Here is a 55,310-nt window from a genome sequence, read left to right on the forward strand (position 1 = left end):
TCCTTCATACAAAAACAAGCTAACACAACCAACGTTTTATCTTATTTTCAACACACTTAATGGATAGACCATGGGTTAGCCAACTACGTATTTAGAAATAAAGTTTATTGGAACACAGCCATGTCCATTCACTTATGTATTATTGTTTTTGAACTAAAATGGCAAAGTTAAATACTTGTGACAGTGATCACATGACTAACAAAGCCTAAAATTTTAACCATTTGGCCCTTTTCAGATAAAGTTTATAATCTATTTGTATTTGAAAACCTTGTCATCTTCCAACTGAAAAGTGAGCAAGTCATGGATAGTTCAAGTGATGTAGTATGTTTCCTGCTTTAATTTTCTTGATAATTTACAACATTGGAAATTCCACCATTTATGTTGAAAACATATTTGTGATAAATTTGAAGAATAATCTCAATAGGCAGAATTTGAGCGGAATTTTGCAAACTAGTTAACTTAGACTGAGAGTGAGGAAGGGAGAGGTATTGAAAAACATGTTACATTTGACTTGCACGGTAAAATGTTATCCTATTGTCAAAAAGATAAACACACTGAGATCTACTGAGGACATGTAAGATAAAATGCAAAATACCATGCAACTGATCAATGGCAGAGCCAGAATTCAAATTCAGGTTCATCTGACTCCAAAGCTTGCACCCTTGCTCCTCGCATCATGGAACCACCTACGTCTAACCCATGCGTGGAGGCAGCACAGTACTTCTTGTTGGCACCACACAGCTAGGGGTTTATGTCCATGAATGTCCATGGATTATCCTAATTCCAATGAAAAATTTATTATTCACACCTTAGTACAGTGGAGGTGAGAGAGGAGTGCATGCTCTTGTGGGTTTTTGCAGCTTTCCTGTGAACTAACAAATGGGAACTCTGCCCTCTTGGAATAATTAGACTGTCATCTCTTCTCTTCTCCCAACCCTACCTCCTTTCTTTCCCAGGAGCAATGAGTGCCTGCTCAACCCTTTCTCATTTCTCTTTTTCAGATCATCTCCTTTTCAGGAAGCACAAGATCATTTCTCACTTCCTCCCCTAGAGGTGCTTTCTTGGGGAAAGAAGCATTTGTTCAACTGCTATGAGACTGATTGGGAGCATTGGTTTAAATGGGGCAGGGGAGTACAAACAGCGGGTCAAAGCACATTTACCGATTTGATTCTGTCAGCAATGAACACAATATTTTCATCTTCATCTTCTCTCCCTAATTTGGAGGAGATTGGGATGTAGTCTATCTGCCCACACAAACTCTAGAATCATATGGCACCACGTGCTCAACATCTTTTGGTCACAGGAGTGCTATTCTCAGTTCTCATCTCAGACAATGAGGATCTTAGAAGTCATTTAATTTAGTCTTCCTTGCAATGCACAATTCCACAAATAGCATCTGACCTATTTTAAATGGGGGAGTTGTTTATGCTACCCATAAACTGCCATATAATAGAAAAATTGGCACACATTTGCTCTGCTTATAAAGTCAGAGTCCTTGAAGTTTTGAAAAATTCTGACCATCCTAAATGTGCAATATTCCAGGTGTTATTAGAAAACAACCTTTAATCCCATTGGGGCAGGAAGGGTTAGCACAAGAAATAAGATTTAGTGTCTATAGTCATCTCACTGCCTTTGAAATCTCTATTTTCAGTTAAATTTTTGAAGCAAAAAACTAAAAACAAAAACATAAAAGAAACAAAGAAAATGAAGTGGCAAAATCTTAACAGGCCCTCCTCACTGTCTCTGTGTCTCATTCACGGGTCACTTTGCCATTGGAAGGAAATGCGAATGTAAATAATGCAACAAAAGCTCTTCAGGGATCAGCGCTGGTTTCCTGCCAGGCCCGGCTCCACGGGCATGCGACCTGTGCAGGCTCCTTTGGTTTAATACTCAGCTGTCTCTGTCTCACAATTCTTAACAATGTTTGAACAAGGAACTCCATGTTTTCATTTTGCACTGGGCACGACAAATTAATGTAGCCGGACCTGATACTGGCTAATGTGGACTTTTGCTCTATGTGACTTTGCCCAAATAACATGGAATGTGTGTGTATTGTGTTTGTTTTCTTTGGTTTTCAGAGCAAGTAAATGACTTTTTAAATCACTTACCAAAGAAAGCATAACAATTAAATTACACCAGCAGGGAATATCTTTCAGGTCTTGTGTTTATTTTGTTTTGGTTTATTACAATTCTAAATCTTTTTTAAAACAGCAGAAATAGGAAAAATCTTTTCCACTGAATCTGAACAGAGAAGGAAAGAGAGTAAATTCATTTTTAAAACTAAAAAGAAGAAAACAAGGACTTAGACTACTTGTGTCCAAGTACTGGATAAATCTTTTATAAGCTGTGTGACTTTGGGCAAATTGGTTAACCTCTCTGTGTCTCAATTTTCCCTCGATAAATACAAATAATGGTAATACTTGTGGAATTACCTGAGGAAAAAGGAGATATACGTAAAGCACTTAGCACAATGTTTGGCAAAGAGGAAGAGCTTAATACTGAGATGCTAATATTCCCAAATGATCTAGCACAGTACCTTGCACATATTAGGAGCTAAAATAAATATTAAGTGAATTGTCAAATTTTAGAAAAACTAAAAAGATATCAAGTTGTATCCAAGAAAAACTTATTACTGACAAAATTCTATAATACATTTTCCTTCATGCTTTATTTGACACAATGTTCTTTCCATAGGGATTCAGTAAATAGAGACCTTAGAATATTGATTTTTTTAAATTGACTATAAAGCTTTTGGATTTCCTTAAAAGAAAGTATACATAAGTTCTTAGATGTCATACCATATTATTTATCCTTTTAAAATAATTGTTATCGGTTTTTAAAATTAAAAAAAATCAGGAGTATATAAACATAACCAACGATCTTGACCAAAGTGTTATTTTTTAAATTTTTTTATTAAGATTATGATAGTTTACAACTTTGTGAGATTTCAGTTGTACATTATTGTTAGTCATGTTGTAGGTACACCACTTCACCCTTTGTGCCCTCCCCTCACCCCCCCTTTCCCCTGGTAACCACCGATCAGTTCTCTTTGTCTGCACAAAGTGTTATTTTTAAATAGCAAATTTATAAGATTGTCTCAGATATATAACTAAAAATTGAAATGCATTTGCCTATGGCCTGCGTCTACTCTGTATAGAATACAAATAATTTAAGACCACGCACTAGGAAACATTAAAAAGAAAAGTTTCTTCAGGATCCACTTGATAAAGGGGCTGGAGAACTGGCGAGCAGCGGGCCTTTCTGCGTGGGTATGAGATTTGCTGTACAGGCTTTGAAAGCACACAGCCTCCAAGGTAAATGAGAATAATAATCATAATCCCAGTCATAAGCCTTATAACACAGGAGTGATGAAATGTCACTCCCTGGGGAAGAAATAGATTGAATCTGTTTCATAAAGGGGGAAAATCCCACATCTTCCTCAAATATAGCATTAAATATATGGCTAAAGTTGGGTTTCAAGAGGAGGCTGGTAAATTGAGGACAGGTAATTAACTGCTTCTCTGAGGCACAGGCACTTACCACATGCAGAGGTGATTACGTTGACTAAGCATCTAATTTGGTATTAGCACATTTTAACTGCTGAATAGATATGATCTTCCTTTTGTTTCCGACTTGCTGGCAACCACCTAATTAGATTCCATCCTCACACCTCCCATCACCACTACTAACGATGCCCTCTGTCAACCTCAGGATAGACGCTCCATCTAGTAGTAAAAAGCAGACCTCCCTGAACCTGCGGCTTCTGGTGGCCGTCACAAACCTCATCTGTAGCTGGGGACCTCCCCCGTACCCTTCTCTGCCTTCAGGCAGCTCCGTTTCTTTATCTACAATAAATAGTTTAAAAAAAAATCTTTCCAATGGTTCAGCACTTCCTCTCCCACGTGTATGAAATGTACCCCGGAAGTCGCTAAATGGAGGACCCTAAGGGCTGAAATTCGGTATTTGTTCACACATTTATCACAAACCCATTCTCACCCACATTTCTCTCATCTGACGATTGTTCACGAGTGAAAGTAATAAACCGATCTCATTTATTCATGTCATCTCTTGCAAAGATTTTTATCACGTTGTAATTATAACATATATAGTTCACCGTTTAATCATCGGTGAAAACCATCCCACAAAGCCTACTGAATAAGCGCTTCAGTATAACAGGCTTAGTTTGCACCAAGGCAGATTCGAGACAGGACAGAAAAAATGTTTGTCCGTGCTACCCTCTTCCTTCAAAGATGAGAAATACCTCTAAATAGTATGAACAACAGGAAAGCTACCAGGTAACTGAAGAAAGTATTCTTTTTTCAGCTCTGTCTGGTGAAAGTATTAATTGACTTGATTTATCCACTTCAGGGTGTTGGTTCACACAACCTGAGTGGTCAAAAAGAAAACATGAACAAAAAATAATGAAAAAGATAAATTTTATGGTTAAAATGATAAATGCATTCATGTAATTGTTACAGAATCAATGCCTGTCTTCTAGTTCTCTTTCTTTATTTCAGGATGAATCAGATAATGGAAAACCCCAGTAAGATTATACCTTAAGGAACCACAAGTTTCTTTCTACTTCCTTATTATTAAAGGAGAAGTCAGTTACTGGACAAATGAAAATGGCTGGATAAGCCAGAGTAGGATAAATTTTAAACAATAATAATGAAATATGTCCAATTTAACCTAGGCCATAGAAATATGAAGCAGGTTTTGTTGTTGTTTTGTTCTTTTGTTTTAGGAGATGATTGAAGAAGGGTGCTTGGTTTGTCGAGTTCCGTAATTAGGATGCCAAATCCTGATCCTAAATCCTCTCCTTTAGACCTTGCTGCTCAGCGCATGCCATAGGATTATCCTATTAATTTTCAATGATCCTGGGCAGGTTTTTAAGTAAAATGAAATATACCTAAGGTATTAGCTGTAAGTTCAGCAAACCGTGATGCTATAATTCAGTTTAGCAAATGGAGAAAGGAGGAAGAAGGAGTGGAGGACATTGAGAGAAAAGGCAAGCTGCGGTACCAGAGAAGCATTGTTCTGAGCCTGAGGTTTGTCAGCTAAGTGGAAAACAGTGTGTGACATATGTGCTCAAAGTGTGTGCAGTCTGTTTCTTTGTGAGGTACTCAACCTTCCTGATTATTCTGCATTCTTACAATCTCTCTCTCTTTTCTAAACAGCGTTCCAGTTCCTGGATGTCAGACAGATTTAACGTTTTAAGATTGCGTAGAGTCTCTATTTTATCAAAGAGAGAGAGAGAGACAGACAAAGCATTATAATATTACGGGCTGCAGAGCACTAGGTCTTTTTACAAATCAGTAAATAATGGTTGCTTATAATTATATACATGGATGTTAACAAAAGCTATGTGTAAATATGTAAATTTAAAAACTGTCAAAAAGTTTAATTACTTAAGATTTTTGGACCTGACAAAATGTTTGGTATCATTAATAGTGATCCTATGGTCTTATGATTGAGGTTACAATTGGGATTGGGCTTTATTGGAAAACACTTTATTTGGAAAAAAAAAAACTCCTTATGGAAGGAGTTGTTGGGGTTTATTGGGGCTACCAATTGGAAGAGACTTTATTTGGAAAAAGCACTCCTTGTCAATGGAAATAGTCTCATATTCCCAGAGTGCTTTTCCTTCTTTTGTCTGGAATCTTGTCTTTCCTCCTACTGTAATCACCTTTAATTATCTTTTGCTAGAATATTTTAACAACCGCAGAATCTAAGCCTTGAACTGAACTCTTTACTTAGACTATTATTACTATTTTTTGTATTTGTTTCAAATAACTTATTTTTTTTTTAAGCCCAAAGTGTCCTGCTTCATACAGATCAATGATAAAATTCACAATGGCTCTTGTTCCACGAATGCTAAAATTTGCAATAAGCTGTAGAGATTATCGGTCATCTTGATCTAAGTCATTAGAGTTTTTAAAAGCTGATGTAGCGTTTGAACTTTCATTTGTGAGTTCTTTGGGTTGGTTTTGGTGCAAGTCAGGCCATACAGTGACTTATACACAATACTGAAAATTTATGTTGCTGGAGATAGATATCAACATATGAGCCTATGACTTCTGCTTTTCAACATTACTTTTCCTTTTTAAAAGCGTAACCTTTTGATGTTCACAGACACAACATATCTGCAATTATATAATTACATGATGCATATGCATAATGTGGAAATTACAGATGCTCCTCTGTGTTCATTTAGCTGACAGTGTAAAAAAATACTACCATTCTATTAGTTCATTGGAAGTGGCCAGAAGATTAAAATGTTCACGTCTGTTCATAAGCCATTAACCAAAATGGTCAACAGACTAATTTTTATTGCTCTACTCCAGTTTATTTTCTTGAAAAATGTTCTCTCAGAAACAGTTAAATGACAGTCCAATTAAATTCAATATTCTGCGTGTGTGTTTATATTAACTTTAGGCTGAAACACAGATTGCGAGTTGTTCAAATTTTTGCTAATTCTACACACAAATAAACATGTAAATAAATATTATTTGACCGCTTATTTACTAATTCTGCATCCAGAGTGAAATACCAAAAACAGAAACGCCAGTCTACAATGTAATTAGAGCAAAATGAGTGGTAAAATTTCCAGCCGAATTTTGCAGAGCAAAAATATTAAAGCGATGCTCTGGTTCAGTGACACAGTATCTGAGCATCTTTTGGTGTTCATTCAGGCATTAGACTTTTAAGAGAAAATCTTAAAATGGTGGTGATATTGTTTTCTTTTTCGATCAGACTCGGTTCAAACAATGTTGTATGTTATAGAACCTCAAATGTGGCTTTTCTTTTAATTTCCTTCTGGTGGATTAGAAAACACAAAGAAGGATATGTGTCTGTGCCCTCTGCTGGCAAAGTTAAGATCATAGTCTCTTTCTAGAGACAATAGAAACAAAATCCTGGAAGCAGAACAGCACATTATATTCAAAGACATTTTTACAGAAGGACCAAAACAGATTTGAATTAATTAAGTAACTGTCTTAAAAGGACTGCAGGCAAGTTTGGTATTGTGGTTTATAGCAAGGCTAAATAAAGTTATTGGAAAATAACAAGTTACATTTTGCTCTTCAAATTTTTATATTAATTTGCTGAAAAATAATGATAAACATCTAGTTTGGTTAATTCCATTAAGGTTCTAGGAGACAAAATAAAGCTAAATTACTTTATGAGATTAATTTGAGTTTTGTAAACCTCTGACAATAATTATAGTCCATTTTTCTCTCAATCTTAAATACTAAATAAATTTGGTATTCCTAGAATTAACAGAATATTGATATTCTTAACTGAATTGAACCAATCTAACATTTCCATCTTTTTGAAGATTTAGAAAGTAATATATAAAATGAATTTGTAGGGGCCAGCCCGGTGGTGTAGTGGTTACAGTTTGCACGCTCAGCTTTGGCAGCCCAGGGTTCGTGGGTTTGCATCCTGGGCGTGGACCTACACACCACTCATCAAGCCATGTTGTGGTGGCATCCCACATACAAAATAGAGGAAGATTGGTATAGATATAAGCTCAGCAACAATTTTACTCAAGCAAAAAGAGGAAGATTGCCAACAGATGTTAGCTCAGGGGCAGTCTTCCTTACACACACAAAAATAATAATGAATTTGTATACCCTCAACAATTTGAAAAAGCAAAATTTCAAAAAATAAAGATACACAAAATAAAATTAATCTACCCCAGAAATTTTGTAAAACATCAATAAATGATCCCCAAACTGAAAACACTTGCAGAGAAAATAAATGGGTAATAGGGATGATCAATACATTAGTGTCAACTCAGAAGAACTGAACAAATGGTGTCCTGGAAGAGTTGACTTGGGGCCTGGTGTCGGTGCATCTTCTCATCAAGTGTCTGCGTGATAAAATACAGAACATCTTCCTTAAATCTCAAAGTGGCATTGAGGAGATGAAGATTGATTTAGTCCCAACTTTGAAAATGGTGTTTGGGACTCAAAAAGTGCGTCAGGGGTTAATTTATCCAACGTCCCTTATATTGCAAATGAGGAAACTTAGGCCCAGAAAGATTAAATAAGGTCAAAGAGACTGGAAGAAAGCAAAGTTGACTGAAGAAATAATCAGACAATGCAGTTCAATAAAGACAAGTGTCGAGCTGTACATCAGGGAGGGAAAATACTTAAAAATAGCCCAAACATCTGGCAGAAAAATGGCTTAGGGTAACAGTTCATAGCAAGTTGACCATGAGTCATTAATCTGAGGGTAGAGTATAAAAATTTTCTTAAAAAACCCAAACCTGAGCCATCCCTGGTGGTCTAGTGCTTGCGATTGGTGCTCTTCCTGCTGCAGCCTGGGTTTGTTTCCTGGTTGTGGAACCAGGCGGCTCACGCAGAGAATTAAAGTAACAACTAGGGTACACAACCATGCATGGAAACTTTAAAACACAAAATAAAGCTCCAAACCGAACAGTATTGATGGATTGAAGGGAATTCAGAAAGGAGAGAAAATGGATAGCAAAAAATGTAAGAAATATATATAGTCAGGGAATCTATTCCTTATGCTTCTACCAATTAGTTAAGAACTTTGATCAGTTATTTAATCAATCTGACCTTCACTTTCTAAATATATAAAATAAATTCGTCAGGTGATCATTCCCTATTATTAATTTTTCGTGAACTTTGCAGTAACAGCTGGCATGTCCAGTGTTTTTGCCGTAAACATCTTTGCCACAGGAATTTTCATTACAAACATTATGCTGTACAACTAATTGGCCATAAAGCAATTTTGCTTTAAGAGATAAAAAAAAAAACTAGTTGACAATTTTTTTTCCATAAAAGACAAAAAAATAACTGGCTGACAGTGTGTTATTGTTGTTTTTGTCAGTCCAGTTTAATTTCTCCATTGAGGAAGTTCTCACAGTTAGTTCCTTTTTTTGCCAGGGTAGGGGGGGAGGGGTGGGGTGAGGAAAGTTGGCCCTGAGCCAACATCTGTTGCCAATCTTCTTCTTTGTTCTTGAGGAAGATTGTCACTGAGCTAACATCTGTGCCAGTCTTCCTCTATTTCATGTGTGAGATGTTACCACAGCGTGGCTTGATGATCAGTGCATAGATCTGCGCCCCCATCCTGGGCAAATCCTGGGCCACCGAAGCAGAGCACATTAACTTAACCACTATGCCACCAGGCCAGCCCGAGTTCCATTTTTATATGATATAAATCTTAGCTAGCCCTCATAATGGTCTGTACAGTAGAAGTAGAAGTGGTGGTAATGGTGATCTTAAAATAGTTAGCATTTCTTCCGGTTATTGATATTTTATTGATGGCTTTATGGAGCTGACAAATGACAATGATTTGCCCCAAGAGTTGGTTTCTAATTTTCAAATACACTACATTGGAGAAGAAAAAGAGGGCCAAAGGCCTCTCCTTTGAGGTCGTGAGTTGAACTCACACTTCCCATAGAAGGAAGACAAGAACTTAGTTAGGTACAATCCACAAAAATAAAATGAAATAAAATAAAGTAAGTTCTTTGTGCAATATTACCGTGAATCTATGCACATACATTTTAAAGGTATTTAAATATTTTGTATTTTGCAAGTCTTAATTTTGTTATTCATTTTTCCATATTTCATTATGTTCTTTTAAATTAATGTCCTTCTTTTATTTTTGTGGTTTTATCTTTTACAGAAAAATTGCCTTACGGCCAATTATTTGTGTGGCAAATATATTTGCAGTGAAAATGTTTGGGGCAAAGGTGTCTGCAGCAAAGGAGCTTGCAGCAAGGGTACCTAGAACTGTTAGATGGCACACCTGCTCAAGGTGGGTGTCCCCTAAATATGAGGGGCACACGCAGTGACACATTATTTTTAACTTAAAATTATATAACTTTATAAATTTGAAGAATAGTCACAAAACTAATTCATGAGTTGGAAAGAAACTGGGGATTTTTAGAGTATTAGGAGTAAGGGAGAAGAAATAGAAAAGGAAAAATGTAGCAAAGTCATGTCATCACAGAATTTTATAACTAGAATATCAAATACTCCAAGATTTTCATTTTATTTATTTTTTTAAAGAACTGCAGTTGTTTTTTGTCTTTTTTCTTCTCCCCAAAGCCCTCAGTACATAGTCGTATATCTAGTTGGAGGTCATTCAAGTTCTTCTATGTGGGACGCCGCCTCAGCATGGCCTGATGAGCGGTGCTAGGTCCACGCCCAGGATCCAAACCAGTGAACCCTGGGCTGCTGAAGCAGAGTCTGAGAATTTAACCACTCAGCCATGGGCTTGGCCCTCAATTTTTTCATTTTGAATATGAAGAAGTAGAGATGGGAAATTTAAATGATGTGATTAAAGTTAAAGGTGTTGACGAAAATAATCCATAACCAATCTATAAATGAAAATTTGGGTGAGTTTATTCTGAGCTTAAATCTGAGGATTATAACCCGGGAAAGTCTTTGCACAGAGGAAAAGAGCACTCCAAAGAAGTGGGGGTATACAGGGTGGTTATATACCCTCAAAGAGTATGTTTCACATATGATTGAAATGTCCCTTTTACAGTAGTCACGAGGCTGCTCTGTCAGCACAGCGATTGATGGAAACGGCAGATAGGTCTGCTGTCTCAGTGAACGCCGCGGGGTGGCAGGTGTGTTGCCTGGGGCTGGGCGGTCACAGATGAGCCCTGCAATTGGTTCCCAGCCTAAAGAAAGATGCTTAATCCTTAAGGAGATGCCAACGTTGGGACGGGGAGAGAAGTTTCACCTTTATCTCAAGGGCCTTTGCTCTTGCCATAGGGAATCTCTAAAGCAGATATACAATGTATGCTCAACGGCCTCAGTCAGGCCCTTTTGGAAAGACAAGGTCAGGCTGAATTAGGTTTACACAAAATGGCTTCCTCATATACTCCAATATATCCTATTACATGCCATTTTTATTTGTCAAAGGTATCAAATGGCAGAGAAGTGAAACCCAGGTCTAAATTATTCACATTGCCCTTCATAGAGTAATGGGCTCTCCTCCATTACTGTGGCTGGAATGATAGGGCTGAAGAGCAGGGAACTTCATTCATCTCAAACCATTCTCTCTACCCTCTTTTAAGAGAAAAAAATTGCCACAGCAACTTACTATCTGGCATTTAGCAGTCTGGATAATCAATGGAAATTATTTGACAATCCATTTCTCACGTTTTAATTAAATTTTCTTTTCATTTTCACTTCACATGCATATTTTCTTAATGGTGTTGGATATTCATCTTTGTTAGTTATAGCTGTAGGTAAATTTTGACCATTGGATGAAATTTTCTGAGAGTAATGGAGTCTATTTTACAGAAATATTGAGTTTACTATATAGCCACATAATAGTCAATGAATCAGATTGTAGCACATAGTAATGCTGAAATTCATCAGTGGGTTTATTTCTTACGGGCCCAGCATGTTTAACAGACAACCAATCCATCAGGTTTCATGTTTCCATTTCCTCAAAAAAACATCTGCCAAAATGTAATGTTGAAGAGATACAAAATGATTTTGATATCTGTGGAAAATACACATGTAATAAACAATAAACAAAGATTAATAAACAAAATCTCCAGAACCAAGAAGCATGCCATTCTTGATAAGTAAAAAGTCATAGGGCCTGGCCCCGTGCAAGAGTGGTTAAAGTTCCACATGCTCTGCTTTGGCAGTGTGGGTTCATGGGTTCAGATCCTGAGTGTGGACCTACTCCACTCATGCCACGCTGTGGAGGTGTCCCATATACAAAAATATAGAGGAAGATTGGCACAGGTGTTAGCTCAGGGCTAATCTTCCTCAAGCAAAAAAAAAAAAAAAAAAAAGAGGAGGATTGACAATGGATGTTAGCTCAGGGTGAATCTTCCTCAGCACAAAAAGAAAATCATAAAGGACCATTTGCCAGATAGAAGGGTAGTGCTGCAAGATGTAGAAGTGTCTTGAGATGAGGAAATAAGGCAAGGGATATGACAGAGTTGGGTGAGGAAAAGGACCATGCTAAGGGCATCTGTGTTGTGATTAATATAACAAATACGGTCGAGCTGTATAACATGTAAAGGGAACAGGAACTCAGGGACGACAGCTAAGTATTAGATGGCGAAAGCATAAAAAAGAAAATTCCAGATAGAGCTATTGGTATTCATATACTCTGTGAAGATGTTGGAAAGGCTGAAAGTCAAATTTGAAACAATGTGTAAAATCTGTTAACAGCAGAGGGTGCATGTAATAACGGAGGCATGATCAGATTGCACTTGCAGGTGATGTGTACCATTTGCAGTGAGCCTTACACTGTAGCAAACTCTAAATAACATTGAGGTAAAGGGAAGTAATGGCTACAATGTGGGAGAGAAAAACAAAAACGCAGTTGTAAGTCTTCCACTTAATATGTATATGGCTGAAGTTTCTAGAATAGAGTAGGGCTTCCTCTTGGGACAATTGTTACTTTAGGAGCGATTTGTATGGGAAGGCATGCTCTGTAGTATTATACTTGCAGAAAGCAGAAGCACATGAACTTTACTGCAGGTGAAAATTTTGCTAATGGTCAGCAGTACAAGGCCTTTACCGGTTTGCAATGTGAAGACAATGTGACCGCTTTTAATCTCATTTCAAATATCCAACAAGTGCTCTGGGGAACCACAGCTGAGCACTCACATCCAGAATATTATTGGTGGTTCCATGCTTTATTAAGATTAAGGATTCTGAGTTTTAGTCCCATTTTTTTTCATTGTCTAGGTTATTTTGGCTTATTATGATGTTCAGTGTTACAGAGTAGTCAGTTATCATAATACTCATTGTTAGTGACTTTCATATTTCTAAAAAAGCAAATTATAATGTTCAAGTAAGATATGCTTCTATAGTCAGAGGTAATTTTTATTTTATTTTATTTTATTTTTTAAAGATTTTCTTTTTTTTCCCCTTTTTCTCCCCAAAGCCCCCCGGTACATAGTTGTATATTCTTAGTTGTGGGTCCTTCTAGTTGTGGCATGTGGGACGCTGCCTCAGCATGGCTTGATGAGCAGTGCCATGTCCTCACCCAGGATTCGAACCGACGAAACACTGGGCCGCCTGCAGCGGAGCGCGCGAACTTCACCACTCGGCCACGGGGCCGGCCCCTTCAGAGGTAATTTTTAATTTTTAAAGGTTAAATTAATTTTACCAAGCAGCCATATGATATAGAAAAAACCATGGCCTTGTGTATTCAGGCAGATCTATTTTTATAATATCCTTCTTCTTAGTAGATAAAGACCCAAGGTATTGGGGAACGTCAGAGTTGAACTTCTGTAGATTTTGATCAGCAGCACCAATTGTTCCTGAAACACCCCATTTTCTCCTGCATTGTTCCGTGCCATATTTCCTTGACAGTTTTCAGACAGCAGCTTGATCCCATGCTCCCTCTAGTCTAGCTCTGTCTTTGTCCACACATCCACCACTCTGTCCCCTAACAGCTGAGCATTTCTCTACTCAAATGAAGAGAGCTGTGGATGAAAGGATGGGTTCAGGACCATAAGACTAACACTAGAGGCACAGTGACAGAGGTGCCCCCAAACTTTCAGCTCTTAATTCGAGGCTCTGTGTGCTGGCAATTCAAGAAAATCTACAGTCCTTTGAGAAGAAATAAAATGAAACTCATATGTAGTACACTCTCATCCATAATACTCTAACCACTTATGTAACAAATTATAAAATTATAATTAACCCATCCGTCTTAGTCTGTTCAGGCTACTAAAACAAAAATACCATAGACCAGGCAGCTTAAACAACAAACATTTCTCATAGTTCTGGAGGCTGGGAAATCCAAAATCAGGGTGCTGGTAGATTCAGTCTCGTGAGGGCCCACTTCCAGGTTCATATGTGGCCGTCGTCTCCCTGTATCTTCACATGGCAGAAGGGACAAGGGATTCTCTGAGGTCTCTTTTATAAGGATGCTAATCCCATTTATAAAGTCTCCATCTTCATGACCTAATCCCATCCCAAAGGTCCCACTTCCTCATATTGTCACACGGTGGATTAGATTCAATATATGAATTTTGGGAGCACACAAACGTTTAGTATATGGCACCACTGCTGCTGTTTACTTGTGCTCACAGCATCTAGATTACAGATGACTTTTTCCTGTGTGTTCTTGAGTCTTTCCTCTCAACGTTTCATGGCTGGAGATATTCAACAAAGAGAGTCTGACACACCTATTTGAGTTAAGGACCCATGTTTGGCTTGATTTAAAGTCTTACAAAGACCATAAAACTCGTAAAACAATACAGTTGTGCCAATTCCCTGAAATGAATTTGGCTGCTCTTACCAGAGACAAAAAAGATGTTACGAAAGCCTAAAACTCATAAATGTCTTCACTTTCTGCTTCTGGCTGCTTAACTTGAGCCAATCCACTCATTTTCTTCTTTCTCACATGGATAGCTCACAATGCTCCCTTCCCTAGCAAACACTTCATTCTTTTCTAGTTGGCAAACCATGAATTTATGATTTCCTCTCTGTATCAGAGGGATTTGGCCACACTCAAAGCTTTCTCTAAATGGAAAAGAGTAAATATATTCCAAAGATAAAAGCTGGATAAAATATTCTTCTCTCAAGATCAATGTGCAACCTAGGAACTCATAATAGTTAAGTTAAATGAATATAAATTGTTGCTCTAAAAAGATATTAATCTGTAACAAGTATAGCAGTAACACATCTCCACTGGCTAATGAAATTAATCTTCCGTATAAGTGAGTGTATTTTAAAGTAATGTCAGTATTAAACATAAAGATGAGACAGATTAGAAATCCTTTGACTTTCAATGATATCCTCAGAAAGACAGCAATGAAAATAAAGTATATTTTAAACAGTGAGGACTACATTTTCAGTAAGATAAGAGCTGAGTGTAAAAATTAATTTTTGTTTTAAGTGACCCTGAAGAGTGATCTGGATGTCAGTTTACACACTGATCAGGGACTATTCTAAAGGCTAGTAATGAGAACCAATACATTTATAAACAGATAATCAGATATAAGTTAATACTACGCAGTGTGGTTCAGCCCAAAGACATTCCAAATCCTCTCAGAGGGCTGAGAAAAAGTGATTATTTTCTTTCACATAGAAGCTATTATTAATGTGCTAACAATTAGCAATACAGGTAAAACCTATAATTCTAAGTGTAAATGGAGCAATGCAGGTTGTATTTAGATGCTTTGTTACTCAATAGCAGTATATTAAAATAGAAGGAATGATTTTTTTTTTAAACTTTTGGTTCCAAAACAAATAACGATTTCTGCTTACATATAATGTCAATAAAAACTTTGGTTTATTCATAATAAGTTGTGTGTGAAATGTAGCTCAAAAAGAGCCACATTTCATTTTAGGGCTGAAAATAATTCATAAACAATCTGTTATTTTCAGATAAAAATATAAAACAAGAAAAATACTGTAATTATGACAAATAATTTTCAATTCATTTTGAACAAATTTGAATGCTGGCTATAAAAATATATCCAATTGTAAGAGAAGTTTAAAATACCAGATTTAAATTATTTCAAACGAAAACCATTGCTAGAAAACGCAATGGGGGGGGGGGGATTATCGCTGGATTCACAAAGAGAATGGAATCCCACCTTTGAGTTACCTCATACTGAGAATATTAAAAATATAAAAGGATTATAAGTGCATTTAAACTCGTTTCGTTCCTCATAAATTGCTTGTAAAGAACGTATTTATAAAGCATTAGGAGCTGTGGATGCCCTCCGCCAAAGGGTGTCCTCTAGGCTTGCGAGCTCGGGCTATTCACAGGCCAGGGTAATGCACACAGAAATCTGGCCGGCTGGAGAATCTCAGGAAAACCATTCAACCTCACTGGTCTTGTATTCCTCACTGGTGGAACACTGGGTTCTCTAGAAGTCTCCTTTAGCGGAGATTATGAGAGGCAGAAGACTGGACCATGGTATGGCAAGTGAAGATTGGGTCGCTGTAAATCACAAGCGGAGGATGGATAAACTTTGACAAAATTTTTCGTTTCAAGTGTGTATTAGCTTGCTAGGGCTGCCATAAAATGCCACAGCTTGGGATAGCTTCAACAAGTAACTTAACCCTTGTGACCCTCAAGCTATATTCCATATGAAAGGAGAAATGATAGCCACCTGGCAGGTTTTCTGTAAATATCAAATTAGAAAATGTATGTCAAACACCTGGGAGTCAACAAATGGAAGCTTTTCCTAGTAGCATATTTCTCTGAAGAATAACTTTCTTAAAAAAAAAAAAAAGATGTTTTATAAGGTTTAATTTGCCTTTTGGCTTTTTTTTCAAAATGCCACTTGTCTATGTTGCAATATTAAAGGTCTTGTTGATACTACTCTAAGTGAGAGAGTCTGCTATAATTGTCACTTTCAACAGTGCACACCATTTATGGTAGACTATTGCAGTGATGTTCCCAGTTTGTCCCTGCTTTCCTATATGCACACTCTTATGTAGACCCCTCCCAACTGGCTCTGAGCTTGATCATATGACTTGCTTTGGTCAATCCAAAGCAGAGACGATGTAAGCAGAGGCTTGAAAAACACTTGTGCTGTGGGATCTGCCCTCTTTGCTGCTGTTGGGATCACTGACTGCCCTGTGTAAGGAAGGCCAGGCTGGCCTCCTGGAGGATGAGTGACCACATAGAGATGAGGTGAGCCATCTCAGCTGCAGCCCCCAAAGCCAAGCACACTGCCGGGCCCAGACATCTTCACGACGTTGTCCCAAACAGCACCAGCTGAGAATGACCTGACTACGGAGATCACCTAAGCTGATTCAGACCAAAACTTTCTAGTGGATCCACTGCATCATGAGAAAAAAATAAAGGCTGGGGCCGGCCCAGTGGCACAGTGGTTAAGGTTGCACGATCCGCTTCGGTGGCCCGGGGATCCCAGGTGCGGACCTCCGCACTGCTTGTCAGGCCATCCCACATATAAAGCAGGCATCCCACATATAAAGTAGAGGAACAAAGGCACTGATGTTAGCTCAGGGCCAGTCTTGCTCGGCAAAAAGTGGAGGATTGGCAGCAGATGTTAGCTCAGCGCTAATCTTCCTCAAAAAGTAAATAAATAAATAAAATAAAGACGTGTTCTTTTAGGTCACTAAGTTCTTGAGTAGTTTATCCTGCAGCAAAATCTGATTGACATTTCGTTGCATCTCTAGTTCTTAGGGAGATACCTGGAACATAGTAGATGATCAATAAATACCTGAAGAAGTCTGGAATCTTTATTTAATGACCTTCTAACTATTTGGTTGGATTAATTGCTAAAAATAAAGTTTTGAATAAGAAACATCTTTTTTTCAGTAGTTACTATAACATGAGTTATCTGATATGATTATTTTCTGCCTTTGTAACAGTGTGACAAATATTTTTTTCTTAAGCTTGTGTGTGATTTATAAGCCATAAAGACAAAGTATCACTTTGGTACTACGTCAATTTTGGAATTTTAGTTTGCATGAGCTAATTACTAATTATGAATGTCAGGAAAAATATTTTTGTACACATATCTATATATTCACTTTAAAAATATATGTATATATGCATATATATGTATATGTGTGTGTATGTATGTATATATATGCAAGTGGTTAAATTTTATGTTCTGAGGATTAAATAAAATTATGTTATATGGTTTGGAGAGTAGTCACAGTTAAGACAAAAAATTGGTTAGAACCAGACTGTTGAGAGATTTGAATATACCTTGAAGACTGGTATCTCACTCAGAATAAACACCACAGTACTTCCTATAACTTACAAGGCCCTACACATCTGGTTGCATGTTACTCTGACTTCATTTGTAGCTACTTGCCTCCTCACTCTCTCTGCTAACCTCTGATGGTCTTCTTTTTGTTCTTCAAAGTTGCCAAACGTGCTTACCTCAGGGCCTTTGCACTTGCTAATACCAATGCCTGAATACTATTCCTACTGTCATATACTATTATCATTTGGCTAGCTCACTCACCTTCAGGTGTTTGCTCAAAAACCATTTTCTGAATGAGGGTTTCCCTGGTTCACCTATTTAATTTCTCAACTACCCTTCAGCACTTCATATGCCACTTCTCTGATTTCTCTTTTCTTCTTAGCACCCATCACTGTCTCACAAACTATATATTTTACTTATTTTCTTTATTATCTACCTCTCCACATTAAAATAAGCCAAATAAAGATGGGAATTTTTATGTGTTTTGTTTACTACCTTATCCTCAGCACTTAGAACAGTAAAAACCCACTAATGTTTATTGAGGAAATGGAAGACAGGGGTCCGTATTCTAGGTATTTCAGAGTATCTGTGAATTAGCTGGACATTTTATAGAACTTTGTTATGAATGTAAATATAATTGCAGTTTTATTAGGAGAGGGTCCATAACAGATTTCTTGGTGCAGGAACTCAAAATACTACAAATAATTGATCTAAAGAATTAAATTTTTTTTTTGTTGAAATGGAGAGTTGAGAGTTATTGAAGCTTTTGAGAGACGTGGTGGCAAGAGCAGAATGGTACTAACGGGAGATTAATCAAGCAGAATGATGGGCTCAAGTCAGGAGAGATTAAAGGCGAAGAGACCAGTCGGGAGGTTATTGTAGCAAGTAAGACAAGAATTAATGAGGTCTTGAACTGGAAGCACAGTTTTAGGAATGAAAACAAGCGTTCCATCTCATTATGTGCAAATACTGTCAGTACTGCCACGATGTTACAGTGTGATAGCATTGCTGAAATGGAAATCAAGTATTATATTAAGAAAAGTAGATTCTTATTTTAAACTAACAAAACTTCAAAGAGCGGGATGTTGTGGGCTGAGATAACCTCACTGCATTAAAGAGAGAAAGCTTTCACCACAATGCCCCAACCATTTCCGCCTTAATCCCACGGTCATCTTTTCTCTCTGCCTACCAAGGCCATCATGAGTACATTTGGTGATGAGAAAGATGGTGAGGGATTATTTCTTGAGTCCCATTAGAGATACTGGAATGAGACAAAATAGCACATTATTTACCAGTTTCACACATTTGATTTGAGTAGCCATGAATATATTTAAATATTTTCATCTTCAGCGAGAAACCTAAAGTAACATTCTTTCGAAACTATCTTAACGGAAATTATTTGAAACGTTTCACTGAAGTGTTCCTTGCAGTAGAGACGAATAAACATGTTACCTTGAGAATTGACCTCTCACGGTAAATTCATTTCAAGTCCTATGTTTTTATGTACATTTTGTGATCTCATCAATAATTTATCTGTGTAATTTTGATAGAAAATAATACTTACATTATTCATCTGTTAAATTCTCCTGGAAAAATTTTTTGAGAATATTGATACAGTTTTAATAAACCCCCAGCACCATGCTACACACTCAATTCTGGGGGAAAAATGGCCTTGATAAAAATTATTATCGTTTTCTCAGATTGTTGTAAAATGGCCGCAACAAGGTGAATCATGAGCTAATAGAGTGAACAATTAGAAATTAAATAATAGAAATGTTAGCTGCCATTATCTGAGAAAGTCTTAGCACAGCAATGCAATGGAGCCACTGGGAAGCAGATGCTCTTCAGGCTTCGGTTCTCTGCACACCGCTGTGAATTTGATGCCCTCCTATGGCTCTCTTCCTGAAGGCGATAGTCAGGTGTCCCTCCTCTTTCTGGAGCTAGTCCTGGATTCCCATCTTAGCCCTTGAGCTTACCTGTCCAGGTGCTATATTTCTTCAATGTCTACTATTTGGTAAGTAACTGATCCAGTGCATATATCCCTCATACTACGTTTAGGGATGTTTTTCAAAAGGAGATCCCTATCTCTAAGTACCTCTAATTGTGGTTCTTCTCCCCTTCTCTTGGCATTTCTCTATCACAACCAGCTCTTTGTTTCAATGTCCTAACTGCCTTCCCAGCCCTCAGCATTCAAATTTATCTCCCATGTTGCTAGAAATCTGATCACACTATTCACTTACTTAAACTCTACCAGCAGTTTCTCAAAACTATACGGTATAATTTAAATTATTTATGCAGTCACACACCTCCCTCTATGTTCTGGCTTTGCCTTCCACTCTTGTCCCGTCTCCCATTACTTTCACAGGTTGTGCTTTTTCATTCTTTTTTTTCTGAAACATTGTGCTTTTCTCTCCACCTGCTACATGCACTCATTCCTCGAGTCTAGTTTCACTGACTGCCTTCTCTGGCTTAGGCAGATTCATCCTTTTCCATTTCTTAGTACTTTATGTATTTCTACTGAAGCATGATCTCATCATGTAGTAAGGGCTGGACAATTGCTTAGTCATCTTTTATCTCCAGTGCCCAGCATAGTGATTGGTGCATAACTTTTTTTTCAGAGATAATACCTTTAATCAAATAATGATTCTAATGATGGAAATTCTAGGTTACATAAGTGAGAAGGAAAAAGCTGTTTTTCAAACTGTGCCACTTAGTTTAAGGCCGGTTTAATCACTGCTGTTCAATGGCTACCTTTGGGAAACGTCAATCTGCCTTGGACTGACTCATTTTCTGGGTTCTGGCTCCCATCACGAGGCCACGTGGATATCTAGGAATGAAAGAGGATAGAAGAAAAAGTTTTCAGGAATGAATCAAGGAAACTGCTACTTGGCTTCTAGAACCTCATGCTTAATGGCTTCTGGAACTCAGACAGCTGGGCAGGAAAAGCACTGGCTCTCAAAGGAGATGAACAAATGACAACCATTTTAATCCTTGCTGTGACTATGCAGGCAAAAAAATAAAATAATGATAACAACCAAAACCCAGCCTCTTAACAAAGAAGAGCACTCGCTCCTTCTGTACCAAGGAAATTTCAGCGGCCATGACAGCTGCCTTTATCCAGCTATTGCTTTCCTGAACAAAAATATTGGACATCCCAGGAATTCTTGGCTGCCTGACAGGAGAGGCATCTAATCTCGCTGTCTGTTCAAGCTAACATCTGGAAATGGAACCTGCTTGTGAAGATGAGCCACTTTGTGTGTACGCCATCCAGACAGACTGGCATGGTGGCCCTGGCCCCAGACCAGGCTCCCTGTATGCCAAACCTGGAAGCATATAGTAGGTCTCACTGCTAAAGTTACAGAAACTGCTCTAAGTTTCTGGAATGGACCCCTAATACCCATGAACTAATATCAGACCGAGCTTTGTTTGTTACAGGGTCAAGTTTCATTAAAGAATGAAACAGTGACTGTCATTTTAAAATATAACATTCAAGTATTAATAAGTGTATAAATGTAAATGGTTTTTAATGTTTAAACATATTCCCTGTATTTTTACATAGAACCATACTTAAGATGTGTTATCCACAATAAATGTACTTTTAACAAACATATTCCACATTACCAGTTCTCTTTTTTTTTTCTCCCAAAATCTCCCCAGTACATAGTTGCATACTTTAGTTGTAGGTCCTTCTAGTTGTGGCATGCGGGACACTGCCCCAACATGGCCTAATGAGCAGTGCCAAGTCTGTGCCCAGGATCCGAACCAGTGAAACCCCAGGCTGCTGAAGCGGGGCAGTCAAACTTAACCACTCGGCCATGGGGCCAGCCCCACCAGTTCTCTTCTTTATTACTATTTTTATTTACAGTAAACAGGCACACCCATAATATGATCACTTTTTCCATATCTTATAGTAGAGAAGCAATTAAGCCATTTCAATAACAGTTCTACTGAAAAAACTTACATTTGTCCTTCCCTCTTCAAACATCTCTTGAGAGTTTGAGGGGAAATGTGAAAAAACAAAGCACATACTAGACTCAGTGATTCCGACTCTCCTTCCCCTTCCGACATTCCAACCGGCAACATCTAAATCGTGCTTCTTACAATTTGAGAAAAATAAAAGGGACACTAATATAATTCATATATATAAACATAACAGTATATTATTTGATCTTTAAATTTCACCTAGCATGTGTTTTATTATGCTATCATCTGCTTGTAGGTTTAAAAAATGGGTCTGTGTAGTTCTAAGAAATAAATTCTAGAATAGAATTACCGGTTAAAGAACCTGTTTATCTAAAAATGACCTAGCTCTACTCCATTAGGAAGGGAAAGATCCATTTCTGTCTTTTGTCCTCAACATTTTATAGAATCCCGCTTCCTTCTGAGAGTGCTCTGTATTTTTAAAGCTTAGGACCAAATTTCAAAATTACACAGTAACTATATTTCCATTCCATAAGCTATTCCATAGCTGAGCATCTATACATATTAGTTGAGCAACACTTTTCTTGATAAAAAAGAAAGAGAGAGAGGGAGGGAGGGAGGAAAGAAGGAAAGATGAAAGGAAATCTAAGTCTGAAATTGAAGATTTTTGCCATTGTGCTCCAATGCCAAAACCACACCATCTTCAGTAGGCAAGAGCAAAAGTGTTCCTGTTGGGAGGGGTGGTGCTGGCATTTGTGGTCTCTGTTGGCACCAGCCACGTCAGCAGAGTAGGAAGCGGTGGTGATAGAGGTGACAGTAGAGGTGGCAGTAGAGGTGGTGCTGGTGGAGCTGATGAGGAAGCTTCATGTGGGTTACTCGGCAGTGGTGGACTCAGAATAGAGGGCTTACACGAGAACATACATGAGAGACTTCTTTGGGACTCTCCCCAATATGTGGAAAAGTCTTTGAAGAAGATCAAGATACTATACTAAGTTCCCAAATAAATAGTTTTTCTTATTCTAAACATGGCACCATTTTTATACCTGGACCAGAGTAACTAGAGAAATGGAAGTCACACATATGAAATATTTTTTTCCTAAAGAAAATTAGGTTGATAAAAATGAGACATAATTCTAGAAGTGATTCGTTGGAGAAATATTTACATTTAGGGAGGCGAAAAAGTCCAAAGCTGAAAGAACTAATGTCTAATTTCGAGACCTCATTCAGTAGCAATCAATGTAAGATATTTGTGTGAGATAGAAAGACTCTTTGAGTACTCCTAAAATCACAGTATAAGTTTTTTCTCTGCTCTAACCCTTCATAAATGTAATAGTTACATGAAATCTACTAGAATGGCATTGTCTTTCTAATTTATGGTTTATTGTAGATATTTTTCTTACAGAACATGTATTCTCTTGTTTTTTAGTGAGGAAGATCACCCTGAGCTAATATCTGTTGCCAATCCTCCTCTTTTTGCTTGTGGAAGATTATTGCTGAACTAACATCTGTGCCAATCTTCCTCTATTTTGTCTGTGGGTCACCACCACAGCATGGCTTGATGAGGGGGGTAGGTCCGCTCCTGGAATCCAAACTCTCGAACCCCGGGATGCTGAAGCAGAACATGCCAAACTTGACCACTATGCAACCGACCCCCATTCTTCTCCTTCTTTAAAAGTTTATATAATAGTTATAAGTTTATTCAAAGAAAATAAAATCTTTTCTTGAGAGATGTTATGGTTACTGATTAGAACTAAACTTCACTCTTAAAACGGGAGAAAGGACTGGTAAGAGCAGATGGAAACATTTTACTTTCTCTTACTCATTTCAACTCAGGGAAGTTTTATAGTAACTAAAAGCAATTTCCTCTGAACTTCTCAGTGACCTTTATGAAATTAGGTATTGGCAGGTTAAGGCTACCTCCTAGAGGACCTGGCCATATTTCAAAAACCCCAACATAATTGGCACTTCTTCCAATAACCTTTATAGAGTCACAAGGTTAAGTGGAAACAGAGACCAAACCAAACATTCACAATGGACTTTCTTGGACACAGTTAGTCTTTTTTTTTTTTTATGTTTTATTTTGTAGTTGTTTTTCATAACAGGGAGGTTAGGCCATAATTCTTTCATTCTAGAATCTTTTATAAATAAAGTCAATCAAGCATCACATTTATTTCCTGTACAATTTACATTCACTGCGAAAGAACACACACAGCAAAACAGTAGTCTAAATCTGAACACAAAAACGCCTGTTTATTAAGCTTCTTCATGGTCAAAATACTACGAATGTTATAGCTAAGTGCTGAATGTGAGAAAAATCAGGAGAGATTTTTTCTTTTTTCTTTTTCTGTGCTGGTAAATTGTACAAATGGTATGAAAGTCATAGGGCTGACAGTGCATCATTCTGTTCCTCCATGATTTGGTAATTAGTGGAATATACCGCAGTAAATTAATTGAGTTATTTATTTATTTTTTTAATCCTAGGCATAGGGAGAGTTGAATTGCTCCTGCTTCTCGCCCAATGTGTTTGCCATCTGGACTGCCACTAACGGCTAGAAATGCCCCCTTCCTCCCAAAGAAAAAATAAAAGGTAAATGCTTTTGAACACCACCTTATGGCTGTTTAAACATCAGTTTCTGACTATACACTGTAGCTCCCTCCACCCCTCCCCCTCACTCCCTTCACTTCCCTCCCTCCAACTATCCTGACAAGGAGAGAGAAAGAAGGAAGTCGTACATGTACCACATTCCCATTATGATCGCCAGTGTGGTGCCATTAAATAGGACCCTGTCTGAGTGGGTCTAATTGGCCAATATATGGTGCTTTGTATTGATGCTTTTTAGTCACTACAGAGCTCGATATACTTACATGTATATAATTCATCACATGAAGGTCACTTTCTTCACCCTGATTGTTCTGCCATTTAAATTGTTATTCTATGTGAATTTCCATGTAATTAACTGGTTTGGTCGCAATTTCAAGCACTTCAGCAAGACAAAGGGAAAACTGAAAAAAGCCACATTTGTGAATTGGTTTACATTCAGAAGCATTACTTGTCGTTTCCCTAGACCACCAGATGTCAGCCTAAATTGAAGAATGGAGGAGAAACCGTGTATCATAATGTTAGTGTCTCACGTGCCAGATGGAGTTTTACACAACCCTGCAGGAAGAGGTAGCCAGCAGTAGTTAAAATTCAGTGTTAGAAATAGCACAAGTGACACGGCATGCACTGGAGCATTTTTTGATTATGGAACTTAATTGTATCATAGATCACTGATAGCTTAATTTATGAGGATTGATTTTGTTAATCCAAGCAGTTCAAAAGTCACTGTTAAAGCTTCAGTCCATTTAATTGTATCTGACTGAAGCTTTACTCATGCTATCAGAAGACAAATGGCTGTAGAGCGGTAATACATTTTTATTTTTTCTGCTGTTTGTCCATTTATTTCTACATGTGTTGTTTACTGTGATTTACACTTCAATGAGCAGGACTAGATATAGGATGCAGATTTTCCTTTTTGCTCTCAGTTGAGCGAAAGAAAGTGAATGTTAAACTACGTTAAAAATGTGTCACTTATGATTTCACTGTGGTAGGAGAACCAAGGACTATAAAAGTTTAAGATTTTCCTCTCAATATGACCATCCATTTCAAATGGGCGGATTACAGATGTTACTTCTTCAGACCAAATAGCTGTGTTTGGGGCTCATCTTACGGAAGTGGTCTGCTATATTTTTCATTAATATATGCAACATTAAACATGTAGGGAAATTCCATTAATATATGTATTAAGAAGTGCAGTCAAGAATACATTTAGAGCGATTTTACTTATCTTTTGAATTTAACATCGGAAGATGAGTAATATATTAAATTCAATAACAGAGAAGTGAATTTAAAAGAACGAGCCTGTGTGTGAGAGAGAGAGACAGACAGACAGAGACAGAGAGAAAGAGAAACAGAGGGAGAAAGAATATGAAATTTTTGCCCTGATGGTTTATTCAGGATTCCGTCTTGCTCAAGCTGGCTCTCATCACTGATGTATCAATGAAACAAGGTGTTTCTCCCTCTGTTTCTTCACCTTCTCCTTGAATTGTTAACCCTGATGTTTATTTGAACACCAGCAGCCAGGTTCTTATCCTTTTTTCACCCCACTGAGCTATGAAAGCCAAATTCCCTTTGAAGTCAATGATAATGATAATGAGAATAAAACCTCACATTTGCTTATCATTCTGAAAATAAAAGAGCTTAAAATACCCTACGGACATGATCTTATTAACCTCGTTATAAAGTCCTTTTTGACACAGTGAATGTGGAGTTCAGGAAGGTTCAAGGCCTCCTCCACGGCTGCACGGTGCACTGACGGCAGAATCAAGTCAAACTCCTTATTTTATCTCAACAGTGGCTTTGACATCTGAACTTCATTTTAAAACCAGATCAGCAGGGAAGAAGAACAAAATAAGACACTGGGCTTTATTCAGTCTTACTTAATCCTTACTAAGAAGGTCTTTTGCAGTGACGTTGTAGAAAATGAACTCTGAAGATTGAGGTTGAACTCTATCCTACATATTATGTTTATAAGTGTGAATTCCAAACATCTGATCCATATGTCTTCCATTTTTAGGAAATGTTGTAATAACCCAGAGGCTTATTAATCTCCAGCACATTACTAACAGCCTAGGGTACAGATTTTGTATTACTCCCCAAAGAAATAATCTTCAAATGGTAGAGATGCTGATATCCTAAAGAGGATAGAATATTCTACTTCTTTCCTGATGAAATCACAACATATGTTAAGTAAGAGTGAAGAATGGATTTAATGCGATATTTGTAGTTCCAGAAATAAATTACAAAGAAAATCAAAACAAGAATGCCTAACACAAGCTCATCCAAATTATTGACACCAATAGGGGTGGATGTGACATATGTGCCCTGTTGCCACAGGTGTGATTGGAGACTGAGTCAGAACATACGCTTCCAGGCACATAAATATAAGAGTATACCACACATAGTGGTTTTGGTTTTGTTTGTTTTTTGTTTTTCCTGTCCAAAGTGGTACAAGAAGATTTTTGGATTTTCCTTTGCCTGTCTGTGCTCCCAAAAGTCTCAAGTTGAAAAAAAAAAAAAAGAGAGAGAGAGAGGCGCCGTCCCGGTGGCCCAGTGGTTAAGTTTGCATGTTCCGCTTCTCAGCAGCCTGGGGTTCGGCGGTTCGGATCCTGGGTGCAGACATGGCACCGCTTGGCACGCCATGCTGTGGTAGGCGTCCCACATATAAAGTAGAGGAAGATGGGCACGATGTTAGTTCAGGGCCAGGCTTCCTCAGCAAAAAAGAGGAGGACTGGCAGTAGTTAGCTCAGGGCTAATCTTCCTCAAAAAAAAAAAAAAAAAAGAGAAAAAGAAAGCTTCTTTTGTATAAGGCACAAAATAGTAGATACTAGTAGTTGAATCACTTTGAGTTCCACTGTGTATTTGTTTAGATCACAAATGGCTTTGAGAATTTCCCTCAGGCCCTGTTCACTCAGTACTCCAGCCAGCATTGATGTAAATGGAAACTAAGATCGTGAGGCCATTTCTGTCCTTTCCTGCTCAACCCAGCAGCAGTGCAAGTCCACCGCAGGTAGAAATGTGCGATGGTCTCCCTCCCTGTCAATTCTGAGGAACAATCAGTGCTCTTTTTGTTTTTCTGTTTATTCTCAGTTAAGCGAAGTACTTCTCAGAATGACTTTCATGCCCTCTGCTCTCTGCTCACCTACCTTTGCCATTATGCAGCTTTGAATATATAACCTGCAATTTTTTTCCCCTCTTTCTATACCCAAAACTTTTCAATAAACATTGACTGTTGGGTGCTGCGGGGGGATTAGAGGGGAGTTGCTCTTCGTGGAGTACACACTCCAGCAAGGAGAGCAGACACTGTCAGAGGAGTAGAACAGTGCTGGAGGGGCCTAGCGAAGGGAGCAGTCCCCTTCTGGACATGCAGGTGGTCTTGGGAAGAACTCAGCAGAGCAGCCTTGAAGCGTGGTGGGAGGTTTCCATGTCCATAGTTTGGGAGACATTTTTCTAGATAGCAAAGGCACATATGCGTAAAAGGACAGAGGATGTTTGAAGAACAGTGTGCAGAGTGTCCTGGGGGAATGATAGCCCTCAGCCCTGACTTTATCTAATTGTTCTACTTTAGCTCATAAATCTTCTTTAGAATGCATTCATTTATTATAATCCCTATTTAACACCCACTAAGCATTAGGCTCGGGGTGGGGGGGTGATATGTGCATCTCAAATACGTGAACATTATAATTCAATTTTCAGCCATTCTTTGTAAACGTCACAATATTCTATTTTTATTCATTACTTTTTATGACTTAGGGAAACAGCACCTCCAACCTTACATGCCCATTACAGTCTCCTAAAGAACATTTTAAAAGTAGTCATACCCAGGGACCTCCTTGGGCCAATTAAAGCAGATATTCAGGTGATTCTCATGTGAGACCTCTGGTGTGGGTTGTCTAAGGAGGTCTGGTGGTCTGTGCTGTGGAAAGAATTAGCAGTACAAACGCTCACCCTGCCCCAGGACCATAAGTGTGGAACAGATTAACCTCCATCAATCTTCTAGAGCCCTAGTTGCTTCCATCTTTCTTGGTTTGGATTCTTGTGATATCTTTCACTGGGTCCACACGGACTTCAGGATAAAGTTAAAGTTCTTGAAGACACAAGACTCTTCATTAAATTTTTACATATTCAGCCTCATCTGTTGCCATGCACGCGCGCACTCACATGTGTGCACACACACACACACACATCTTTTTTTTTGAGGAAGATTAGCCCTGAGCTAACATCTGCTGCCAATCTTCCTCTTTTCTGCTGAGGAAGACTGGCCCTAAGCTAACGTCCGTGCTCATCTTCCTCTACTTTATACGTGGGACGCCTACCACAGCATGGCTTGCTGAGCCGTGCCATGTCCACACCCGGGATCTGACTGGGTGAACCCCAGGCGGCAGAAGCAGAAAGTGTGAACTCCACCGCTGCGCCACTGGGCCAGCCCCCCTCCACACACATCTCTTTGTCCAATGGTATAGACATACTTGCCATTCTCAGAATGTGTTAGGATCCCTTACAACTCCCAGCTTTGAACTTGTGCTTCCTTCTTCTTGTCTGGTCTTCATCCCTCGATTCACTTCACACCTGCGAGTCGCTACCTCCTTCTCCTGGGCTTCACAAGCGTGTGTTCCTTGATCGTGCCCCAATCCTCAGGATGAATTAGGTCTTTCCTACCCTCTACTCTCTGTGCGTAGGTCTCTTACAGTACTTTTCTCACTACACTGTAATCACTAACTTTTCATTGGTCCCCTCACAAGAAGGCGAAGTCCTGCTGAATAGGCAGGAGGTTCTGTTTGCTTCTGAAATCCACTGTACACAAGGCTTGGCATGTAACAGAGGCTCAAATGTGTATTAAAAAAAGAATTACATGACTTTATTGAGTCCTGTTACTATTCCAAAAATTAATAATATTTCCAAATTCCTGCATTGTCATTGAATAATTTTCAAACTCTTGGCACATTTAAGATTTGTGTATAAAACTCCTCGAATTTGGAATATGTTGTTTGAAAATTATGTATTTAAAAAAACAAAACAGATTCAGGAAACGCTAAATAGTGTAGTGATTTATTCTTTATATTAATAGCAATTAACCTAACAATGTTTCTTTGTTTGAAAGGAAACTGCCTGCTGAGAAGTAAAAATCTTTTCTTTGCACTTAATTCACTTTTCTATTTCAGGCTTAAGGTAAAGGGAAATGAGAAAAAGACATTTATTTAAATTGGATAAGCAACCTGCAGATCAGTGAGAAAGAACATAACTGTCCTTTGAAAAATCCCTCTCCTTCATATCCCCCCCCATTAAAAGGGTAAAAGAGCATTGAAATTGCATAAATAATGCTAATTAATATTTAATGAGTGATTGACCAAATGCCAGATGTGAACCTACCGTGACCAAAACCAAAGAAATATCTTTCAATGGTTTTCACAGCCAATGTCTTTGGGGAATTATTTTTCAAATAGGTTGTTTAAAATATTCCTAGTTTTCATAATCAGGCATTTATCCTTTGCTTCTATATTTAGGTGAGAAGTAAGAAGCTTTGGGCTTATAATCAATGAACCAAAAATCGTGTCTCATGAAAGTGCAACATTGTATACTTCAAAACTACTGGGCGTACAACGAGTTTAAATCCCACTGTGCCATTTTGACTGTAGTGTAATGAAACTTTTCTGTTTGGATCGTTTCCTTTCTTACTATTTTATTTCCATCAATTGCTACTTGCTTTCCTGTTACCAGACTGATACTACCAAGATGTTACAACCAAAATTTTCATTTTTAGAGTTGAAACTCTTGGTTAGTCCCCTTCTCACTTCTTCTCTTACCCCAAATTCTTTTTTTTAGGTCTCTCCACATTTGTATTTTCTCCATCCCTCTCAAATATCTTTATCTTATATATTATATATTCATAACTAATAAGGCACTATTGCAGGTTGGGTTGGCTGGGAAGCAGACTCTGAGATGAAAATCCCATTGGAAAGTTTACTAGAGAGTGGCCTCTGGAATAACAACTGTGGAAAAGAAAGGTGGAAAGCAGGAATGAGCAGAGGGAGAGGCTGAGCTACAACACCACCAAAACAAAGACTTCAGCTTAGTCTGCTGGCCCCATAGGGAGCACTGAGGCTGAGATGTCCTGTCAAAGTTTCCTGGGTTTAAGTGAGTGGTCAAGGCCTTTATATCTCCACATAGACCACTCATTAGCTCTGGGCTGCCCCTAGAATAGGAGCATGGCCCTAGTCAAAGAGACTCTATTCACCTGAGCCAATTCCAGGGCTCACAGACACAATATTACCATCAGCTAGGGAAGAAGTCCTTCTGTCCTGAAGGGGGATCTTGGTGGCATATCATAGAGCCCACTACAAGACCAAACCAGTTCACCTCTGCCTTTCAGCAAAAAAGGGTAAATCAATACTTCCTAAGGGAATTTAATGACTTTTGCTGACTAAGGGCTTTAGATAATACTATGATGTATGACGTGAAAAGTCTCCTTTTGAAAGCAAACAATTTGAGGGACTGAATTAGAGAAAAATTGCAGAGAAAATGGGGTAGAAATGGGAAGGACTGAGTGAGGTAGTTTAGGTATGGGCACCCCATTGAATAAAGTGCCAATGAGAAACACCAAGCGGCATGGTAGCCAAAAGGATTTTAAAGAACATGGTTGTCAATGTCGGATTGGAAGTTGTTGGTGTTGCTTCAAGATAAATTTCCTCAACTCTACTACTCCCACCAAAGTCTTTAAATAAGTTTACTTCATGCATATGTTCTGCATGAGTGATGCAGTTTTGGTGGAGATTAAGGTATAAGCTTGAGATTTATGGATGGGTGGACATACCATGTGTGAAAATAGAAACCCAGATCCAGAATTGATCATGTGAATATAAACCCTTGGGAATTTTGTTAAATCTTAGCAAATATGCTTATAGAAATATTTCATAAATCTGAGCAAATTATACATGGGCATAGAATGAGGTTCAAGTTTATCTTAATAGATTTCAAGAGGTGATAAAACTCCGGGTGATATATAGGTTATATTTGTGAAAACATACATAGTAGTTTTAAAACAGTTAAACAGTGAAATGTTGATAATTCAAAATTTAGCAAAGGCACAGCTTTTTGAACTCAGCTGCCTCTGAGATTGCGAAGGCACACTGCATGTGTTAGTAGAGGATATTTTTATTAGTAGTATGTTCAAGCCACACTCAGCCTGGAAAACTTTCTTTTCCCACATGGGTTAGGAGCACTGTTGAAACCCCCACAGCAGCTACAGTAGAAGGCATTTTGTAGGAGAAATGTAAACACGGGACTTGTCAATTGTGTGTACACACCCGACAGACCCATACTGCCAGAATTCTTTTTCTTACATGGATGTTTGTGAACAATTTGTTAAAGGAAGAGAGCAATGAAAATTGGATTAGTAAAATCTGCTTGAGAAAGAGAATCATTGCAGATTTGAGACTGAACCTACAACAACTGGAGGGAGAAAAAAACAAAAAAAATCTGCCGTTTATCAAGTACCTGCTCTGTACCAGGCCCTGAACACGGTGTCTCAAATCCTCACCTGCCTCTGAATGGGAGATAGTCCCATTTTGCTCTGAGGACCCCAAGGGTTAGAGGGGTTATGTCACTTGTCCAAGGCCACAGAATAAGATTAAAACCCAGGTTGGTTTGGCTAAGGGTCTATATTTTCTCAATTGCTGAGACGTTTTGAAACTTTCTCATCAATTTGGATAAAAAAGGAAATGATCAGTCTGACATGTTTCAGCAAAATCCTATGTAGAATATAAATTACCATGAAATGAAGAAACAGAAGAGAAAAGAACAAAAGGATCCTTGTAGAACTTCTGGTCAGTCGGTGTCTTCAGTGGCTAAGTAAGATGTTGGTGATTAGCAAGAACTTCATTGTAATTATACCTGCATAATATTTGTATTTGTTATAAAACACTTATTCTCTTTAGTAAACTATAACCTGTCCATTCCATACTGTTTCATCAATGATTATCAACAGTATTTTGCTGACCTTAAGAGAGGTATCTAAACTCATGAGCCAAACTCATATTTCTAATCACAAAACTGGTTTATTGTGGGCTGATCAGGCAAGCAGCATCCTTTACGGAATGATGTCCAAATCAGATCTGTCTGTGCTTAGATCTGCCCTCTCTTAAATTTATAGATGTCAGGAATTCCTTATTTTGAAAGTATCTATTAATCACACTTACTTTGCGTGAATAGCTACCCACACTACATCTCTATAACTGCTAGATAAATTTGTTGTGACATCATTCTGGACAGGTTTTATTTAAACTGGCTCATAAAGAATAAATCCATGTAGTATGTAAACATAAGGTTATATTTAAATTCTAAAGACTTAGTGGTGAAATTTCTAGAATTAGAGGAGACACTCTTTTAAATTTTTATAACATTCTTTTTCCAAAGAGGTATTTTAATAGCTATTTGGCACTCCTTATGCAAACTTCTTTTGATTCTTATGCATTAACCACCACCCCCACTTTAGTACAACTCTCCAATATGTTTCCATGCTCTCTTCAAAGAACTACTCATTCTTTTCTCTGTCCCTGGACTTCATGACTTTAAAATTTAGATGAACAAGTGTAACACTAGAATAGTTTTCTACCACAAAGTCAGCTCCAGTGTCTTCATCGAAAGAAGATATTACCACACAGTTTAGAGAGGGCAGATATTTACCAATCAAATCAAGGCTGTCCCCTGCAGGTTCTAGCTTCACAAAAGCTTGAGTCTCCAATTCCCAGAGTCTGGTCTCAAATATGCTTTCCTTCTGGGCAGGTTTTCGGTAACAGAGCCTGTGCTCACAAGACTCTCCCTTGGGCAGCAGCAAGCACAAAGGCGCCTTTGTCTTCCTCTTGAACAGGATTCAAGGCAGCAGCCCTGGTTTCTTTGCTTATGGGTCCGCCAGGCTGTTCAGCATGACAGGAGGAAGCAGAGTGTGTCTGTGGCCCTCCCACCTGCCACACCACTCAGAGTCAAATGGAAGCAGACCTTTGGGTGTCCACATCATGCTTCTGAAGTCCAGCCAAAAGCTCTTAACAGGAGTCTTCAAAGAAACAGTCTTTCCTCTGGTTATATTTGTATGGTTACCTGCTGTTATTTCCTGGTAAGTACATCTTACAGCAAAGGCGCATTATTCTGTCTCAGAGGAAGGACACATTTAGGAAATATCAATAAATGCTAATTAACATGTTTCCACAGGTTAGAAGAAAAAAACAACAAATGCTTTTTTTCTTTATGCTTTATATATCTAACTGTCCTGTGTAGCATGCCTTTCTTTCTTACAGCGCCAGCAAATATTGACTGAGTTCCTACAAGTGCGCATAAATGGATCATGACGGGAGTGGAACTCCAAGCTTCATACAGGGAAGGCTTGTGTTCTGTCAATGACCTAGAGCCTCTAGGAATTATTGCTTTGTTTGTGTGCAACTTGCATCTCCTTGCCTATTTCTGCTACATTGGGCTTTATACCCTCTATCCTTCCAACTTACTTGGCAAAAAATGCCAAATGCTATGCGTTTTCCCCTTTGTCATTTTCTGAAATTCTGTTTGTCGTATATTTAATTTACATTGTTCATCACGCTGTGCAGTCTTTTTAATTTCTGTTTCTAATTCTGAGACCAAACTCTTTATCATGTGTTTCTCTCCTATGTTCGTACTTTTATAATCTTTCAGCACGGCTAATTTTTAAAGATTTTATCCTGTGCTTTGTCACTTTCCCCTCTATTTCCCTCATTTTTCATTCTTGCTTTTGGGTTTACATTCCTAGACTGTGATCCCGCTGGGCACCCGCCTGTTACAGAACAGCAGAGGGATCTCCTGGGAACAGCCTGTCAAAACTGTCTACTTGCCGATTGGTTGCAACGCTTGGCAGGTGGCGTGTGACTGATCACTGCTTGAGCAGAAATGTATTAAGCTGATATGTGGCCACATGAGAGTCACCTAAACAACCGATTCTAGATGATAAAGTAGCCAAGGAGCAGAAAAATAAAATTATATGAATAAAAAGCAAAATTACAAGTGAAATCACATAAAATAATGGTAAAATGTCAAAAAATGGGCCAAAATATCCATGTTTCTATTGTTCTCAGACTTACATTTTCTTGCACCATGAAACAATTTTGTTTCCATATAGTATGGATATACCTGTTTAAACTGTGACTTTTCAACATATTTTCTAATTCATGTCTTTATGTTTCTGTTCCTTGTTCTCTCCCAATGTTCACTATAACTGACCTAGATACTCTACACCAAAAGTATTTAGTAGAAAAGAAAATATACGGCATTATGGCAGTGGAGTGAGAGGTAATAAAAACCACTAGGAACGTTACCTGGGCTCCTAATGAATCCTTGTGATCCGTTTAGAGAAAGCCGGTCCCCACAGTATAATGACATGGTGTTCTGCATTTGGGTCTTAATAAAGCCAGAAAGTATTCTTTTATATACATTGAATGAAGAGGAGTAAGGAATTCAATTTTGGAAAAATAGAAAAGCAACTCTATGAAAAAGGAAATCCTGTTTTGAGTAACTTATTCCCCCGTAAAACCAATAATTATATTTAATCGCAGAAAAGTTTAATTAAAAGACAGCCAAATGGAAAATAACAGGTGTTGGTGAGGATATGGAGAATTTGGAACCCCCATACTTTGCTGGGGGGAATGTAAAATGGTACAGCCACTGTGACAAACAGTTTGGCAGTTTCTCAAAAACTTAAAAATAGAATTACCGTATGACCCAGCAATTCCATTTTAGTTATATATCCTGGAAAATTGGAAATGGGTACACAAGAAAATACTTCTACATGAATGTTCAGAGCAGCACTATTTACAATAGCCAAAGGTGGAAGCAGTTCAAATGGCCATCAACAGACGAATGGATAAACACAATGTGGTATATACACCAAATGGAATATTTTTAGTAATAAAAAGGAGCAAAATACTGATACATGTTACAACATGGATGAACCTCAAAACCATTAATGCTAAGTGAAATAAGTCACTTGCAAGAAGTCACGTAGTGCGTGATTCCATTTATATGAAAGATCCAGAATAGATAAATCCACGGAGTCAGAAGGCAAATCAGTGGTTGCCAGGGGCTGAGGAGAGAGAAAAACGGGGACTGACTGCTTAATGGGTACTGGGTTTTCTTCTGGGATGATGAAAATGTTTTGGAATTGGTTACAGATAGTAGTTACACAATATTGTGAATGTACTATATCCTACTGAATTGTTCACTTTAAAATGGTTAATTTCATGTTAGTGAATTTTACCTTAATGAAAAAAAAGAAAAGCAGGAACTAAATAGGTCATTTTCCTGAGAACCAAGAAAAAGGTAAACATTTTCCTGAGAATGAATGGAAATATATATTTTCACAAAATTTTAGTAATCATCTTATATTTGAATGAATAGATGAAATTATAGTTTTATACTTTTTCGTGAAATTTATTCATTATTTATTTATTAACAAATATTTGCAGAGTGCTTAGCATGTTCTAGTCAATTTTAATATCAGATCACTTCCTTCTTCTGGAGAAATTTTCCTTTTTTAAAACAATGTTTTATTAGTTTTATGAATAAAAAGAAATAGTCATATGTCTATTTAAAATCTACTTTCATGTAGTCATAGACTTTAAGGGGAATTGTCAAGGGATAATTCACCTTAAAGATGAATAAAGTTGAAACTGAAATCCAGCCCAACCTATCTGTCTCCTTCCCTCCCTCTCTTTTTTTTTCTTTTTTTACTCCCTTTTTATTTTAAAATTACTAAATTAGACATGTAAGAGCATTTTTTAAATGATAGCTACAGAAAGATAAAATATTATATTTATTGGTATGTTATATAGTATATTTGAACATAGCTGTGTGGTGTCTTTTAAAGACATTCCATTTTTTCTATGCTTAGAAGACCAATGGTTTTCTAATTTATTTTAGGGCAGAATCCTGTTTTTAAATTTAATCTCATGTAGAAGATCAATATATAAAACAAGTAAAAGTGGAGCTGGTCTGCCCCTCCTGCAAGTGGCCTCTGACCTTGGAACACAGTTTGAAAACCACTACTTCAACCAGTTCAATATATTTAATGACATTTCTTGTTCCCCAATATCTGTATAATTTGTTGGGCCTGTTACTACAAGAAAGGAACAAATTGCTCATTTTCAGTGATACATGGACTCAGGGATTCCTCCAGAATACATTTGGTAAATTATTTCTAGTGAAGTAAATTGTTCTTTAGTGGCCTGAAAGAGATCATGAAATTCAGAAGAAAAACAATCTATGTCTCATTCAATTCTTTTTGTTAGGTTCTGAGCATTCTGTACAGTTTGAGTCTTTTAAAAATTTTTTTAACTTTATTCCCATCAGGATGGGTCAGGGACCACGTTCTTGGTCCCTCTGTTTTTTCACTATTAACCTCACAAATCATCTGCCAGCTATGTCTTCATCTAAGCACATATGATTTCAAAACTCATTCCTGGGAAATGACAAAGCAAAACGTAGTTGATTACAGAAGGAAAGGCAAGGACTGCATTCACTGATCTAATTACAGCCACCAGGAGGAATTCATTCTAGCAGGATGCATCTCCATAAGGGCTGGAGGAAGACAAAAATTAAGTTCATTGTAGCTGCTTGCATACTAATGTATTAAGGTGTCCTACCAACACAACTACATACTTATTAGGAATTCAGAAGCTGACCAATGTTTAATCCTGTGGAGTCGCAAGACATCTACCTTCTGTAAGCATCAGAGACTGCTACTCTTTCCAAAACTTAGTAGAGGCCAGGAATTTACAAATGACATTACTTGCTGCCCACCTGTGCTATGGTTTAGCAATAAATCTAATTATTCAATATAGAATATGTAATTTTGGAGAGGTCTAAGTCCTTCTGCTTTCCTACTCTCTTGCCCCTCGCTACCACCAGCAGCACACTGCTTTGACGAACAATTCTGGAAAGCTTATAGCCACATCATCCTCCATGTTGCACAGCCTCCTCTTCTGCTGCCCTGCTTCTTCCTTGCCAGTATTCTAATAGCCTTATCTTATTATCTTTTTGTTGCATCCATTTGGCAAAATGACAACCCTAGATAACTCCACCTTTCTTTTCCCATAAGGAGTTACTGAATTCTCACAATTGCATGTGTCGGTACTATAGCAAATTCATAGTGACCGATCTTTTTTTTTTTTTTTAAGTAATGTTTTTTTCATGAGGAGGATTGGGCCTGAACTAATATCTGTTGCCAATCTTCCTCTTTTTTTTTCCCCAAAGCCCCAGTACATAGTTGTATATCTTAGCTGTAAGTCATTATAGTTCTTCTATATGGGATGCCACTCAGCATGGCTTGACGAGCAGTGTGCAGGTCCCTGCCCAGCATCTGAACTGGTGAACCCTGGGCCGCTGAAGCAGAGCATGGGAATGCAACCACTTGGCTGTGGGCCCATCCCCTATAGTGTCCAACCTTGATAGGACAGACTCTGCTTGCTGACTGTCAGTCATTCTACGAGTCATTCTCTAAATATTTATTGTCTCTATTATATGCCAGGAGCTATTCTCTGCTCTGGTGACGTAGGTGTAAAGAAAAGAGTGAGAGATTCTTTCTCTTCTGAGACTTAACATTCCGATTGAGGAGACAGAATAAACAGGTAATTTCCTGAGTGCAATAAATGAAGTCACCAGGATGCTATGATAGAGATACATGGAGAGTGCCACTTTTGGTCATGGTCAGCGAAGGCCGTCCTCTTAAAGGAGATGACATCTTATTCGAGCAAGCAAAGCAAAGAACACGCTGAAGTCACCTCTAGGGCAAATAACTAGATTTTCAATGGAACAGGAACTTTCAAGATAGGGAAATGAGACCAATGATCTCAGAGTAGCGTGTACAACGGTAAGAGTAGAGTGAGCAGGACTGATCGTACAGGGCTTGGAATCCATGCAAAGAGTATTATTCTGAGCAGAAGAGAAAGCCCTTTAAAGGTTTTTAAGTAGGTTTTTTTCCACTGTCAGAGAAAGAGGCACAAATAAGCAAAAAGGAGGATGCTAGAATGAACCCTTTGGTACTAGATTAGATTGGTATCATAGGAACTAATTTAAAAAAAAGTCTCCAAATAGATATATATATATAGAAATACACATAAGTGTGTGTGTGTAAGGGTTTAGTGCACATACATTTCTTTCCTAGCTCCAAACACTGAGAGGGTTTAGAAGCCGTGACTAACCTATTATCAACAAGCACATCTAGCGTCCAGATCTTGTTTTCACAATGCATTCTTCAATAAAATGAGCCAGAACTTCTTGGAGAAGCTGTGATTGCAGGGCTGTGGCAGGAAAAATACAAGGGAAACCTACAGCATCTTGTGGTGCCAGAATGTACAGACACACAAAAAGAAGAAAAAAATGAAAAATGGGGGTCAGGTTGATAAGACAAAAGATCCAAGCAGAAAGAGTTCCCAACGCCCATATCTGGAACTACTGAGCAGTGACATAAACAACTATAGTGCTCGATTATAATCCATAAGAAACAGGAAGCTATTTACCAGTACTGTCACAATCCAGTTTTGAATTTCTTTTTTCTTTTTTTGGTGAGGACGATTGTTGCTGAGCTAACATCTGTTGCCAATCTTCCTCATTCTGCTTAGGAAGATTGTTGCTGACCTAACATCTGTGCCAATCTTCCTCTATTTTGTATGTTGGACACTGCCACAGCATGGTTTGATGAGCAGTGTGTAGGTCTGTGCCTGGGATCCAAACCTGTGGACTCCAGGCTGCCAAAGTGGAGTGTGGGAACTTAACCACTATGCCCCTGGGCTGGCCCCCGGTTTTGAAACTTTTTAAACTTGGCGTGTGTTCAGAGATAGTTTTCACTATTGGAACACTTCTGTGGGGACTTGCATAATGCACATTTTATTTACACAGGTGATATATATCTGGCTGAGCTCTTATCGCATCCCCTTCCACCTCGATCCTTTTACTTCTATGGTCCCTTGCCTTGGCTGGCCATCCTCTTGGGAAGGTCCGTTCAAGATGACTCTGCCTCAGGGAAAACATTATCCTAAGCCCCCGCAAAATCCTGCCTGCCTGCAGATGGAGTTGTTGTTTTTGTTTTTGTTTTTCCACAATAGCCACTTCTACTTACTCTGATGTCAGAGAAGTTAGCCATCCATAATATCTCACTTATAAACTTTTCCAGGTGTAAATGGCACTGTCTCAGTACCTCCCCAAAACTCTGGGCGGTACAAGTCAAGGTCTCTGAGCAGTCCTCTTGACGCCCCGCACTCAATAGGCTCCTGGTAAAAGGCCATAAGCTGATCCTCAGTTCCTTTGGGAGAAAAGAGGAAGGGAGAAGAAAATGCTACCGAACTTCACCATCCTTCCTCAAAGAAACTCTTTCTTTCCTGTTCATTCAGCTTCAAATCTTTAGAACTCAAAGCAGGGATGGCATGCAGAGGTACTGACTAAGTGTGCAAAACTGATTTTTAATCATCTACTTACCAATGCTGTAGAGATGTCTAGCACATCATTGTGAAATGTGAAAATACTTGCAAGCTATTTTTTAGTTCTCAAACCAGCAACAAGTTCTCGAACTTTTGGACCTCAGCTAAATCTGAGACCCAAACAGTCCCATTTCCTTACTTAGGAATAAGAATAAACATACCTAATAAAAACTCTTTCCCGTTCTCCACAATAGACTTGGACAACTTTTCAAAAATTCTGTGGTCCTCAGTAGAAGACCTCACCTTATTACAAAAATAAACTCCACCAGAAATTACCTCAATTTTGTCATCTCACAAATATACCTGCTGCTACTTTCCTCCCTGCCTCTTGTCATTGAGTGCTCAAGCTAATAGACACAAATAAATTATCATCTAGACACATAGTGAAAATTCAAAACACTATAGACAAGAGAAACTTAAACTTCCAGATAGGAAAACAAAAGTAAGAGAGGCTCTAACAAAATATGTTAACTTTGAGTTTCTCCGTAGTCACATTGGAAGCTAACAAGGTTTTGGATAATCTGCTAACATTGCTGAAGGATAACTATTTTAAATCGAGAATTTATAATCAATACACACTCAATCAAGGATGAGGATAGAATAAGGATATTTTAGCCATGTAGGCAGCAAAGAATTATGTGCCTTGTATTTTTTCTAAGAATGCTGGAGAAGGTGACCCATTAAAACAAAGGACGAAAACAAGAAAGAGGAATACGTGGAATAGATTCAGTTTGGAAAGACAAGAAAGGAATCTCCACTATGAGAGTGAAAAGAGTCCCTGGATGACAGCTGTGCATCAGGCCAAGAGGGAACAAAACTAGATTGGAGTCAAAAATGAAATTGATAGAATGACTTGGGAATCTTGATTACTTAGGAGATGATTTAGACAATTGGCAAAGGGTTTTGGATTAAATTAGTGATGAGTATAGAAAAGTAAGCAAACAAATAAAAAGATGATTATTAACTCCAGAGAAAACTCATCTGTGACTAGTATTTGCATAATCATCATCACGTAAATGTGAAATATTAATCTAGTCAAACAAGTGACATAGTTGTACTGGGAGCTTTGGCTGGTTATGTGTCTGTGGGACCTTGTGGAAGAAGGTTAGATGCTCAGCTTCCACAGTAGCAACTGATGGAACGATTCCTAAAACTGAAATATCAAGAAGTGGGAATACAAACATGTTCTTGAGAACCATGGACCAGAGTAATCACCTAAAAGTGATGAACATCATTGCCTACGAAAAAGGAGAAATGTGAAAGAAGGGGTCAGGGGATGGCTTTTCACTGTTACCAAGCTCATGCATTTGTTTGTCTTTTTAAAATTTCTGTACATGTAAAACTTTGATAAAAATGAAAAGCAAAACATAATAAAACCAAAACGTTAGCAAAGACTATTGATATCTGCTCCCTCATAGGATTTATAATCTAGTAAGGGAAACAGGTAGTAACAAGCACACAGATAAAATAACGGAACAAGTTCTGAAAAGTGCTGTGAGGGAAACAAACAAGGGTGCCCTGATAGAGAATAAGCAGGGAGACTTCTTTTCCCATTGGGTAAGCAGGGCTGATTTCTCTATTTCTCTAAAAAGATGAAATGTAAGTTGAAACCAGAATAAAAATTCATACATAGGAATAGCTGGGGGTAGAATTGGAGGAATGTTGCATGCAGAAAGAAATGTCAATTAAAGACCCTGAAGCAGGGAAAAACTTGACATTTTAGAGAAATTGAAAAAAGTCCTGAGTGTTCATAGTGTGTCTGATGGAGACTTTAAGATGAGTTTCAAGAAACAGTAAAGGGCCAGATTAGGCAGGGGTTTTATTTATTTATTTATTTATTTATTTATTTATTTATTTTTAAAGGATTTTGTTGTTGTTTTGCTTTTTCTCCCCAAATCCCCCCAGTACATAGTTGTATATTTCAGTTGTGGGTCTTTCTAGTTGTGTAGGCAGGGGTTTTATTTATAAAAAAAATATTTAGGGGCCTGGCCCCGTGGCCGAGTGGTTAAGTTCGTGCGCTCTGCAGCAGGCGGCCCAGTGTTTCGTTGGTTTGAATCCTGGGCGCAGACATGGCACTGCTCATCAAACCACACTGAGGCAGCCTCCCACATGCCACAACTATAAGGACCCACAACGAAGAATATACAACTATGTGCCAGGGAGCTTTGGGGAGAAAAACGAAAAAAAATGAAATCTTACAAAAAAAAATATTTAGAAGAAATTAGAATGTTTAAGCAGACATGCAAATTTCTCTAAAGATGATGCTGGCTGCCATGTGGAGAATGGGTTGGACACAGGCAACATTAGAAATAGAAGGTAGTTCAGGCTAGAGACAATGGTAGCCATGGAAATGGAGATGCATGATTAAATAGAAAATATATTTGAGTCATAATGTACAAAATTAGATGACGGATTCAACATGGTGGCTGAAGGAAAAAGAAGTATTAAAGATAATCCTCAGATTTATGGTTGGAACAATTTGGTGGATGGTGGCAACATTTACTAAGACAGAGAATGCTGGTGAAAGAAAAGATGGGAAATGGAGTGTGCAAGTAGAAAAGTATAGTCCTTTCTGCACAATTTAAATTTCAGATGCCATTAAGTACTCAGGAGGAGCTATGAATCTTGCAATTGGGTTTGTGAATCTGAAGTTCAGCTGTGTAAGTCAGGGAGCCATCAGAAGTCAGAAGGCATTTAAAGCCATGGGAATGGATAAAATCATCTAGGCTGAGTGTGTAAAGATAGAATAGAAGAGGACGGCCATTTGAGATCTAAATAATTCTAAAAATTAGAGGTCAGAAGTAAAAGAGGAGCAGACAAAGAGACTGAGAAACTGTAGACAGTGTAATAAGAAGACTGTCAGGAGAACATGGTGATGTGGAAGTCAAAAGAGGAAATTGTTTCATGATGGAGAAAAGGGACCAATTATGTCCAATGTTGCTGGCGGGGGGTGGGGGGGCGGCTAGTTAAGAAGAGAACAGAAATGTGTCCCTTGTACTTGGCTGTATAGAGAATATTAGTGACTTTTAGAAAAATAGTTTTACCAGAATGGTGGAGGCAACAGCCAGAGCTGAGCAGATTGATGAATGAGAGGGAGGTGAAGAATTAAAGACAACAGGCAGTTCCGAAGAAATATTTATTGAATGAATTGAAAATTCAAACAACCAACTGGTCCCTCAGTAAATGGGAAATTTTGAGCAGGGCACAGGTTGAGCTGTGCGGTAGGAAATGACAGAGGTCAAGGAAGCACCCTTATCATAGGAGACTGTAGTGTAAATTTCGCAAGTTAGACATTAGGACAGTGCTATTAACTACTGACTGATTTGAGTTTTCAAGTAAAAATCATTCATGTAAAGTAAAAAAGTCAGAGCCCATCTCTCCACCAATCAGTCACAAATGTCAAGAAGCCCAGAGCTTTTAATACCCAGTTGTGCTTTGTAATTTTAGTTAGTAAAAGCAGGTTATTCTGAATACTTGTGGACTTTCACATCTTCAATTTGTTTTTGTTACCCAGAGAATTTTAAAGCTGGAAGAGTCCTATATTGGCTTCTTATGGCTGCTATAACAAATATCGAAAACTTGGTGGCTTTAAACAACAGAAATGTATTCTCTTACAGTTCTGGAGTTCAGAAGGCTGAAATCAGGGCCAAAATCAAGGTGTCGGCAGGGCTGTGCTCCTTCCAGAGGCTCTAGAGAAGGATCTGTTCCTTGCCTCTTCCAGCGTTTTGTGACCCTGACATTCCTTGGCTTGTGGCTGCATCATTTTGTGATCACATTGCCCTTTTCTCTTCTGTGTCAAATATCCCTCTGTCTCCTTCTTATAAAGACATGGTGGTTGAACTCAGGGCCCACTAGATAATCCAGGATAATCTCCCCATCTCTGGATCCTTACCTTAATCACATCTGCCATATTAGGTATAAACATCTGCTATATTACATACAAAAGGTAACTTTCATAGGTGCCAGGGGTTATGTTTTGGAGAGAAGGATATCATTTGGCCTACCACAAGTCCTCAGAGATAACTTAATGTAACTCTTGTTTTTAAAATTTTTTGGGTGAGGAGGACTGTCCCTGAGCTAACAATCTTCCTCTATTTTGTGTGTGGGACGCCGCCACAGCATGGATTAATGAATGGTGTAGGTCTGCACCCAGGATCTGAACCCACAAACCTGGGCTGCCAAAGCAGAGTGCACTGAACTTAACCACTACACCACAGGCCGGGACCCTGTAACTGTCATTTTTGATGAGGGAAAAAGATGCAGAGTTGAAGTGACCTATTCAGGCACATAACTAATCACAGACAGAGCTGAAGCCAGACGCCAGCCTCCTTGCTGCAGAAATCTCACATTAGAAGCAGGATGATGCTTTTACAGTTGTCTGAAACTGGTTTTGTATAGGCAAACTAGAGATCTATGAACCACAGAGACTGATGATCAAAAATTCAAAATAGAGAAAGATCAGCACCAATGTGAGCTAGGGTGAATCTTTCTCAGCAAAAATAAAATAAGAATAAAAATAAATAAATAAAAGAAAATCATAAATTGTGTGGTTTTGTTAGTGAACCAAAGCGGGTTCACTTTTTGGTGAGTTGACATCAAAGCCTTCCTCAGAAGTAGTTGTCACACAAAGTAAAATTTATTTGCAGCAAAAAAAGAGACCACAGGGAATTGCTTCCAATGCTGTGGCTCCCGAACAAAGGAAAACAGATCTTTTATTTTGGATGGGGATGAATATTAAAAAGGGAAGTTTTGTCATCAGATGTAGAGATGGGCGTAAGCATGCGCAGGCACAGTTTGAAAACATGCCTTCACATAGATTGCATGTTGGGCTGGTAAGGCTTAAGCTTCTCCTGGGGTGGAGATCTTAACATTAAAATGAAGCAAAGGTAACTTGGGCTCTTCTTGGCCCATCTGTGCAGGTGTCACTCTTGTGGCGGGGCTTGGACTGGTTCAGGGTGGTTGCTGATTGATCTCTCAACATAACTGAAACACGACTTTTGAGAAACAGTTAAGTGGTTTCCCAAACTCCCTTTGAGTTACTCAGAGCAGTTAGTTGGTGACAGTTTTATTTCAATGATAACCCTAAAAATTATTTTTAACAGTTATACAGAGGGAACTTCTAATATACAGTGCTAATTCATAATTTAAAATGTTTTATTAGATTAAAAGTTTACTCTCTTCCATTAGTGTTTCTCAATTGGGATTAGTGGATGATTTTCCTGACGGTTCCGGAAATTTTTTTTTTTTTAAAGAAACAATGTCTGAAAACAGTGGAGTAGATCAGTGTTTCAGCACATCGGCCATTCAGGAAATTAAACATTCCTTCCTTTCAGTCACCTGGAGAGAGAGAATTAAGCATCGTGTGCCCGAGACCCTGCCTGTTGAGCGAGCAGGGAAGGCGAACAGGGTTTTCATGCTCCCCAAGCTGTTTTAGAACCAGATCAGCACACTCCTTTCCATTTCGTTTGTTTACACTCCACTCGTAGGGTTGCCTAGGCAAAGAGAGAAAAGATGTTAAAAACACTGTCTTAAATGATTAAATTATACCATAGCGAGCACTGGTATGGAAAAATTGCTGTTGTCAGTCATCACTGCAAACTTTTCCAAGTGTCACGTCAGTCCTATTAGGTGAAAACCCACAAAATATAAGAAAAAAACATTCAAATTCAAGTTGATTATTCCACAGTCACTCAAAGCTGTCAGAGGGAGTGATGAAGAGATAATATTGGCATATCTTGAAAATGATGGGTCAGCCCTAATGCTGTTTGGAACCCTCACATGTGAATATCTATCGAGGAAATTTTCCATATATGAACGTGTTCAGCACCACCACACCTTGTCTGAAAGGTGAGCTTTGACAAATACCATGTTCTAATTCTTGTTTCACGATTTTATTCTCAGGAAAAATCTTAATTTCATTCCTTGACATTCTTACCAATACGTTCTTGTTATTTTCAATCATTTTATTTTTAGCAACTTGGTGGTGTGTACACTTATTCCATTGTGCTTCTATTTTGCATTTCCTGACGTTGTGCACCTTTTAGAATGCTCATTGTCCATTTGAGTATTCTCTTTCATCAAGTTTCTGTAGAAGACTTATGCCAATTCTTCTTTTAAGCTATATTTTCCTTATTGATTCCTAAGAGTTCTTCTTACGTTCTAAATATAAATCCTTTGTTGGATATATGTATTGAGAATATCTCTTCCGTTCTGTAGGTTGCTTTTCACTTTCTTTTTTTTTTTTTTAAGATTGGCACCTGAGCTAACAACTGTTGCCAATCTTCTTTTTTTATTTCTTCTGGTTTTTCTCCCCAAGTCCCCCCAGTACATAGGTGTACATTTTAGTTGTGGGTCCTTCTAGTTGTGGCATGTGGGACGCCACCTCAGCGTGGCCTGACGAGTGGTGCCATGTCCGTGCTCAGGATCCGAACCACTGAAACCCTGGGTCGCCACAGCAGAGTGTGCAAACTTAACCACTCGGCCACCGGGTCAGCACCATGCTTTTCACTTTCTTAATGTTATTTTTGTACATTAATTTTATTAACAAACAAAATATCTATTTTTTCTGTTATGAGAGGGCTTACATAACCATTTTTAATGCTTGATTTGAATCACATGATCAACCAGCTGTATGAATTCAAATATCTGTTTTGAAACACCTGGTTTATTGAATAATATCAACCTTAAAATAATGACTCTCCAGGCGCAGAACCCAATTAGAACTCCTTCCTAATTATTTCCATGGGAGTTATGTGTTAGTGTAGCATTGTAGGTGAGAGAGCAGACTTTGGCATCAGACTAGGTTCATATCCTCCCCCTGACATCTAGCTCAGATCAGTGGATAATCTAACCTTTCTGAGTCTCTCAGTAACTTCTTATATAAAACAGGATAAAAATGTCTACCTGGTAGACTAATTTTGAATTTTAAATTGTTATTGTATATAAGACGCCTTAATATGATGTTATTCTAAGATGTCACTTTTGTAAGCATTTAAAAGATGTACAGTATCAAAATATTGTCAACCTGAACTACAGTAGGAGCCAGCAAAGTTTCCTGCTGTCACTAAATATATAAATGAAAATGCCCTTATAGCTGTGGAAGAAATACAATCCATGTGAAAGTGAGAATTATAAAGCGCAGTTCAGGTGATGGATGGATGCTCACAGTTTTACTTTACAAATGACACTCAGGTACTTAATCAATTTTTAAATTGCTTTTTGAGAGATGAAAAATAAACTCATATATCATCAACATAACAATGTCAGCCGAAATTGTGCTTCAGACTGATGGTCTTAGAAGGAAAATAGAACTTAGATTTAACAATTCTGGAGCCACTTTTAGTCAAGAATTAAATTCCATGCGTCTTAATGATATATTTAAAATGAATGGGAAAATGCTTGGCAATCTTAACAATAGGTACTATATATACTGCACGAGCAAAGAATAAGCCTTGTTTAAGGCAATAACATACACTATTTAAGAATGTGAGGACCCGTGATCAAAGATGTCAAATACAATAGACAGGTCCAACAATGTGAAAGTTGGCAGCATGCTGTTATCAGCACACATGAGCAAATGACTGGTACACTACTCGGAAAAAGACAGCCTGTCATGCTGTGGGAAAATCAAAACACGAGAGAAATTTCTCATTAAGGTTGTTAGGTTGAAAGCAGTTGTGTAAGAGTGTTGTCAGCACTTTTTAAACCACTCTTGGCTGGGAAAGTAGAATTATACACCCCCCACAAGCTATCTATGTGGAATGATCTCTGCATTCTATTGCTTTTTTAAATTCAGAGTGTTTTCCAGTATAGACAAATACTTATAAAAATTTGCTTGCTGACATAAGTTATATTGACCTTAATATTGTCTCTTCCCAAGGAATTCATCCTGTTGGAGCATTTATAGATAAAGATAAGCTATAGATGATATAGACAGATATAATCTATCACTTTATGTTAATACATAAAATTATATATAAATTAATATATAATATAAAATATATATTTATTTATATCTCATTGTACATATTGTATACAATTAATAATAAATATGATTATATATAATAATAACATAATATACTTACATTAGTTTGCTAGGGCTGTCATAAGATCCCATAGACTGAGTGGCTTAACCAACAGAAATTTATTTTCTCTGGAGGCAAGAAGTCTAAGCTCCAGATGGCAGGTGTGCTTTCTGCGGAGGCCTCGCCCTTTGGCTCATAGGTGGCCACCTTTTTGTGGTGTCCTCATAGACTCTTTCCTCTGTGAGCATGCCCCTCTTATTATAAGGACACCAGTCAGTGGATTAAGGCCCACCCTGAAGATCTCATTTTAATTTAATCGCTTCTTAAATACCTTATCTCCAAATACAGCTACATTCTGAGGTACTAGTGGTACTAGTGGTCAGGATTTCAACATATGAAGTTGTGTGTGGTGGGGGGAGGGGACACAATTCAGTCCATAACAATGCATTTTATATTAATTATGTATATAAGTACATAATTAATAGAGTTTGATTAAAGTTGCGAAGTTTTACCATTGATTAAGTTCAGCTTTGCATTTTCATTTACAGAATGTCTTAAATAATACGAAACAGCTCTAGAGTCACTTTAGTTCTCAGCTGCTACAGTGGTGGAGACAGATGTCTATGGTCCTGTCTCAAACGATCCTTGAGTGACACTTTCAGGGAAACTGGAAGCGTTGAGGGCTGGAAGTTGACAATCTCCTTGTCAGGAGCCTGACACCCCTGACAGTTCCGGTTCGGCACAGCTTCTGAGCATCCTCCCATGTGATGTTTGAATTGGTCTTTGGAGCACAGCGTTCCCTTCTGGGCGCGACACTCTAAAAGAGACATTGACAAGCAGCAGCAAGACCACAGAAATTATTTTCGTATGGCTCTGCACGACAGAACTAAAGTCACTTGTGAAAATAACAGGGAAAAGTATTTTAACTAAGTGTTGGAAACAACAAAATATATGCCTTAAAATAGCGTGGGCTTCTCATCATGTAATTACTGCCCCCTGCCATCCAGTAAAGTATGCAGAGGCAGGATAATCACCAGACCACCCTCCATGAAGTACGCTGCTCTTTCCGTTTCTGCTGTTAATGTCACTGGATCATTTGCACATTATCTAAGTTCAGCATGTAATAACTGATTTGTTTCCTCCCAGAGAATAGGGAGGTATATATGTGGATAAATGAAAAGCTGAGTGCCCTTTTAATATCTGATGGCATCCAGGGTTTCTGGAAGGTTAAAGACTATGAAATACAATGGGATAATTACCATCTATTGTCCTTCAGCTTTTCAATATTTTAAGGATTTTTAATTATAAAATTAATTTAATAATTAAAAAATCAACATAAGAACGTCTTTTAAGTGATTTTTTTTTTGTATGAAGCAGTTATGTTTTCCTCAATATACAAGCGACTATGCACTGATATGTCCTTCTCGTTCCCCCCAATTATCTACGCAGTCCATTGTGTGGCCTAAGAGCTAAGATAGTGTACCATAATATGCAAATGGACTTTTGGAATAATTTTTAAAATGTTGACCTCCTCTGATTGTATATCTCCTCTTTGTATTGTCTCCTAATTTATGACAAATCAAACGACCAAATTAAGTGAAGACATCATTTTTATTCCCAAAGGTTTAGAAAGGCCTCTGCTTGAGGGAGGAGCTCTCCGAGAGAGCAGCAGGCATAGAAGGGAAGAAGATTGGGGTGAGGGTTGAGAGAAGGGACTGCATCACATTTCCCAGGGTGCTGTGCAGCCTGTGTAGAGTCGTGAATTCAGGAATTAGGTTTCATAGCTGGGGGACCAGTACTAGGAGGAAGGGAAACGGATTTGACACTTGCCCTTGTGGACTGCGATTCATACTGTGACATCTAACAAGGCACTTAGTCCTTTTTTCATATCGGATGTTGTTGAATTTTTTCCCCAATATTTTGTTACAGTCAAATGAACAAATATCATATAAGAAAACAATAAAAAAATCACCATTGTGATTTCTGTCAGAGATTTTATATAATAAAAATAGTTTTAATCCATAAACATTCATGTTATAGTTATGTCAGTGTTATTATTTTCAACTCTAAGTGGAACAGAATATTTACGTGCTTTATACAATAGCACAAAGATAAGTAAAATTCTTAATTTCAGAAAACAATTTCCTATTACATCTTCCTTTGCCTATGTTCTCTTTTTAAATATCTAGCATTTTCCTCAAGCACAGACTGTTTTACTAGAGGGTTAATGACACATCTGCATTTCAGAAGTAGATGGGAAATCCAGAGTGCAAAACCATTTTCTCCCAATGTTTTGTTTTTCTGCACTTCAATTTTTCAGGTGCATACGTGTATATGTATTTCTATATGTATATGACCAGAGACATGGTATCTTTTGTTAGTATGTTGTCAGTTCTCACCTTGTTGCTTTCTCTCTCTTTGCCAAATCCATAATCAGACAACACAACTGAGTCAGTCTTAACCTCCCATCTTACTCTACCTAATTGCGTTCATTGTCAATGGGTGTTCTATTGTTTTAATATGCTTATTCTTTCACCAATACTTTATTCCGAATATCTCTGTATGGTGGTCTACCACTATTATCTGTTTTTACCTATACAGAACACTTCTGACAACAAATGTGTGTGTTTTCCACACTAAACAATCCTACAGTTCTCTGTGGACACCAATTGGGTTTCCTACAATTTAATTCAATTCTGACACTAACAACCCAGAGTTAGTGCAGACCCACAGGTTATGGGCTTAGTCCCATAAAACTCCCCCCACCACACACTTTAGACACCAATCACAAGTAGCAGGTCCCCCGATTACCCAGACTTCGGTAGTCCGACTTGGCTACAAACTGAGGGTTTCCACAACCCCCTCCTCAGTTTTGACAACTTGTGATAATGGCTCACAGAATTCAGGAAAAAATTCTACTTACTATTCCCAGTTTATTATAAAGGATATGGTAAAGGACACACAAGAACAGCCAGATGAAGAGGCGCATAGGGTGAGATCTGGAAGATTCCCAAGCACAGGAGCTTCTGTTTCCATGAAGTTTGGGGTGGACCACCCTCCTGGCATGCAGATGCATTCATCAACCCAGAAGCTCTGCCAAGCCCTTCCTTTAAGGTTTTACGGAGGTTTCATCATCTAGGCCTGATTGATTAAATCATGGGCCATTGGTGATTAACTCAATTCCCAGCCCTGTTCCCTTCCCTGGAGGTCCATGGATACAAGTTTCAGCCCTGTAATCACGTGGTTGGTTTCTCTGGCAACCAGCCCCATCCCAAAGCTAAGTAGGGGTTCTGGCCACCAGTCATCTAATTAACTCATACTCGGGTATAGTTGAAAGGGACTTATGAATAACAAAGGATTCTTCTCATCCCTATCACTAAAGAAATTACAAGGGTTTTAGAAGCTCTATGCCAGGAACTGAGGAGAAATATATATTTCTTAAATCACAACATCACAAATGGTTTAAGCACTCTGTAAAATAGCTAATCAGACCATTTTTGACCTTGTATTTGAGTGACACATAACTAAATCAAGCAGGCAGGAATCCATGTGGATTAAGTTTGAAATCTGTGATTTACCTGTACCATAGACTAGGTACTTGATCATGTATGAAAAAGCCCCAGGAGAGTGGCAGAGAGATGGAAATCCGAACTGGGAAATTCATTTTAGTATCTGAATGTTTCTGTTCTGCATTAGTTTACTCAAGAGATTCTTAATAAAATATTTCCTGTAACTTTGTCCTTATATTTGTTTCCAGTGAGACTTTTTGAGAATCTCAAAATCTTTGTTTCAAGTGAAATCTCTTTGAGATTAGGAACAAGCATATTGTTAGATAATAAATGGCAGTGTACAGCTATGAGCAACACTGTCCTGATACCCAAAACATTTGTATCATTTTTTTTTTTTGAGGAAGATTAGCCATGAACTAACATCTGCCACCAATCCTCCTCTTTTTGCTAAGGAAGACTGAAACTGAGCTAACATTCATGCCCATCTTCCTCTACTTTTTATATGTGGGATGCTGCCACAGCATGGCTTGAGAAGCGGTGTGTAGGTCTGCACCCGAGCTCTGAACTGGCGAGCCCCGGGTTGCTGAAGCAGAACATGCAAACTTAACCACTGTGCCATCAGGCCAACCCTTGTATCATATTTTTAACTTTAAGATTGTTTCAAATGTTTTTTTGCCATCATCTTTAAGTGAAGAATTCCAGAAACACCAATGGCAAATACTTCAAGTGTACTGATTATGTGCCAACTAGTATTCAAAATGCTGTATGTCCAATTAATTTAATCCTTTCACCAACTCTATTGATACTGGCTCCACACAAGGTTGACATAAGGGAAGCCATATTGTAGAAAAGAAACCTTATTGCAACCTTGAATGACCTCTGACTAACTAACCCAGAAGAGCTCTGTAGATTTTACGGCACCTCCCAGTGGCTATAAGTTGATAACTTTGTTCTTTTGAGTTCTTTAGGAATGTGATGACCCCCAGGTAGACAGTCCACACTGATGGCCATCATCAATGACAACTGAAAGATCAGGGTATAGGACGTTGCTCTCATCTCTGATGCATATCCAGTAAAACAAAGGACTATCCGGAAGTGGGACCAGATGTCTGCCCCCACTGGGAGATCAGATGGATGCCCCAACCCGGAGACCAGATGCTTCCTCCACCTGGAGACCAGCCGGCTATATAGCTGGCCTGTAGTTTTTGTTCTGTCAAATGGTTCTTTCAGACATTGGTCGCCCATCTTCCCCCTTGCTAGCAAGCTGTAATAAAAAGCCCTTTTTCTCCTACCACTTTGCCTTGTGACTATTGGCATGTCTTGTGGTGGACAGACAACCCTGCCTTGGGAAGTAACACTATGAGATGGATATAATTATTACTACTCGTTTTACAGAAGATGGAATTGAAACTCAGAGAGATTAATAACTAACCTAAAGTCACACAGCAAGTAAGTGGCAGAGCCACGTTTTGAGCTAAGCAATCTTGCTTGAAACAACTAAGCATTGCACCTCTTAAATAAAACTTTTTAGTTAATTGTTCCTGCTCTGCTTTTTCTGTAGTGTCTTTTCTGGTGTGCTAGAGTGAGGGAAGAATGTTTTTAACCCAGCATTTGAAAATTCTTACTTCAAATATTGATCAAGAAATTTTAGTGAAGCATCTTACTGCTACTGAACCAAACAATTTTTAGCAATATAAAATGATTTCCTTAATTTTCATGCAATTTTGATGCAGTAGAACAGCTTGAGAAGTTCAAAAGCTGTAGCTTCTATATGTCCTATGTGATCTTTTATGTTGACATTTATAGTTAATATAATACCTAAAGAATTTATGAATATTATGGTAAAACTGATTTCAAAAAGCCAGTAAATTAAAAAATTTATTTATACACCTGAAACTAATATAATGTTATATGTCAATTATATTTCAATTAAAAACATTTAATTATGTGAGATCTCTTGTTTCATCTTGGCAATGATTGTTTTTATGTCATTTTGTAGTTAGCCCTTTTTTATACCCCTACCAAGTTTGTGTCACTACGATATAAAGAAAGGTGAAGAATTAATATAGCATTTGAAGTTCGACAAATAACTCCCTGTTGCCTTTTCCTCTTCATACACCCTCATTCGCTATGTCTTTCCCCCAAACACTGATATATTACCTCAGGCTAAGGAAACATTTCAGTTCAGAAGTATGCAAGGCTATCTTTTTATCCACTATTTTTCTTTCAGTTTTTCAGTCTGTCAGATGACTGTGCAAGTTTATTCTGGAGACATGATATCTTTTGTCCTACTTGTTTTCATAAACTTTCTTACTCTGCTAATTCTGTTCATTTTGTCGCTTCTCTTTTTCTTTGTTAAACCTGAATCCGACAATGAGCAGTTCGTGAGAGCCTGCTCATCATCTCCTCCCCTTTTCTACGCCCCTCCTTTACCATTCACAGTCTTGCCAGCACAACGTGCTAGCTGATCATGTATTGAGTATTGCTAAGGGCTGATCACTGGGTTTAATGCTTTACATGCATTGTTGCATTTAATCTATATAGGAAGCCTACTACTAAGTAGGAACTATTTTCATGTCCATTTACAGAAAACGAGGTACAGAAAAGTCAAATTGCTCATGGCTGGAGTTTGAACTCTGTAATCCATGCCCGTAAGATCCCCCACCCTAACAGACTGCCTGCCTGTCACGTAAAATAGGTGTGACCTTTGTGTGAGACCAACTGGTGACTGATTTCAGGCCTTGTTAACAAACAAACACCTGATGATGGTGGCACCTTGATCTGTGATTAATTCTGGTCTGGAAATTTGACTTAAGATAAATAAATAATGGAATTAGAACTTCTAGCAACATGTAAATAGGCAAACCGTATTTTACAAATGATTTCTTACAGCCTTATGTTTGGAGCTAATCAAGTGCCGTAGATTTAATTGTTACACGGAACAGACAGAAGATTACAGGGAACTCCAGTTACATGACAGAGATTGTTTTTATAAACATTAAATGTTACTCTTACAATTTCACATGCCTGCATGTATAAATGATGCAGTTATTTATGGCATCTTTCTATTTGAAGTAATTTTAGTTACTTTCTTAGGCAACATGATATATCTGTGCACACCTAAAACATATGTGCTTATGAACACTTCACTCATACGTTTATTTTTCTAGTCAAGCATTCAGTAAACAAACACTAAATAAATGTTTACTACATGTTGGCTGTGGGGCTAGACCTTGTGGATACTGCAAATAACAAGAAAAACCAATTTGAAGTCTCTACGAAATAGCTCTAACAAATACGACAAATGAGTGGGTATTGAGGGCTTCTGATTCTAGAATTCTTGTTTTTTGGTTTGTAGTGGCTATGCCTGAATGTAGATACTAGACACAAAATACCAGTGTTTCTTTGTAATGAAAAGCAATATATACAGGATTTCAGAAATCTTTTCTTTTTTAACATTTCAGTCATTTGCAAAATAGGTTTGATTACTCAGAGGTCTATAAATTACCCTTTATTCAAACTGTCTATAATTTTAATCATGTTATTTTAATTGCAATAGGTTGTAAATTCGCAATAAAATAACAAGAAGAGAGGCTGTGCCAGATGTTCTGTCAGCACATGTGATTTCATCTGAGACAATCGGGCATTCATCATGCTTAATCTTCATCAGTTGAAATGTACTGATTTTCAGTAATATGGGCTCTGTACTTACAAAGAAATTTTTTCAACTGGAACATTTTTATAGTGGCTAATTTACTGCAAGGATTTCTGCATCCTATATTATAAATAATTTTATTTAGTTGTGTATTATTTTCATATTACTTGATTATAAAGGTGGCTATTGTTTTTCATAGATACAGTATTTTTTTTTTGGTCACGCCATGTTTCTTTGCACAAATATTTCACCTAAATAAGTAAAATGTCATCTATGCTTAAACTGGATGCAATTTGTAAATAATGGTGTTAAATTATTTCTTTGAAATATACTATTCTGAGGGCAGTTTAATTTATTTAGATAGCTCTAGAATCCTATTGAACAGCACATTAGCAGTAATACTTTCATAAAGAAAACACAACTTAGGCCTCCTGCAGGACTATATA

General features: G+C 38.0%; 1 long non-coding RNA gene across 1 annotated transcript; it reads left to right on the forward strand.

The window, feature by feature from the left end:
* Positions 1 to 4,644: 4,644 nt before the first annotated feature.
* Positions 4,645 to 36,122, forward strand: LOC139044982 (uncharacterized). The gene is made up of 4 exons (XR_011502471.1): positions 4,645 to 5,048; positions 12,904 to 13,092; positions 24,071 to 24,176; positions 33,479 to 36,122. It is a non-coding gene; the product is annotated as an uncharacterized lncRNA (long non-coding RNA).
* Positions 36,123 to 55,310: the final 19,188 nt, after the last annotated feature.

The sequence above is a fragment of the Equus asinus genome, chromosome 3 (assembly GCF_041296235.1).
Source record: "Equus asinus isolate D_3611 breed Donkey chromosome 3, EquAss-T2T_v2, whole genome shotgun sequence".
Classification (NCBI taxonomy): Eukaryota; Metazoa; Chordata; class Mammalia; order Perissodactyla; family Equidae; genus Equus; species Equus asinus.